Source organism: Cryptomeria japonica, chromosome 7 (genome assembly GCF_030272615.1).
Source record: "Cryptomeria japonica chromosome 7, Sugi_1.0, whole genome shotgun sequence".
NCBI lineage: Eukaryota > Viridiplantae > Streptophyta > Pinopsida > Cupressales > Cupressaceae > Cryptomeria > Cryptomeria japonica.
Window position 1 is genome coordinate 676399209 of NC_081411.1, and position 72089 is coordinate 676471297.

At 33.9% G+C, this 72089-nt stretch overlaps 2 protein-coding genes across 6 annotated transcripts; one reads left to right on the plus strand and one right to left on the minus strand.

Annotated features, from left to right (window-relative positions):
- Positions 1-13329: 13329 nt before the first annotated feature.
- Positions 13330-22053, minus strand: LOC131040407 (alpha-xylosidase 1-like). Of its 5 annotated transcripts, XR_009358362.1 has the most exons (8): positions 21694-22051; positions 21072-21149; positions 16705-16838; positions 16568-16626; positions 16196-16229; positions 15876-16089; positions 15288-15364; positions 13330-14010 (listed from the first exon to the last, which is right to left on the minus strand). XR_009358362.1 is itself a non-coding variant. In XM_059207689.1 (3 exons), exons 1-3 carry the CDS (start codon positions 16312-16314, stop codon positions 15350-15352), a joined length of 348 nt encoding a protein of 115 aa, XP_059063672.1. In that variant the 5' UTR covers positions 16315-16558; the 3' UTR covers positions 15117-15349. The 5 variants fall into 5 exon arrangements, 2 of the variants coding, with proteins under 2 accessions (XP_059063672.1, XP_059063671.1); XR_009358363.1 differs by having other exon boundaries at positions 15876-16229; positions 16705-16854; positions 21694-22053; XR_009358361.1 differs by having other exon boundaries at positions 15876-16229; positions 21694-22050.
- LOC131040406 (uncharacterized) lies at positions 18568-25119 on the plus strand. Its single transcript, XM_057973317.2, has 2 exons — positions 18568-18689; positions 24567-25119. The coding sequence occupies exon 2, from the start codon at positions 24736-24738 to the stop codon at positions 25087-25089; it is 354 nt and encodes a 117-aa protein (XP_057829300.2). The 5' UTR covers positions 18568-18689; positions 24567-24735; the 3' UTR covers positions 25090-25119.
- Positions 25120-72089: the final 46970 nt, after the last annotated feature.

A 72089-nucleotide genomic window follows, 5' to 3' on the forward strand; every position in this document is an offset into this window, starting at 1 on the left:
GATTATGATTATGATTATTATTATTGGATCTAAATTATTATTATGATTTTGATTTTTAGACATAAAAGCATGTTCACTACTTTTAAGAATACCAAATTGAATTAATTTAGCTTCCTCTTAACGCAATAAATTACGAAAAATATCATAAGTTAATTGAGTAGCTAAGCTAGGAATATCAAGTTGAGCATGAATATTCATAATAAATTGTTGAAATTGACGAGGAAGACATTTTTTAAGAATAAGATGAATTAAACGTAAATCAGCTAGAGTAACTCCTAAACCAGTTAATTGACTATTAACAGAATCAAACTTTAATAAGAATTCATCCATGGTTTTAAAATCTGTATACCTGAGATCTTCAAGTTGATCTTGAAGCTGAATTTTTCGGGATTCATTTGAACTATAATAAGTTGTTGTTAAAATTTCCCAAGGTTCATACGCTTTTGTACAATTTCCAATTAGAACATACAAATCAGGAACCATTGAAATACCTACCAATTAAACCAAATGCTTCCTCATTTTGAGCCTTCCATCTATCTTGGTCAGCTTGAGGAGCAGTTGTAGTGGACTCAAAGGTTTTATCAGTTGCAACATTCAAAAGATGCTTGAAACGAAAAATAAAAGAAATATGTGTTTTCCATGAATGATAATTGGAACTATTTAATTTAATTTCCGGAATTAATGTAGACATTATTGCAAAATAAAAGATTAAAAAAAAGTTTGATTAAAAGACAAAAATAACTTCCTTGGATAAAATTGAACTAAATTTCAAAAAGTAACTTTTTTTTCAAATAACCAATTTTTTTAATTTTTTTTTTAATTATCAAAAAAGTTATTTTAAAATCTTTTAATAATATATTATTATTTTTTTTAAAAACAAACAATAATATTTAAACTATTTATATTTAAAAACTTTAAAAAAAATAAAATAATAAAATAATAAAATAAACTTTATTTAAAAACTTTATATATATGAAAACACTTTATAAAACAAAACTATAAACTTTTTAAAGTTTTGATTTAAATATAAACTTTTTTAAAACTTATAACTTTTCGTATATATGAAAATTATAAACTTTTAAAAGTTGAAATATAAACTATAAACTTTTTAAAACTTTTAATAAGAGGAAACTTATTAATTTTAAACTTAAAAGTTTTTATTAAAAAAAATAATGAAATGAAATGTAACGTGAAAGAAGAAAAAAATTGAATAAAATGAATGGAAAGAGTAATGTCAGAATGTAAAGAAGGAAAGTGGAGGTGCGCAGGCAAAGAGAGGTAATGAAAGACAAGGCAATGAATGATATCAGAAACGGTACACAAACAGGCAATGAATATGATACCAACCAAGGCATTCAACGGAGAATAGATAAAGACGAAATGACAGAGATATGTTACATGCATAAGATGCATAAAATAAAAAAATGAAATAACTACAGAGACTTTGAGAGTCTTAGAAATTAACACCAGCGTGATATTCGACAGGATTTTGCAACGAAATGGTAATAGTCACATATAAGATGAAAATTATAATATATGCAAACACTATAGAGGTCACAGTTTCAGATGTAAACTATAATAAATTTAGATTTAAATTGTACTAAGTTTTATTAGATTTATACATAGTTATTTTAAACAGAAAGATGAAAGATTACAGAGAAATATAAATTGGTGCTAATGTAAAACTGCAAACAGAGAGATTTATGCTTTTACAAGGTAGAACCTGCAGAAAATGTTAGACTCTGATATTTTTTTTTGAAAATACACAGAGATTTAATGAAGAAACAATATGAAATTTATTTTTATCAAAAATATTTGCAAGTAAAGGAAATGTTAGAACCTGCAAACAAATAGAGAATGCAATGTAATAATAAATCAGATTTGGTGGCAAGCCGACCAAACAAATTAAGGAGGCTGAGTTTGGCGGTAAACCTTCCAAACTATTCACAATACAAAAAAACCAGAAACTTTGGCGGCAAGCCTTCCAAAGCCACAACTTTAAACCAGAAAGAAAATAATTTGGTGGCAAGCTTTCCAAAGTTGTTTTTTTTTTAATAAAAAACTAGAATAGAAGATTAAAGTTGCAGGCAAACTTGTTAGCAAGTTTGAAAAAAAATTTAAAATCTGAAACCAAAACCTGCACAATAGAAAGTATTAGAGAAAGAACTTCTCCTCTCAAGAATGCCTCCAAGAAGGTGAACTCCACAGAATGGCAACCTTCATCAATGTCAACTTAAAACAAGGATTAGAAACCTGCTTTGATACCATGAAAGAAAATACAAGAGCAAGAAAAGAATAATAAAATCCAAGTTTATTGATAAAGTAAATGTTACCAAGAGAAATGCAAAAAACCTTGGAGCAATCACCCAAATGTGAAGAAGGAGGCACAAAAACTTTTGAAAGGGGAAAAACAAAGAAAAACCCTTTGTGATATTATGAATGAGGCAACGCCTAAAATGAGAGAGAGAGAGAGAGAGAGAGAGAGAGAGAGAGAGAGGCTCTTTACAATATTGTCATTAAGAAGAAAAGAGAGAGGAGACATCTCTTAAATAGAGATGAGGAGAGGAGTTACAAAGTAACTCCCAAATCTATGAATGTCACCATTCATAAAATGTGTGTGCCATGTGTCCACATCCTCTTATGGAGGAAATCTAATATTCCTTAATAAAGGAAAATAAAAGAAATGACTTGTCCTCACACATGTACTAGAGGACAAATTACATGTAGGAATTACAAAGGAATATCCTAAACTAAATACAAATAAACCTAAGCTAAGTAAAGATTAAATATTCTAACAATATTGATGTGACTTTGCTTCATGATGTTTGAAGGATGAAATTCTGCCTTGAATGCTTGAGAATGTTGGATGAAGAATGCTTGAAAAATGCACAAATGATGGGTTATGTGTGTTATCAATTGCTTCTCTAGGTCTAAAGTAAATTGATAGGATGTCCTTATATAGGGTTCCCTAGGTAAACTACTGATTAGGACAACCTTTGACAATCACATTGATGCATAGTGAACAAAATATATTAGGGACGGGGAGAGTTTGCTCATATTTAAAATAGGTCCTGGTTAAGGAGGATTAAGGCGCCATAGCACCACGGTCTAAATAGGGGCGTGACAATTCCCTTGTCCTCCAAAAGTAGGACAATGAGCCACTAAATAAAGGGGGTGTAGCCCTAGGATGGGGTCCATTCATCCATGTATACAAGTGAAATCAAGTTCAGAGTAGGGGGGGGGGGGGGGGCTAGGGGAATGGAGATATGACATGCAAAATTAGGAGCACAAATATGAGGTGTGAATTGTTGGTTACAATTTATGATTCTACACATACTATCATGAGTCAAACATCATTTTATTGTATAAGTTGTTAGCAGTTGTGTTATTTATTTCTTGGTTTATTTATTGAGGTAGCTTGTCCACTAATGACCAAAAGATTATGAAGGAAAAACTTTTTATCTTACTCTTGAATCACAACTAACATTAAAATATTATCTTTCAAAATATACCCAAAATACATGAAGTAGTCTAAACTATATGAAATCCTTGAGAATTATAGATAATGTAATTTAATAGCAATTCAATGGTAAGAAGTAGAATAAGCTATCTTGTTAGACAAAGAGGATAAATTGTGAATAGATTATCCACCATGTTCTTTCTATGAAAGCTCTTCCCATAGTATTGTATAGTGTCATTCGGTATATCAATCCACTTAGATTGATAGCTTCAATTTTGCAAATAACAAACTAGTGTATGCAACTAATTTTCCTATTGAAAAGAGGATGGAAACAAATGAGATGTACTTTATTAAAACATCCAAACCTAGTATGTGTTTTATTGAACACACCTAATGTCAAAATACATAGGAAGTTTTTAGATGAATAGAATTAATGATGATTAGGTAAAGACAACTCCAAAAAGGTTTCCAAAAAAGGTTTCTCACACAAAGGACAATATTTCAAATACTTCAACTTGATATCAAACAATTTCCCCAAGATTTGACTTTTGATGAATAGATAAGACAAGAAAACTATTTAAAATAAAGAATTTTAATATAGATTTGATGCATGATGGTGGATAAATCTTACATCCTAGACACAATTTTTCATTACTCAAAACCTATGCTATGATTTGTATTTATATTAACTAAAAAATTATCTAAATGATATGAATCAACAAGGAAGACACTAGATAAATTAGACAAACCAATCAATATCGCATTCCCTACTGTTGTCTCTTTCTTACTGAATCATAGAATGCCATAAAAATATATAGAAAAATAATATTGGACCATTGAAGATTCATTCTTTAGGTCCATTTCTTGGTTTTCTGATTTGATTTATGAAGAATTTTTGGCCCTTTCTTACCTAAGGTGGGAATTTTTGACATTGAAATTCTTAGTTGTTTGAATGCATGCTTCCTTTGGGGAGAAGGGAACCAAAGAAATAATTGTCCATTATTAAGAAGAATATGGGTAACCCTAGACCATTCTAAAGAGATGTTGATAAAGTTCTATCTCGTGATAATAAAATTGGAAACTATAATGTTGGAAATTCTCCTTCTGAGAAGGTCATCGATCCCCCAACTTTAGATAAATCCTTAACTTGTAATTTGTCTCCCCCTTATTATTACCATTCAATCTACTTCAGATCACATTCATTCTATGTCAATAATTTTTTCCTTAGAGATCACATTCATTCTATGTCAATAATTTTTGCCTCTTCTAAGGTTGTTGCTCGTCTTGATGGGGATGATTTGTCAAGGCTTGAGTCTAGTATCTTTCAAAGGGATTCCACTAATTCTACACAAGGGACTTGATGCGGGAACATCCCTGGTTCATAAAAATCTTGCATCAACCAAAAATATTTCCTTTATGTTTTTCTGTCTGTTTGCGGTTTCAGCATTTCTTTCTGTGTGTCTTGGATTTGGCTCACCAGAACCTGTGGAGTTGGATTTTGGCTTGAAGACATGATCATCTTCCTTTTTCCCAAACCTTCGAGCATTCAGATCATTTTTCGACAAGTGATCGCTACCGGTTTCCAAGACAGTTTCCTGTTATCGGTTGCCTGGACCTATTTGCATTGGTGATCTATCGGATCCCCTTCCGTAGCTTGCAGAGCCCTGAGTGTTGATTCTGATGTTCCTTGGCATGTGGTCGACCTTTTCCAGTCATCTACTCTTCATCCTTTAGATTTTTCAGAGGAATTTCTTTGGCGGAGGCTGACCTTGTTGGTTTTGCACGTTAGGTCTTGTTCTTTGGGTTTTGATCCCTTTTTGGGCCGACCAGATCCTCTTGGATCATATAAATCATTATAATAGAGCATTAGAATGTAATCAAGAAGTTAGACTAAGAAAAGAAGATAGATCTTGAGATTTGAGGTCTCAATTGTGACCTATTATGTACTTTGAGCATGTTTTAGTAGGCCTGTGAGTCGGTTTCTGTAACCTAGTTGTTACCGTTTGGTTGTAATCAGTTTTCATGTTATAATTCAATTTTTTCTGCATTGTCTCCATCATGTCCTTGTGTTTCCATTGTGTTTACTCTTGCTGACCGGTCCGGATTGATCTCTTTGAGGTCCCTCCTAACTAGTGACTTCTTCAGGACTTCTCCTTTAGGTTCGTAGCCAGGTGCTTCTATTCTCACCCCCCCTCTTTGGTCATCAGTCTTAAAAAGAATACTCAAGTCCTTATAATTGATGAGATCTAATCAAGGATTTCCAAGGCAAAGGAAGATAAGAAATTCAATATTTTAAATTTAGGGAAAGAAAAAAAAAGAATGTAGAGAAAATCTCTTAATAAACTAACAAAGTTTGTTGAATGGAGCCAAAATAAAAACCGCATTCCCAATTTATGCAATACCTCTATCACATTTTTTAATGGATCTATGGGTGATGAATTAACCCCTCAATAGGAACCTAATGGAGTTATAAAATCTTAGATGCAAACTAAAATTTTCCTTGAGAAAATTTTGGTTTCCAATAGTAATTTAGTTAAAATGATCTAGATTGTAATTATTTTAGCAATAAGGTTTTGTGCATTAATGCTCCTCCTACTTGTACTTCTCATTTGGAGTTGCTTAGTGATAATCCTCATCAAGTTATTAGTATCATGGACTTAGCAATGGACTAATTATCTCAATAGCTATGGAAATTAGAAATCTTATTATTCTAAGAATCTATCACTTCATAACTCCACCCTTAATCCTTTTGTGAATGATATGTCCTTGGAGGCACATGGTGTTAGGATAAAGGTTATGTCTACCTTGTAAATAATATGACATTGTTCCAACATCCTTGGAAAGTGTCCTAAGGAACTTAGGATGTATTGGTAAAATAATTTGTACTATTTAATTCTACCATTGATTGTAAGACATTTAAAAGGGGTGATGGGCTACACTAGTAGCGGTTAAAGTGGGTTGTGAACATAAATTGAATTGGCTTAATTGTGGTTATAAGGGTTCCAAGTTCTTCTTTAGGTACATCAAAAACAAGACAGCAATAGAACAAGTGGGCAATATGTGGTCAGATAATAACATAAATAATGATCCTAAGGTAATAAAAAAGTTGTTTCACAACATATAAAAATATTTTATCCACTAAAGGTGATAATCAACAATGGCAATAACTAAAGATGAGATTGTTAATCAATTAATAAGTTGAATAATGATAAATCCCCTAGAGCTTGTTGGACTCCCAATTGATTTTTATATAAAAATATTGAATGGATTGTAGATGACTTATTATAGGTTACTCAGAAGCCATAAACAAAGGGTCTTTGGGTGTTAATTGTAACTGAGGTATCATTAAACTACTCCCTAAGGATGGCGATAAGTCTCTAATTAAAAATTGGAGACCCATAACCTTGCTAAATGTCTCATATAAAATTTTAGCTCTTAGTTTGGTGAACATCCTACCCCATTTTATCAATTCTACTCAAACAAGCTTGACTAAAGGTAGGTACATTTTAGATAACCTCACTTCTACCTAAGAAGATATTGAATTGGCTATAAATTATTAAAAAAAACTTTTGCATTCTCTTACTTAAATTTGAAAAAGCATGCAATAGAGTGGAGTGGGCATTCTTGACAATGACCCTATATGCAGTTGGCTTCTCAAAGGGCTTTTCTTATATGGTCAAAACAATTCTAAATGATGGTACTACTCAGGTTGATGTCAATGGATCCCTTTTTGACCCATTTCCTCTGGAAAGGTCTATTACATAGGGATGCCCACTTTATCCTACTCTCCTTGTGATACTACTACTTAGGTTAATGTCAATGGATCCTTTTATGACCCATTTCCTCTGGAAAGGTCTATTACATAGGGATTCCCACTTGCTCTTATTCTCCTTGTGATAGCTTCTGATGCTATCTTCTATATTCATAGAGATTCCATTCTTCTCACCCAAACCATGAGGCATATTACTTCCAAATGGTGATGAATAATAAAATGTGCAGTTTGTTGATGATACAACCATGTTTGTTGAGCTCATTGAAAACAATGTAAACAACCTTATCAATAAAATTAATCTTTTTATTGAAGCTTCTGGAGCTAGAATATCTGAATCCAAGACTAATATGCTAAGTTGGAATAGTAATCCTCCTAATTGGTTGAAGAAATTTGAATTTCAATTGGAGGCCTAACTTGATTGTTAGATGCCTTTGTATTTCATTTGCTATTAATCTCTACTTAAAGGAGATGTGGGAATATATAAAAAACAATATTGAAAACAAACTTTGTCAATGGAATAAGCAATTCCTCTCTTTAGCTAGTAGGCTTCAAGTTTGTCAAAATATCTTGTCTTACTATAATTTATACTACTCATATGTTTGTCTTTTTATTAACTACTAGGTGAATGAAATTCAAAAGAAGATAGATAGTTTATTTGGTTTGATTGGAGAAGCAATACAAAAATATGTTGTGAAATGGGATTGGTGTCATATGGAAAAGGTAGTAGGAGGCATAGGTTTAAGGGATGTCAAAAAACATGGCACTACCCTTGCTAGCAAGTGGATTTGTAAGGCCCTAACTAGACAAAAACCTTGGAAAGTGCTTATTAAGAATATTATACAAAATGTTGCTCCTAAACAAGCCAGGGGTTCGACAGAACTCCCAATGTATGATATCCTATTTGGAAAATTCTCAGTTGCACCAACAACAAATAACATCTTCAAAAGTATTTGGAATGCATGGGAGAATGAATGTAAGAGAATCTGTGAAAGGTGGGGATTTCATATGTACTAATTCATGTGTTTTAATTCTTGAGAGGTCTATATGGTGGAACCTTACAAGTAAAGAGAAACCCCTTGTACTTCTTCAGGGTTGCTCTGCAAAAGATTGGCACTTAAGAGGCATAAGATGCTTCAAAGACATTATTTCCAATAATCACTTTAAATAATGGCATGAATTGAGTTACACATATAAGTTATCTCCGTTGTCTATTTTTCTAACAATGATGACTTTATTGATAGTATTTCATGGTTAGAAGGAACTAAACTGAGAAAAATTTCTCCTAATATCATTTACAAATCCATTAGTAACTCCCATGAACCTACCAACTCTACAAATCACTACTGTAATCTTAACTTCCTTAATAAGACTTGGTCCAAAAGATTCAAAATACTTTGGAACAATGTCCTAGAACCAAGATTGCATGTTTCAAATGGCTATTTACTACTCAAAAACTTCCTATTTATATATCATCCAACATTGTTTCATGTTGTTCTATATGAAAACAACCTAAAAGTATCAAACTTATTTGTATTGAATCTGGTTGAGTGAGGTGATAAACAGGTGATTAATTTGCAAGAAACTATAGTGGGACTTACTAATGTTTTAAATCCGTGTTTTAATATATTATGGATTATATTTACTACTAATATATTATTGGTTTTATGGAAAGCTAGGAACGAGTATGTGTATCGGGGCACTAGGAGGTCTATAAAAATACTTATATTTCATTATATTATTGTACAAGTAACTCTAACAATGAAATTTTTTAAAGAAAAGTTTCAAACCTTACTCAAAGAATGGACAGTAGCTATCAACAGGGATGAAATAAAGTATGGGAGACATTGGCCTTTCAACAAGGCTAAAGATGTTCAGTAATGTTTACTATCTACAATTCCAAAAGAGCTACAACGAACATCACTCTGTGGAGGTCTTGGAGAATGACTTGAATTTCAAGAGAGGACCAAGGTTTCACATCAACTAAAAGGAGATGCATTTACAGTTGAAGATGTCATGTCTAATGATGATATACCATCCATTGACCTACCTCTTAATGACATAGACTCATTTATCACTAATGTAATTAAAAAGATGATTATTATTTTATGTTGGTTAAGAATATATATACCACAAGTATAATTTTAAAAACTCTTTATAAAAAATGCAATTTTGTCCCTGTTTTGTAAAGATCTTCTATATTTTTTTATTACATGATATCTCTATGTGTTGTACTGAACATATTCTCTGTCAAAAAGCACAAAAAGCTTTCTGATGAATAGACTTCAAGATGATTAGGTATAGTCAACTCCAAATAATTTCCACAAAAGGTTTCTCACATGAAGGACAGTGTTACAAAGAATTCAACTTGACACCACACTCAATTTCCCAGAGATTTGACTTTTGGTGAATAGATAAGACAATCAAAATATTTGAAATAAAATCTTTTAATACAGATTCAGTGCACAATGGTGGATAATGCCTATATTCTAGTCACCGTTTTTCTTTGCCATCCATTGACCTACCTCTTAATGACATAGACTCATTTTGTGGTAGAAGAAAACACTAATGCAATTAAAAATATGATTATTATTTTATGTTGGTTAAGAATATATATAACACAAATATAATTTTGAAAACTCTTTATAAAAAATGCAATTTTGTCTCATTTTTGTAAAGATCTTCTATATTTTTTTATTACGTGATATCTCTATGTGTTGTACTGAACATATTCTTTGTCAAAGAGCACAGAAAGCCTTCTGATGAATAGACTTCAAGATGATTAGGTAAAGTCAACTCCAAATAATTTCCACAAAAGGTTTCTCACATGAAGGACAATGTTACAAAGAATTGACACCACACTCAGTTTCCCTAAGATTTGAGTTTTGGTGAATAGATAAGACAATCAAAATATTTGAAATAAAATCTTTTAATATAGATTTAGTACACAATGGTGGATAATGCCTATATTCTAGTCACCATTTTTCTTTACTCCAAACCTATGCTATGATCTATATTTATATTAAGTAAGATGTGATATAACTGACATCAATCAACATAGAAGACACCAAAGAAATTAGAAAAATTGATTACTCTTGCATTCCCGGATGTTGTGATGCAAACTAACATTGATTCATTGGATGATAACTCACCACCATGCTTTGAAAAAAAGGAAGTGAATTCAAGATGGATACATTCACATTTTGTTAGATGGTGATTGTCTATTGAAGAAATGTTGTCGATTCTATTTTGGCTTCTCATAATGTTGAAGTATTATGAATTTTTTTTTCTTTTAAATCTTCTTAAACCAACCAAGTTTCTCTAGATTTGGATTTCTAGTAAATCTCCTCTCTAGCTAATATTTATGCTTGTTGAGATATTAATTTTTTTTCTTACAGGTGATTTGATTAAAAGATACTTGAGGGAATAAAATTTTGATTTAATAATTTTCATTCTATTTCTATTATAATCTTCTCCTCAAAAATATTTTTGAAAGAATTTGTATTCTAGTTGTTAAGCCTTATTTTGATGTAAAACGTTTTTCCAAATATGAACATATTTGTTCCATTTAGACTCACTAGCTTAAAACATCATTAAGCTGAATTAAATCAACTAAATCCTATTTTACAAGCCACATTTCAAATCTAAATTGGTACTTGAGAGGGGGTTTGTCTTTTGAGGTTGTTCGAAACACAAGAAAATCATTAGAGCTTGAAGTTGAATATCCAAAAAATTGAGGGGGTTGTGACCAATTGATGGAAAATAAGAATCAATCAAGAGTTTTAGTAAGTAAACCTTGCATGCCTATCTGTCCAAGTTTAGGTCCCACGGGACTACATCCATGAAATCCAAATCCATTACAAACTTTTCAAAATCCATTTGATATTGAGAAATGCAAGAGATTCCCTTACTTTTTTGAGCTATGGTGAGAATTGCATCAAAATCTCCCTAAAGAATAAATTTATTATTTTAACTTAATTTGAGAATTTTTTCTTTAGATTTAGTCAAACCATAAACATTAAGCAAAAGGAAATGTAAAAAAGTAAATTCTTATCTCAAGTAGTATCCAGTTTGATGAAAGACGATTAAATTCATAAACACTCAAATGGGTTTCTAAAAGATGTCAACATCTAAAGACAATTTTTTCTTGCAATATAATTATATTGACCAATAGGTTATTAATTGGTACTTGAGAGGGAATTGTTCGTTGAAATCTTAAGATGTATTTTAATTATTGATTGCCCATTTGACAATATATTTTCTCCCCTTGTTTATTTTCTCCCACATATATCATAGATCACATTATCATTTAGTAAATTAGATCTTCATTGAATAATGCATCTACAATTTTTTATATTATCATTTTACTAGTTGCATTAACAATACGAGCATTACGTATTGCCCGTTGTCATCACCAAGTAAGGTGTAAGTCTAACAAAATATAACACGTGACTTTTAATAATATTTCTACAACTCACTAAACATTTGATTTGGTGAGTCTTAACATCTATCCCCTCCTTGCCACAAGCAAAAGTCGATCGAAACAAGCACAAGGTAGGTCGATGTAATAACAAGGAAATCATGTTTTATCTCACTAGTATGTCTTATTTAGTGCTTGGAGATAAAGTCTCAACATTAGCATTGATGGTGGAGGGATTACTAATGGAAATATAAACTAGGGAAAGGGGATAGGGGTGTGTGTGTGTGTGTGTGTGTGTGTGTGTGTGTGTGTGTGTGTGAAGAGAGAGAGAGAGAGAGAGAGAGAGAGAGAGAGAGAGAGAGAGAGAGAGAGATGAATTGGTAGGTATTGGTTGGAGGTGGAATAATGGTATGGGATGAGACATAACATTGTAGTTACATTGGATATAACTAATAGTAACTATTAGGGCATTATAAGGAAACAATATAAGGAGAATTCAAAGGTCAAAAGGGGGGAGGTAGCATGTGGAATGGAAAATATAGTAGATGTAGTTTGGAATATCTAGTGAGTTGAGTAATTAGGGGGAGTTTGTAGGATTAGAGAGTCGAGCTTTGAAGGAAATAAGAATAAAAAACTATTTGTGCTCCTAGGAGGATCTTTTTGTTAACAACATTTCAATGCAAGCATTTGTTTTAGTTATTGAGTATAGTATTTATGCCTTCATGATTCTCTATCGTTGAAAATGTTTTTATTCTCAAAGGTAGGGCAAAATAAAGAGACAACCTTAGAAGTTCCAAAAAACTTACCATGAGGAGTTTAAACTATATCAGATAACCCTTTTAACAATACCTCACCCCTATTTCAAGAGGAGGTTAAACTATATCAAGAGCATTTACATTATTATCAAGATTATCAAAATCAATCACACCAATAATATATAATCTTTAAACAAAATTTGAAATCATAAAAAAAATTATTTTATAAAGAATCATTAAAATGTATTTGTATAATTCACCTTTAAGGTCATAATTTTCTTTAATTTGGAAATTTCACCATGCATAAGCTTCTCAAGCTTCAAGAATATTTATTCAAACATTCTCTACTAACAAGGCCAACCACATGAAGGTGGAAGCTTGTATGGCCCCCCGTAATAGACCTAAGACGACCACAAAACAACACACCACCACACAAAACAACATAACACCACACAAAACAACATAACATCACACAAAATAACACAACTCATACAATTTTTTTTTATATAAATTTTATTAACATATCTTTAAAATTGTCATATTTTATGATTTGTTATGATACATTGATAGAAATTACAAATTATTTAAAACTCTAAAAGCTATTAGTTATGGAAATTACATACATGTGATTGATTAAATAAGGCAATGTCCTTGATAAAGTGTAAGAGATTTGCAATGATGTTAATATGTAATAAGTGAAATTTATAATCATGTGCACGGTTATGAGGTGCATTGTATTCATAAAATGAGTAAATTTTGCTTTCTTAAGGGCAATTATTTATGGTTATCCTGTTTCATGGGGAATTGTATTGTGAGTCATAAATGATATATTTGTTAATGTTGAGCTCAAATTAATAAATTATTAAATAAAAATTAAAAATTAACCAAAATTACTAAAAAATGCACAAAAAACAATATGCATAGCTTAAAGAATGGCCTAAGCCTGTTGACCATTCTTTAAGTTGTGGGACAAACACATGACCTTAAGGAATAACCATGGCCAGTAGCTATTCCCTTTGGTCTTTAGAAGGGGCAGAACTTTAGCCCCTTCTAATAATTTTTTATTATTATTAAACATCATATATGTACATGTTACAATGGTATTAGGTCAATGCAATTGACCAAAATATTATTAAAGAAATGGTCAATACCTAATTCCATTCCTTGCTGTATACAAACCAAATGTCACTATCTTAGGCTTTCTCTAAACATAACTGTGAAAAATAACTAGTTCAAAAAGTTGTTCAGCTCTCTCTGGAATCTCCTTTTAATTAAACTGTTAGACAACCATTCTTGGAAGTGTGGCCTTCAACCCGCTTGTTCCAAGAGCAGCCGTGTACAGCTACAATGTTTCTGTGTGCAACATGCTACCAACTTGTAATCTATTTGTTAGACAAAATAAATGCGTGGATAACATCCTTTAGATAAAAGAGAGAATATGATCACACAAATGACTCAAGCTATCAATCTCAATTTTAATTAAAACTTCATTTATATTATAACTGCAAAAACAGAATAAAATGTATACCCCAAATCTATAAAAAAAACTCTTAAAATATCATCTTAGAAAACCTCATCAAGCACTTCAACTTCAACTTGAATGGTCCTGTAAAACAATGGCACCCACCAAATAGATTTCAAAACATCTGAATACAATAAAATCTGCATACCTAAACCTAAAGCCAAGGAAATTTGTATCCTTTGTACCTCACTTGAAATGTTAAATAAAATGAATAAATCAGTGAACCACGGGGACGCGTCCCCCCCCTTTTTGGGCGCGTCCCCCCGTCAGAAACGTCTCGGGGACGGGGGGACGGGGACGCGACGTCCCCCGCCGTCCCGCCACCACCACCCAAACGCCACCGGGACGCGGAGACGTCCCCACGTCTCCCAGGGAGACGTGGAGACGTGGAGACGTCTCCTTGGGAGACGTTTGGGCGTCTCCCAAAGAGACATGGAGACGCCTCCACGTCTCCTTGGGAGACGTTTGGGCGTCTCCCCGTCCTTCAAGAGACGTGCAGACGTCTCTCCAAGGACGGGGAGACGCCCAGACGTCTCCTGTCGCCCCCACTTATATGCAATGTTTAAAATTAAAATTTTTTAAAAAAGTGAGTTTTTAAGTTTTTGGAGGGTTAAGGGGTAACTCTAATTGGACGTGGGCCAATAGAAAAATAACACCCGACGCCTTTAGAAAATAATAAAAGTATTTTTGGCCTCGCGGGGCGCTGCCCCTCGACCCCGCCCTGTATCGCGACAGGGAACGCGCAAGGGGCGCTGCCCCTTGACCCCAACTTGGGGGCGCTGCCCCCAAACCCCCATTGAAAAATATAGGGGGAAACCGCGCCGATAGAAGTAGGGAAAATCTAACCTCCGAGTTTGATTAGGCTCCATATAACAACACAACTTAGAAATCTTGGTATTTAGATTTAGTATTTCAAATTTCCTATAGTCTCATTTCAAATGTAATTCTTACACTGTAATACTGTCATACATCTTTTCAAAACTAGTTTTTCAAGTACTATATGTATATGTACAAGTATATAAGCACCACCACCCCGCCACCCCCCCCGCCGCCGTCCCCCCGCCGTCCCCAAATTTAGGCCCTTGGTCCCCCCGTCCCGGAAACGCGTCCCCCCCGTCCCCCCGTCCCCCCGTCCCCAACGCCCGTGGAACACTGGAATAAATCCAACAAGGAATCCAAAATAATAATAATATTAAGCCCTGTACCAAAATTACTAAATACTTACACTACTCAGTAAAATACATAACCAACAAAGCTCAATTAGCTGATAGCTTTTTGAATGTGCTGTAAAATATTTGAAAGCCAATAAAGAATACCATACTACACCAACAAATTACAGAGCAAGGCTTCTACGGACATACCAGAAGCCCAACAGGGCATTGCAGCTGTGTCCTATGAAGTCAATGAACTGTTGAAAGAACATCTAATGGAGACGAACCTGCAAAGAAGTATAAGTCCAGTGAACCCCCATAACTTGTATGTCAACTTACTGGCAGCATATAAGAACATATCCCATAGTTGTTCATTAATAGAACTCCATAATAAACATTTAGTTAAAATGAATATGATAATAAGCATTTAGGCTTTCTAAATCCATAATATCAAATTAATGTTTTTTAATCACAGAATGATTTATGTAACAACTACTGGAACAGTATTTTGTGATTTATGTTTTTAGCCTACAAAATATTTTGATGGGCAAAAAAGTATGGAACATGGGGAATTCTATAATCATTTTATTTGTATTAAAAAAACCTTCATATATAAGAAATATTCAATACCAACATAGGAAGACAAAAAAGATCGTATGTATAGAAAGTGTAGATAGCACAACTATTCCCCTCAACAACTTCATATCTGCTCACCCAGCCAAAATCACCCTTTCTATTATTAATCAATTCATACAGAAGTAACAGTTAAGCTGATGTGGGAAGACTTGTGCTGATTACCTCTCCAAGGGAAAATCCAAATGGATTAGCTGTGCAGGATAAGATCAACTCGTAGCCTGCAATCACGGAGAATTCAATAACTGGGTTAGCTATATTTGAAATATGGCTTCCTTCTAAAGCAGCTACTTGTGATCCAGGAAGGAGGTCATATGGAACTTCCCATCTCTTCTCTGCATTGGTTATATGAACTCTTACTGGGTCGTGCGTCTCATGCCTGCATTAGAATCTCACTTCATCAAGTGCTTTGTCAAAAATCATCTTAAAATAGCTCTTAAAATATCATCTTAGAAAAAGGAATGGTGTACACAAGAAATGTCAACCTCATCAAGCACTTCAACTTCGACCTCAATAATCCTGTAAAACAGTGGCACCCACCAAATAAATTTTCAAAACATCTAAATACAATCAAATCTGCATACCTAAAGCCAAGGAAATTCATATCCTTGTATCTCACTTGAAATGTTAAATGAAATGAATAAATCCAACAAGGAATCCAAAATAATAATAATATTAAATCCTGAACCAAAATTACTAAATTCCTTCACTACTCAGTAAAACACATAACCAACAAAGCTCAATTAGCTGATAGCTTAATATTATAGATGATTTGCATGAGCTGTAAAAAGTTTGAAAGCCACTAAAGAATACCATGCTACACCAACAAATTGCAGAGCAGGCTTCTACGGACATACCAAAAACCCAATAGGGCATTGCAGCTGTGTCCTATGAAGAACATCTAATGGAGACGAACCTGCAAAGAAGTAGAAGTCCAGTGAACCCCCATAATCTTGTATGTCCACTTACTGCCACTATAGAAGAACATTTATACCATAGTTGCTTTTGAATTGGGCTTCCCCTTCTAAAGCAGCTACTTGTGATCTAGGAAGGAGGTCATAAGGAACTTCCAATCTCTTCTTCTCTGCATTGGTTATATGAACTCTTACTGGGTCTTGCGTCTCATGCCTGCATTAGAATTTCACTTCATCAAGTGATTTACACAAGTCAAAAGGATTAAAAAGAAAAAAGAAAACAAGCCTAAATTTACCTTCCAGTATTTTGATGCAAGAACATTAAAATAAAACATGAGTGAAGAAAACCAAAACATTAATTCCCAATAAAATCAAAACACGGTGTGAAGTGAAAACTGAAAGATTAAGCGAAAAATGGCCGTCCAAATTTAAAGTGTCTTATCCACAGATCTATATTACAAAGGGGCAAAAATAACTGATGGGTATTAGGTGAAAATGTTAATCACACATTAAAGCATTGAATTATGTCCAAAATCAAACATGTCATGCCCACCACTCTCATAGTCATGCAAGCAACAACAAAAGCTTCGAGAGTAAAGGGTAATACTACTAAGGGTGTATAAAGCTATTTGATAGAATGTCTCAATAGAATGTGGTCTGCATAATATTTAGACAGAGGGTAACTAAGGGAATAATACTAAGGCTAAAAAACTAGGGCTTACATACTATCCATCAGCCAAACATCATTGTGCTGCACAAGTTGTTGGTGGTTGAGTTATTTATTTCAAAAGTGACCAAAAGATTGTGAAGGCATGAGTTTTTTATGTAACTGTTAACTCACAACTAACATTTAAAGATTATATAGCTTTCAAAATATACCCAAAATATGTGAATCGGCCTAAGCTATATGAATTCCTTGAGAATTATAGGTAATACCATTTAATAGCAATTCAATGGTAAGAAGTAGAATAGGCCATCTTGTTAGACAAAGAGGCAAAATGGCTAATAGATTATCCACCATGTTCTTGCTATTAAAGCTTTTCCCATAGTATTGGGTAGAGTCATTTTCTATATCAATCCACTTACTTGAGTTGGACAAATCACTCACTGAAGCTTGAGATCCCTACAGGGTTCAACACCCCTAGGGAACAAGGATGAACTCCCTGTATGTTCTTCATTAAGAAGAATGTGTACTAGTTGACTAGCCAAAGGCTTTATCAGCGTGGATTCTACACAGTCGTCCTCCAAAAGCATGCAACATCAACCGTTCACTATCTTGGTGGTAGCTTTGGAAGATTATTGAGATTTAGACCTGATAAGAACTGCCTGTGTAATTTGTCTGTTGGGCCGAAAATTCTGCTGCATTCTATTACTGTTGTCCACAAAAGCAATATTCGAGGAGAAAAAGAAAAGATTTGGAATCCTATTCTCAACGGCATCAAGTAATTTTTTTCAAGAAGATAAAACATAGTTTAACATAGTTTAAGATTCTTCACTTTATTGGCACGACAATTCACAGCATATAATGAGTAGCATGGTAAACCCCCGATAAGTATTCTCCTGCAGCTACATTCCAAACTTGTAGATCATGGAATCTATAAATGTGTCTAAAAATAACATTTGGGGTTTCATATACAATCATATTGTGCCTCATTCTATAAAGCAACAAAGAGCAATTCGCAGCATATTATGAGAAGCAGCATAGTAAACCCCCGATAAGTATTCTCCTGCAGCTAGATTCCAAACTTATAGATCATGGAATCTATAATTGGGTTTGAAAATAACATTTGGAGTTTCATATACAATCATATTGTGCCTCAATCTGTAATGTAATGAAAGAATGCTTTTCTTGTCGGAGAAAGAGAATAAGGCATCTAGTAGCTGCATTCATAGTTCTATTATAATCTCCAAGTGCTCTATAAATCTCATTTTGAAGCATTTGCATAAATGTCATCAAGTATGCATTGAATTGCTTGAAGTTGTGAGCACACGAGTTGAGCATTGAACTGCAGTTTTGAGGCTACAGCAAATTGCTTACGGTGAAGCTACTGGGTGTTACACAGAGGTGAGACTACTGAGTTTCTATCTTCTGTAAAGTTGTAGTGATTTTCCTTGCAATTGGGCTTTTTCATTTATCGGGTAGGAAGAAAATGTTCTCTAGTTAGTCATTGGGTTTCAGGGTAGGTTATTATAAGTAAATATTGACCTAATTGCTTAGTATCTGGATTCCACTGTGTAATATCTTTGATTGCATCAATGTTTCAGATAGCATTCATAATGGATCATAGAGTGTGATCAGAAACATTGATGCAATATAAAAATCTTACACAGCGCAATCTAGAAAATAAACAATAATTATAATGGACTGTGGAAATCTAATGTCTCTTAAATATTGACCTATTAAAACAGGGTTGGATTGACTTACTTTGTAAATTTAGACTTTGAATAAAGGATCATGGTGACTTGTTTTGCAATTGAGTATTGACATTTAAATGAAAGGTTGTGTGATTTCGTTTGTTCTTAGGTATGCAGGTTTTATCTTTACCAGGGTCGGAATTTGTTTTCCTGTAACTGGAATATTCAAATTTGACTTTTAATGAAAGGTTAAGTGATGCCTCTTGGGCTTGTGTATTGGGCTATAGTCTATACCTTCGGTAGGTTTAAGAGTTGTTCCTATGGCTAAACAATCAAAGTTTATACTCTTTTAAGGTGATAATTATTCTACTTAGGTGTGGCTAGTCTGTATTCTGTAGTCTGTTCCACAACAATTATAGCAAGTTAAAAAATTCTCAACAGAGTACAATGATGAGGCCAAACACGCTTGGTCTATTGTTTTAGTCATAAAATTCATCAGCTTTAATTCGGAGAAGGCTTTTCCTTAAGCAAACTGCAAATAGTAACTTTGGAACTAGGAAATCATGCATCCCCAAGGTGGTTTCAGGAATCCCTATGCAATATATGGAATTGGAGATAGAAGCCATACTGGCAGGCAACAATCTTGGGCTACCATTCCCATATCTTAGCCTAAGCCTCAACCTCAATCTCAAAGTTAGCAGCAACAAGTTCCGAAGCCTGAGGCCAGGAAGGAAGAACCTCCAAAACCCGCCCAGCCTGCTAGACAACTCTCAAAACCTGAACCCCAAATGCCCAAGCAATATCAGAAAAAGGATACTGCAAATAGTAACTTTAGAACTAGGAAATCATGCATCCCCAAGGTGGTTTCAGGAATCCCTATGCAATATATGGAATTGGAGATAGAAGCCATACTGGCAGGCAACAATCTTGGGCTACCATTCCCATATCTTAGCCTAAGCCTCAACCTCAATCTCAAAGTTAGCAGCAACAAGTTCCGAAGCCTGAGGCCAGGAAGGAAGAACCTCCAAAACCCGCCCAGCCTGCTATACAACTCTCAAAACCTGAACGCCAAATGCCCAAGCAATATCAGAAAAAGGATACTGCAACAGAGCCTAGAAGAGAGTCACCCATACCTCCTCCTCCTCCTCAGCTTGTGAACTTATCTCCCTCTTAGAGCAACAAAACTGAGGTGTTGAGCATAGTTCCTGCAGATCAAGGTAAGGCCAATGTGTAGGGATCAAACTTCGAACCAGATAAATCTCTTCAACAAAGCATAAAAGAAGACATAACCAGTCTCACTCGCAGGCTTGCAGAGCTCCATGCACAGCATAAGCTCTTCAATGCAGACCACAAGCAGAAAGGGCAAGCTGAGATGGGTGTTGGTGTGATCACTAAAGCTGTATCTTTTGGTTCACTTTGGCACTATAGCAGGACAAGTCTAAAGCAGTGGTATACACAAAACATACAAAACAAAGGTGGTAACTAAGACAAAATGATGGTGAACAAATCTAAAAGGTTAGGCACATATATGTACCAGGTCCCATTTTTAATCATTCATGTCAACCTTATCAAGCACTTCAACTTCAATAATCCTGGCAGTTTTTTCCTAAATAAAACAATGACAACCGCCTAATATATTTTCAAAACTTTCCAAACATCTCAATACTAGAAATTCGGATTTCATTCTCTATTCTATGAAACCTACTAACCTGAAGCGAAGGAAAATCATATCCCATTTGAAATATTAAAGAATTGAATAAATCCAACAAACCTACCAGCGCTCCCAAAACAAGGAATCCAAAAAAATATTAAACCCTGAACCAAAATTACTGAATTCCAATGGTAAACAATCTTCACTACTTGGTATATTACATAACCAATAAAGCTCAGTGAGCTGATACTTTGACCTTACTAGTGTAGATGATTTGTAGGTTCTGTACAATATTTAAAAGTCTATGTAATAAAGCTCAGTGAGCTGATACTTTGACCTTACTAGTGTAGATGATTTGTAGGTTCTGTACAATATTTAAAAGTCAATAAACAAAACAATGATACACTAAAAAACTGCAGAGCAGGGCATCTATGGACATACCAGAAGCCCAAGAGGGCATTGCAGCTGTATGTCCCATGAGGTCAGCAAACCACTGAACCACATCTAATGGAGATAAACCTGTGAAGTAGAAATCCAGCGAACCCCCAATAAGCTTGTATGTCAAGTCTAAAAAACATCCATACCATAGTTTTTCATAAATAGAATTCCATAATTGATATTTAGTTAAAATATATATTATAATACACATTTAGGGTTTCTAAATCCATAATATCAAATAAATTTTCTTTAATCACAGAATAATTTTAAGTAATGACTTTTGGAACAATACTTTGTCATTCATGTTTTCAACCTACAAAATACTTTCATGGACAACAAAGCATGGAACATGGGGAATCTATAATCATTTTATTCATCTTAAAAAAAACCATCATTTATAAGAAATATTCGATCCCAACATAAGAATATAAAAAAGACATAATGGTATCTCCTATATTAAAATATACACATTGAATTTTCATAATTCAAATGTAGAATTTAAAAGAAACCGAGAAGTAAATATCTCAACAATTTCATATCTGCTGGCCCAGCCAAAATCATCCTTCCTATTCAATTCATAAAGAAGTAACGGTGAAGCTGATGTGGGAAGGCATGTGCTGATTACCAGATAATGAAAACCAAGCTGCCATAAGAGGAGTTGAACAGAACCTCTCCATAGGATCTGTGCTTGATAGAAATTCCAAATGGATTAGCTATGCAAGTGAAGATCAACTCATTTCCTGAGAAAACAGAGAATTCAAACGCTGGGTTAGCTGTTTTGAAAATATGTTTTCCTTCTAGAGCAGCTACTGTTGATCTAGGAAGCAGGTCGTAAGAAACTTCCCATCTCTTCATCAGTTAAACGAACTCTTGGCAGACCCTGCATCTCATGCCTGCATTGGAACTCACTTCATCAGTCCTTTACCCTTGAGCCAAAAGGATCTGAGTGAAAACAAACCAAAATTCCCAAGAAATCAAAACACAGTGTAGAAACTGAAAGATTAAGAGAAAAATAGCCATCCAAATCTGAAGTGTTTTATCTACAAATCTATATTCCAAAGGGGTAAAAATAACAAATGGGTATTAGGTGAAAATGTATTAATTGCATGGAAACATTAAATTATCTTCAAAATCAAACATGGCATGCCACCACTGTCATCATAACGCAAGCAACAACAAAAGCTTCGAGGATAATAATACTAAGGGTAAATAACCAGGGCTTAAAGCTTCAAAGGTGGAGGGTAATAATACTAAGGGTGTATAAAAATTATTTAATTGTTTTAAGTGAATATTATTCTGTCAGATGGTATAGTTTTAAATGCTAAGGCAGATCTGTATTCAAAGGAAAGTGGAGCCCTCTGCTTAGCGCGTGAAATGTTTGACAGAATTCCTCAAAAGGAATGTTAAACCATAGACACTACGTGTGAACTGTTTGACAGAATTCCTCAAAGAAATGTGGTTTCATGGTGTTCCATGATCTCTAAAAGCACAAAATGGACATGTGGAAAGACCAATTAAAGGTGATCTGTATTACTCTGATTATGGCGGTTGTTTCACCATTTCCTCCACCTGATAAGATTGAGATTGAATGCATTCAGATGGAGGGTAGTAAGGATGAAGGAAATGGAAAATGAAAACGAAACAAGCACTTGAAAATTGAACAAAACAGATAGAAAGAACAGAACATTGAAAAGAGACAATCACAGAACAGAACATTGAAAAGATACAATCACAGAACAGAACATCGACAGAGAGAGGCAATCAGAGAAAGAATGAATGTCTGTAACCGAATGAAACTGAATTGTTTATAAAGAACTGAATGTCTCTAATCGAATGAAACTGAATTGTTTATCCTTATGTTAATTTCAAATGCTTTTTCCCGTCTCCATCAACATTTTTTGAATTTTCTTTTCCGTTATCATTCTCTCAACGGCTAATCTTTTCTGGGAGATCTTCTCTGTCGCCGGCGGCCTTCCAGCTAAGGGCTCCGGCACGATGATCACTGCAATGCCCTAGACGGTTGAGAATATGCCAGCTGCACATTTATATTCCCAAATTCGGTGTGCAATGGATACACCGAAGAGTAGTGAAATTTTGGTTTAAGAGGTACAGATAGATAAAGATAGATAAAGATAGGGAATTAAAGAGCGAGAGGTAGAGAGGAATAGTTATAGAGTAAAACGGGAGAAAGAGATATAAACTAGCGGTTGGATCTGGAAAAGGTCTAATGTGTAATGTCGATAGGAATTTATCAGTAACTTGCAGATGTAGCATCAATTGTGCTTATTTTGCAGGTGAAAACTTTAAAAGAGCCAGAGCTAGTGCCGATAAGAACCTAAAAACGTAGTGGCAAGTTGACTCTAAAATGACAGAACATACATCTAGAGGTGTTGTAACAAGGTCATCGCCTCGCTTTGAACTTCTCCCACAAACACAAACTCGTTCCTAGTACTAGAAAATCACATAGAAGTAACTGCATTCTAGGAACCCAAGCATGGTCACTTAGTTTAAAGAGCAAATTACACAGACCTCATGAATGCTTTTAGTTGTTAGATAATACAAGATCCTCTTCAGGTGTAATATTTGACTTTTTTTCCACTCTTAAAAGCTGTTTCTTTTGTGGGATTTCAAATCAACACATAAATGCTAGATATGATGTACATGCATGCTTGCTTTTGAGACAATTAAAGGAGAAGCAAAAGTGCTAATTGAATATGGTAATTCAGAATTTGTTATGTGTTTTTGTTGGAGTGGTATTCTTAGAACTATGTAAATCTTATAGTTGATGTGCATATTTCAATGTCTTTAAGATTATTGATATTTATAGTATATGTATTATTGAAAATATTAAATTTGAAATTTTTATAATAATATTAATTATAATATACATTTTGACACAACAATAATGTTATCATAGAACAAAATATTAATATTGTAATAAAGAAATAATCGTAAATGTAACATGAACTTCAATAGTAATGATGATATTAATATTATGAGTAATATCAAATGGAAACAATGATAATATTAATCTTGACATTATCAATGTCATTATTAAATATATTACCACTTTGCTCATATAATCATAATAGATCCCCATATTACTTAGAATTATTTTGATTGGGAACAAATGTTAGTAACCTATTTTTACTGAAATAAATTTATTTGACATTAATTGGCCTTCAAAAAAATATTTCGCCATAGTGAATCCCTCATGGGACTCATTCATATATTTCATTAAACCTTAATTCATGATTCCTTCAATTTAAAGTAATGGCATCACAAACTGTTATCCAATTTTATGTTGCTGCAAAGTGCAAATTCTGGTCAAGGTTTTTTAAGGATAATTTCATGGAATACAACCATAACCATCAACTTCTTTGGGGTATGTTAATATCTTAGGGTAACACTAAATATTTTTGAAGTTGTATATATGTTTGAGAATCATGGTTCATCACTTTGGGTTGAGTTGTACGTGTCGTGATGAGTCTCTGGCAGAGCAATGTGACCGATTGTTGACATTGATGTCGAAGGGCGGGCAGTGATTGTTGTGATTGTTGAGGACGCCCTCAGTGAAGAAAGGCACTGGCGCGATGGTTTCATTTACGATATCATTCTTTGCCTGTTAGTGGGCATTCTTCCTTCCAAGGAGGCATGCATTGAGAAAATGGACAAGTTTGTCAGGGATGTGGATGCCAACGCAATAGGCAATGTCGTCATGGAGTTGGAAGAGGAATGGACGAGCATCTTGGGTCGTTTCTTCAATCCTGAGTGCTTCCTCTTGGATGTGGATGTTTCAGATTCTAAAGATGAGAAACAGGTTGCTACGACAGAGTTGCGGACAAAGAAGGAGAATTTTATGGGCAATGCATGGGATGTTTTTCATGCAGGGGTCTCCACTGGCGAAAAGGGTCCATTTCGAAGGATGATGAATGAAGATTTGGGTTGGCTTTCAGACAACAACATTGAAAAGGTGGCAACTTTGGGTGCTCGCATTGTGACTATTCTGAGGCTTTTGTAGTGTCTTTGGCCTTTGATTGGTTGATGGCTTCTTTTTATTTTTCTGGTATGGGCCATATCCTTTTTGGGGGTCTGGTGCATATGTAATACTTTTTATTATCAATATAGGGCGCTATCCCCATACTCGATAGCACTTATCTAAAAAAAAAAAAAGAATATGTAGAATATCTAATTATTTTTTCTAGTATTAGTTCACATTGAAGAGTAAAATTATGTTATTTGATGGATTAAAGGTTGTTTGTGGAGACTACGGCATTGGATCTTGTCGTTAGCTATATTTTAACTTAGTCCGATTAGGTTATTTTAATGGATGATACTTCAACCTAATTACTCCCCTTACAGTAAAAGAAATGTTATCATATGTATTTTTGTTTTGATGTAGGTAAGCACAGTGTCAATGTGCTTGATGGACATTTCAAAAGCAAGAGATTTTCCAACTATCAAGGATAGTCCAAGAATCATGTTGTGCAAAATAGACTTCACATATTGTTTCTTTTTCATAGCATTTACATTTATAGTTTATAGCTCTAAATATTTAGATTATTTTCAAATCATTTTGATTTTTTTTAGAACTCTTGGATCAGTCAAAATTACTAATACCTCACAATCAATATGAACAATAACATTACATTTTTAATGGATTAATGTTTGTTGACCTGTATGTATTTGTGGTATGGAAATATCTTATGATTGTTTGTTGACCTGCATGTATTTGTGGTATGGAAATATCTTATGATTGTTGAAATATATTAACATCCAAATAATCAATTTTCACATTAACTACCAGATATATTTTCAAAATGAATTTCATATTTCTTTAAAAATAATTATCATTTCTTAAAATATCTTCAATTAAAACTGTAATGTCATTTTAAAATATATAATTTTTTAAATGATGAAAATAAATTTCTAACTCAAATTAAACTTAAAATTTTATAATTTTTAAAATATTATAAATAAATCCATTAATCTATTATTTAAAATAATGTAGATTTATTTTTCAATATTCTGGCTAAAGGAGGAATAGTAAAAAGACTCAAAATAAAACCATTATACAAGAATGACACTACTAAATTTATTATTATTCATAAAATATATGAATAAAGCTTGACTCAAATCAATGAGGAAAATGACAGCAGTACAAGATTCAAATAACTGTCACCTATTTTGAAATGGCTTGATAGGAAGATTTTCAAACTATTACGAATCTGTGTGAAGACCATCTATGGCATTGACAATTACAAGGAAAGTTGTAAACATTCTGAAAATAATTGTCAAGAACATTAAAAGGATATGAAGGGAATATAGCAGTGTGAAGCACAACGACAATGTGCTCGGTAGACACTCAAAAGCATTCATAGAGGTATGTTAAAAACATCGAGCTATTTCATTTAGTGCTTCAAGATCTGATTTGGAGAGTCGCTGTTAACTTATTATTTTGAATAACAGTGATTTTTTATACTCAAAGTTTGATTTTACAGTTTGTTAGAGGAAGGCTATGAAATATCTCGAGATTTCTGATGTTTTTCTTATTAATCCAAACTGTCATATATTACTGTGGTTGAACATGGGCTGATTCTTTATATGAAAAATGTTATTTTGCCCTCTCCGGCCTAATTTCGCTCTCTAATTTGGAGGCGATTAAATATTTATTTATTTCAGAGAATTTTGCAAAGCTATTGCTCCGTAATAAATTGCGGAGTGTGCCATGGCGCCGTGAGATTTCCCGGCATGATTTTTCCGCAACTCCTAATTTCCCTCTTTACCAACAGCACGGGGCGGCCGGAAGTGTCTTACGCAAGCCAGGCAAAAATTTCATCCAAAAAATCGCTAAATGCAACCCAGAAAACCACTTTCTGCAACGGAGATACTCCAGTACCGCGGATGGGAATGGATTGGAAGCTTGCGTCACACTGAAAAACATAAAAGAGGGACAAACAAAAAGAAAGAAAAATAAATAATAGAGATAAAGATATAGAGGGAGAGAGGGAGAGATGTAGAGATACATGGTAAGGGAAAGGGAGATAGTGCATAAGGAGGGAGAAACAAAGGGAGAGATGGGGAGAGATAATCTTAGAGGAGGTTGATTGTTTTGAATCTTTTAGCATTGATAGAAAAAAATCTTTTTTTATCTACAAATACTTGAATCCTCTAGCAATGGGTATGTTGAAGAGGAATAGAAGGTCAATTAGGAAAAAATTGGATCTATACACTTTTGTAACTCACATGAGATCAATTGGTCGGTCATTTAGTAAATCATGGTGTTTGTTCAGAAAAGGTGTCAATGAGAACAATTGGTAGGCCATTTAGTAAATCATGGTGTTTGTTCAAAAAAGGTGTCAATGAAGAAGTGATAGCTTGAAATCACGTATGTATTCACTTATATGGTTTCAAACATTATTGAAAAGAACTTTGAATCGAGAAGATAATTAAAGTCTTTTGCCAACAATATCATGTTAAATTTGTAATAGAGAGAGAGAGACAGAGGGAGAGAGAGAGACAGAGGATAGAAGAGCTAGAGAGAGAGGTAATGAGATAAAGGTGTGGAAGACCAATCAAGGAAAATTTTGTTCATTTTTTCACCATTTATTAAATAATGTTTTTGCAAAAAGGTATCAATGGAGAAGTGAAAGCTTCAAATAAACCATGCATTTGCTTACAAAGATCCAAACATAAATTGATCGAAACCTATGAACCTAAATTTCAATCTTTACATATAAGTTCTAGATTGCTCCTTAACACAACCAATATTTTTCTTATTTCAATATCATCAAACAAACAAGTATTAAAAATACCAAAAATTCAAGTATTCTCAATAGAATCTTGCCTTAGATAAGATTGTTGTCACTTGTATTCACAACACTCACCTCTCTAATTTCAATCATTTCTTCTTCTTTTTTTTCAAATTTAATTTACAATTTCTATTATAACACTCCATCAAATGAAATTTAAATCCCAGATTTTTTTATTTTCATTTCAACTAATTCAAATTTAATCTTTATTAAATCAATTCTTTATATATTTAAAATTAAATTATATCTAATTTTTTAATGACATGCTAAATATTTTGAAAACTCAATTTTTTTAAAAGATTATGTTTACCACTTATGTCAAAAGCTTAAAAAATAAAATTTAATATAATTTTAAAAGAAGTTAATGTTTAATTATTATTATTCACATTATTCCAAAAGTAACATCAATAATTTGCAATAAACTTCATTCTGTTGTATTATTTGAAGAGTATTTTAGGCCTCCCATTACTTGCAATCATTCCAAAAAATTGTATCCCAACTTTTGGGGGGATTTTTAGGTCTCCCATAACTTACGGTCATTCCAAGTTTTAATGTTGTTTTTTATTAGCACAAGTTCAAATGTGCTTCCTTGGAGTACATCCGGTAAGATTCCAAATAGTGCTTTACTTATATTTATGCCCAATCACATTATCCGAAATCTCATGATCAAAGTGGCAGCAAGTAAAGTAGGTGGAAATCATATATGCCAGCACAACCATTTGTATGATGTATGTGTGAAGGAAGACCTGTAAATAATATAAAACGATAGGAGGAGTTAAAATTGCAAGAAAATGACAAGAAACAGACGATAAAAATGAATAGTGATTAATTCACCCGCGTGAAAAGCATAAATGAAAAATAAAGCAGAAAATAGGTGGTTTTCATTTAAAATGTAAATAAATCCCCGAGGAAGGGAAAAAAGCACCGCAGGAAAAATGAAAAAATAGACGAATGAAGGGCGAGAACGAGAAACAATGATCTACCGACGAGCAATTTTTCAATCATCTTGCATGTCTCTTGTTCACTTAGAACCGTCGATCTATAAAGTTAATTTGTTTCTCATATAGGGTACACCTTTTGTGTAATTATTTATTTTATATTATTCTAAACTATATATTAGTACAATTATTTATTTTAAACTATGTAAAAATATATCCATTTGAATCAAAAGACTCAACAAAATCATTTGATCTAAATAGAACCAAAAGATAATTTAGAACATATAATTATGATGTCATCTAATAGCTTCTACCAAATAAATTGACACACTATACAACCTAGTACTAATCAACCAATGTTACTTCACGTTGAATCTCACAACCCCATGAGTTGTGACATGGATGATATATTTATCATTGGAATGTTAATAATCTTTTACCATTCTATACTTGTACTATAGTATGCACACAATCATAGTTTTCACAACCACATCAACATTATTGTCTCAATGACTATTCAATAGTGTAAATGGCATGTCTACCTTGATGTCCTCTAACCTCACTTTTCTCAACACTATAGGTGCTAGCAAGCCCCATCAACTCATATAATCATTAATGAGTAGTGTGTATGGCATATCTACCTTGATGTCGAACAACATTGACCTCACTTTGCTCAATACTATTGATGCTAGCAAGCCCCATCAACTTGTATAATCACAAAGAATTAATTGATAGCCAATACACTCTCCTCCCCTTATTAAGAAAAATATGAGAATCCCTTGCAATAAGAAACTAATCCAAACAACTTTCTCTACTCCTCATCAAAGCTAAAAAATAAAAATAAAAAATTGAATAAATATGAGAAGGGAATCATCCTCCAACTTCTTGGTGGCTCCTCCAATATCTTTTTTTAACCTATTAAACTCTATTAATCATATGCGACATGTAAATCTCTAAATCCTTATCAACAAAAACAAGATTTTAATACATATTTGTAAGATCCATAGAAATTTAGGAAGTTGTTGAACTAAAATGCATCCTTATTGTAATGTATATCACTCCAAAAATACCCTCACTTACTCCATACATAAATCCATGATTTGAAAAAACCAACTATGGATAACCTTAAACATTTCTTAGTTTTCATCTTAGGAACTATAGGTAGGTAAATGCATTTAAAATCTTATTATGCTTCTTCACATAACACATTCTTTCTCAAAACAATATATGACTGTGACTTGGATTCTTGTTTGTCATAAAGAGGATCTTCGTAAGCCTAGCTCCTTCAATAACTTTGATAACCAACTAATTTGCTACTTTATTGTAATTAGTTTTTAAACCTTCTATCTAAATAAGAGTTGTTTTGACTTTTTAAAAATTAAAAAGAGATTTACTACTATACAATCAATATATATAATTGTTACCCAATTTTGCCTTCAGCTCAATCAAGTAGAGTTGGGACAACATTTGCATTTAAAAATTAAAAGCACATATCTAATTATGCTAAGTGCTCATATAAGTAAGAGATGCTATTAACTAAAGAAATAGATTCAATGCAAATGTTCTTCCAAGAAACAAGAGTATTCAACCTATGTATCAAAATTGCTTTCTTTATTCATGAATTCAAAAATTATAGTGTCCCACACAAGCCATGGGAGTAATTGATTCAATGTATCATAAAAGAAAACTATACATTTACAAAAGAAAACATTTAAAAGGAGTAGGGATCCATCATTGCCTGAATGATAAATCCTCAAGGCTGAGTTGTCACTTGTCTTCATGCTCCTTACGCTCTATTACTCCACAATTGTCTGGAAGAGATGAGAAAGCGGTGTTAGAGCTCAAGATACTTAATCATTTCATATGGAATGTCAATAAATGTACAATTGCCCTTATAAAACATCAAACACTTGTCATGCAGTCATCGAGCATCCAATAAGGAAAAGTAGAGAAGCATCATCAATATCCATTAGAATTTGAACATCGTTGTTTCATCTAACATGTTTGTTCATTGTGCAGGTATAGATATCATATTCATTTCTGGATTATTTTATATTGAAATCAAATATCACAACATGTGGAGTCAAATGGGCTCCCACAAGGGTTGATCTCAACATGTTGCAATCTAATGTTTAATAGAGGCAAGGGTCTTTCTTATTTCATGGTAATTCAATCAAGAAGGGGTTCATCATTCACATCAGTGAATTGAAGAATTGACTAGTATAAATAACAAATCATTGCTCAATAGAACCACCCTGACATAAGAAAGACAAGTAACAGAAACTCAAATGACAGTGACAAACTAGGGGTTTCCCTTAGTCAAAGGGGTCAAAGAGCAGCAGTATAGGGCATTGCTACAGTCAAAGGACAATGCTTTCAAGATTATATGATAGTGGTGAAAATATGTTGCAAAAAGCATAATACACAGTCATAACAAGAAGATTAAAGGTGGTGTAGCTTTTACAAGGAGCTATATTTGAACAATCTCAGAAAACACTCATGAGATGCAAAATGAATAAATTAGGGTATAATAATCTCATCCTGGAAGTTACAATGACAGTCATTTTCATATCAAAGAATAGTGATACAACAGAGATGGAATCAAAACTCATTGAGTTTGTAGCACCATGAAAATATAGAGCTTGTGTTGGAAGATGAAGTTTAGATTGCCTTGGTAGGGCTGAACATAGTCCTACTGAACCACTCCATGATAGTGACATTAAATAAGAGATAGAGGTCACATGGTGCCAATGAACAGTTATAAGGGATATTCACCATGCACAAAAGGAATAATGCAAAGTGTAGCCAATAATGAAACTTAGATCAAGCCACGACCTACACAATGTATGCTCAGTGAGAAAAGAAATGTGTGGTTTCAACCCCTATGTTATCACATCACCTTCAATACAGTCGGAGAGAGTAATGAGAAGCAATTGTTGAGCCTATAAGGTTCCTCCAATGCCAGAGAAAAGTGTAAGGTTTTCAAGTCATGGCCTACCTTATGGACTTAGAATGTAGCATCGAGATTGAAACAAGTAAGAATGTACAGAGTTTGCTAGTTGCAACCTACATAATGAATTCAAACTCGCAAAATCTTTCTAAGATTTTGATCATCAAAAGGAGCTACAATATCATTCATCAACTGCACAGAGAATAATGCTACTATTGGTAACTCCCACAGTTAGAGATGGAGCTGAAAGAAATGTTTTCATTCACAAGTGATAAAGCTTACCATGGTGGCCTTAGTATTGCCTTCAAACTCTTCCAGAAAACTCAGCAGACTTCCAAGTATAGCGACACCAAGGAGCAATGATAGAGCAAAGGGAAAGCATTGAATGAAAAAACATGAAATGAATAATTTAGGGTTCATGGTTACCCTAATATGCTTGAAATAACTTAGGAATTTTTTGCCTTTCTTTTAACATTTCTCTTTCCTCAACTAATACCCTTGTGGGCATTGGGGTGTAAGATATGTTTTTACTTTGTATCTCCTTTAATTGCAATTAATATTTATTAAGTGATGAATTATAAATCACTTAATAAGTATTATTTATGGAGCAAATAATAACATGGGTTTAAGTATAAATGAAATAAGAAATATTTATTAAAGTGGTAATTAATAAATCACTTTATTAAATGTTTTTCTTATTTATATTTATTGATAAGTCAAGAGATGTTATTACATTTATGAGGGAGAGTCAAGTGTATAAGGGTGGTTATATAGGTGGGCAAACATGTGGAGGGAATACATGCCTTGGTTGAGTCAATTTAGGGACCATTTAATGCATTTTTAAGAGCCTTTATGATAAAGGATGATGAGGCTTGAATTTTTTCTCAAGCACGTGCCTTTATAGAGTTGTTTAGGGACCTAAAAATAGTCTTTTTGAGTATGCACAACCAAAGGAGGTAGTGTGTGCAGGAAATGAGGGCGACACAACTGTGAAAGTCGGTTTCAAAGTGTCCACACACCAATGAGACTCTTGGTGCAAGTTATAGGAACTATATTGAAATAGCTCAACTTCCCAAGGGGTGTCCCATTGTTATCTATCTCACAGGATCCCTAAATTCAATGCCTTTTCTCTTAGATCACTGAGAAAAGTGACTTAGGAATGACAACTTGAAGAACGAGTGATGTTTTATTATAAGCATGAATGCATTCCTAGATATGTATGCTATTGAATCTATGATGATTAAGCTAGCATAAAGATGATGATAAGATTAGCTAATTATCCTAGCAATGATATACTAGTCTAACGTGGATATGCTATGATTTTAGAATGTTTCTAGATGCTATTAAGATGATTTATCAAAGAGAGGCTAAAATGCTTAGTTAAAAGACTATAAGTTAGATGCATAAAACTTGGATATATGAAAATGAGAGAATGGGAGCTCTATTAATAGGAAAAATAGGGCAATGAATGGTCAAGATTGGATAATCTTAACAAGAACCATGATTGAAAGTTAATCAATCCATGTTTACAATTCTCACCAATGAAATGGTGACAATTTTCAACGAGAGGTTTCTTGAGAGGAGATAAAAGAAGCATTAAATGCTTGATAAGACATGAAGGTTACCTTAGGAGGTAAGGGTTAAGGTTAAAGACTAGGGTTATCCATTGGATAAACATTTTACCCAAGGGGTAAACTCTTGTGCAAGGGTTAAAGAGATAACTAAGGTTAAAGCCATGAATGCTTGATGAGACCCTTGGGTTAGATGAGGATTGAGTTAGAGAGAAAGTCTCTAATCATGCAAGAAGGTTGAGTTAACCATTAATGGTTAGGAAGACTTTGAGGATTAAGTTGTTGAAGACATAAAGCCTTTAATGGTTTTCAAAGACTTTGGAGGCTTTGAGAAGTGACTTCTCTTTGCTTAGGATTGTGACAATAATTAGGAGATGGATTAGCTAAATTGGAAGTGATTAGAAGAATCTAGAAGGGGTTTAAAGATGCAAGTGGGAGATGTAGGAAAATACAAGTGGAGGAAAAAGGAATTTAATTAAAATAAAATTACTTATTTCAATCAAATAGATGCAACTTGCATATATACAAGTGGGAGATGTTAAATAAATAAATTAGATTTATTTACTTGCAAGATCAATTTAATTAAATGTAAATTTAATTAAAAAAGAAAAGGGGAAAGAGGAATTAATTAAATAAAGTGATTTTATTTAATTAAAGGTTAGAAAAGGCTTAGGTGAATTTAATTAAATAAATTGAGTAATTCATTTAATTAAATAGATGAATATGAATAATTTAATTAAATAGAGGAATGAGGTTAAAATGAATATTAAATATTCACATAGGAAAGTGGTTAGATTTATATGTCTACATTTTACCCCTCTTTGAAGTGACGTGTGTGCACATGTTGATTCAAATAAAATTTGTCGGATATGCTGTCAAAATTGTCAATATGATGTTGTGTGTCGAGATGTCGATATGATGTGCCAGATTTGATGAACGATATTGATGATGCCCCCTCGGGAGATGAATCAAGGATTTTGAAAAATTTGTCAATTTGATGAGCGTTTTTGGATTAATTGCATTTTGAATATTGTGACTGGGTTGAATGCATTTTATTGATTCATCTCTCGAAAATGATGTTGATAAGGTTAAAAATGAAAAAGTGAGGAAAATACATGCCCCACTTATTAACCTTGTTGACTTTTACCCTATTAAAAGGTAAAAAGTGATTTGATTCTTATCATTTGCACATTTATCTCCTTGTGATTGTGACATTTGAGCTCTAACAAAAATGTCAGTTCCATATGCTTCGCACTTATTTGAGCGCATTCGTCGATACCGGAGGCCTGTTGCGTATGGCCCACCTGTAAGTGGTCCAAATCTTTCCACATTTTTTATTGATTTTGCCTGTTTTGATCACGTTTTTTATTTTTTGGTTTAAAATTTGTCGTTTTAGCACGTAGATTGCTTTCAATACCACATACAATAGACAAGTTAGCGCGTAGGGTAAACCTAGGTAGATTAGCGTCTGAGTAGCCTTCTGCAACGCACCAGTAGGGTAGGTTAGTGTTTCACGTGTTTTAGTGCATAGGGTTTGCAAGAGAGCGTGTAGGTGGTTTTAGCGCCTAAGGTTGACAGGTTAGCACAATAGAGTGACCAATTAGCTCGTCGGGGGTTTTAGTGTGTAAGGTAAAGTTTCTAGCGCATTAGTGAAGAAGGGTAGCACATAAGTAGCAGCTTAGCATGTAGTAGCCCTGTTTTAGCATGTAGGGTCCAAAATTGGTGAAAAGGGTTTGGAAGAATGCATCATGGGTCGAATAGATTAGATAGATGGCTTAGGGGTTGATACGCACTTGTTGATTATTCTGAGATGGGTCTTGAGCTAATTTTTTGCCTACTGTGATGATGTCTGATTTTGATATGATGATTTGGAGTCTTTTGAAAATGCTTTCGATATGAAGTGCCAAGCTGGTTGATTATTTCGATGTGGATCCTGATTTTGAGTTTGATGTGGATCTTTGATGTTTGCCTTTTTATTTAACGTCCGATATGAGTCCCGATTCTTGATTTCAGATATGATTCCCGATATGATTCTTTTGATATGGGTCTTGATGGTGCTTGCATTATGAGTCCTGATTTGATGCTAGCGTTATGGATTTTTGATGTTGCTTTTGATATGGTTCTTTGATTTGATGCTTGCGTTATGAGTCTTGATTTGATTGCTTACATTATGAGTCATGATTTGATGCTTGCGTTATGGTTTCAAATTTGATTGCTTGCGATATGGATTCTGATTTGATTGCTTGTGATATGGGTCTTTGATGCTTCTTTCGATACGGGTCTTTGATTTTCGATATGGGTCATATTTTTTATATGGGTCTTGATTTTTGATATGGTTCAGATTTGTGATTTCTCGATATGGGTCTGATTTGATGCTTGCGATATGAGTCTTGGATGTTGCTTTCAATATGGTTCTTTGAGTGATGTTGTGTTCTTGAGATGTTTCGTTCTTTCAAGTTGATTGTGCTTTGATTAGATATATCAGATAGATTTGGGAATTGATGATGGACACTTATTGTTTTGTAGGCAGAGCTTGGCGTGCTTTAGTTGCGAGAGCAATTTTTGAGACCATGGTCATTGATTCTGCATTTATCACAGGCTAATAGAGATGTGATTGAGAGATGCGGTTTATCATCTTTACTAGATATGCCTCGATATATCATTAACCAGAGGTTGTTGACAACTTTGGCAGAGAGGTGGCACAGTGACACAAACACCTTCCACTTGGCTATGGGTGAGATAACAATCACACTAGAGGACTATTATCAGATTCTACGGATTCATATAGTTGGGGCCTTGTTGCCATACAAGCAGACTGAGGAGGGTGGGACAGAGACTCTCCGTTGCATCTTCCAAGATGATCAGATCAGTGGATATGAGATCCCCTGGCAAGAGTTCATGGATTTTGATTATTCTCCACTACCATCGGTACTAGAAAGTTTCATTGGTGTATTTTTGTGTCCCGACCGTAGGTCGAAGGGACTAGTCATGGGATGGGGATTGGTGCTAGAGGATATGGTCACGCAGGGATGCAAGTTCACATGGGGGTCCTGTATGTTAGCCCACCTTTACAGAGAGCTTCACTAGGTGGTGTATCTAGGATACAACAGTTTATCAGCTGGGGTGACATTACTACAGGTGTGGGCTTGGGAGCACATTCCTACAACGAGGCCACTTGCAGACAGGGATAGGCCAGTTGGGCGAGCATATGCTTATGGATATACAGGTATAGTTATCCAGTAGAAGCTGGGTAAACTAAAGCGTTGGCAGAGGGTATTGGGTGACATTGATACAGTCATTTAGAGACCATATATGGATTGTGAGGTGTGGGTAGAGGACGGGATAGAGATTCCCTATGTGTATATGTCAAGGTACCTGATTGGGTGGATGCCCTTTATTATTGAGTGATTCTTGCACAGTCGTGTTCAGCGGCAGTATGGGAGACAATGAGGGATGCCACAGGGAGCTTGTTTATATGCTCGCCAGAGACAGGATATGCTAGAGTGGGGACCCACTTTAGATAGCGTAGCGTTGGTAGAGGAGTATATGACACTGGCAGGATAGATTGGGATTATGGAGCTGGGGTCATGGATGCGGGGATGACAGAGGAGTTTGCAGTGTACTTTGTGGCACATATATCTGATCCGACAGAGATGCTACTTGCCTTTGATGATGATGAGGATGAGCAACCACAGATGCGAGGGGGGATCTAGATAGAGAGATGAGGGAGAGGAGGTAGGAGATGGAAGTGGAGATGGTGGAGGAGGTGGTGGAGGAGGTGGTCGAGGTGGATTAGATAAAGGCAGAGGAGGAGATAGAGGAGGTGGTGGATTAGATAGAGGATGAGGGGGAGATAGAGGGAGAGGAGGAGGGATCATTCTTGGTGTTGGTGGGATTGGTAGGGTAGGTGTAGTGCTAGCAGCGATGGGTAGTATAGAGGATGTTAGGTGACCCACCCAGAGGAGGAGATCTGATGTTCTACCTCTACCGGCACCTCAGACAGGGACAACTATGGGTGGGACTACGACACAGGTACCCATTCAGATTAGGGTACCCACCCATCGATAAGATTCATAGATCAGAGTGCTACAGGTCTCAGTACAGGAGCTGCAAGCACAGGTGCTAGCACAACAGCACCAAATTACGTAGATTATGGCAGAGTGGGATACAAAGAGATAGTGTTGGGGCCGGGTAGAGAATCTTGCTGAGAGATTGGAGAGAGCAATGGTTGGTGCCCTGATGCGGGACATGCTGAGGGAGATACGGTATATGACCAAGGAGGCTGAGTATTATAGGCATTTATACGAGGAGGTTGTTCCTAGAGATCACAGAACTCCTAGCTATGCAGCTAGTCGATCCGGTCACAGTCATACGAGGACAAAGAGTAGAGGTGTTACAGGGCCTAACCAACGTGATCCACCTAGTGGAGATCCAGGGGCTGGGATATCTACTGTGAAACCGTCAGCCTCAGGAGTCAGTCATACCTAAGAGACCTATCTCTGTTGTATTTTGATCATTTTGTTGTATTTTGACAGGCATGATATCCCTTGTACATTTCGAACATTTTTGAGACATATATAGCACTGATTTTCTCTTATCCACATGGGTTATTGGTGATGATTGATGATATGCATTAATATCATGATGATGTGATGCTTAGATAATAATGCTCTTGATTTTGATGATGATATATGTTTTATGATGAGATGATAATGTGATGATGTATTTGCATTGATTTCTTTGATTTATGAGATGTATCTTGAAAATGAGATGTATGATAATGTTAATGATGTGAGATGTATCTTGAAAATGAGAAATATGATAATGATAATGATGTGAGACTAATGCAAGATTAAAATGATATGCGGCTAAATGCAAGTTTTAAAATGATATGCAACTAAATGCAAGATTAAAAATGATATGCAACTAAATGAAAGATTTAAAATCATATGCAACTAAATGAAAGATTAAAAATAATATGTAGCTAAATGCAAGATTTAAAATGATACGCAACTAAATGCAAGTTTTAAAATGATATGCAACTAAATGATCACTTTAATTTTGTCGTTGTCATTCATGTTAGTCACTTGGTTGTGCTCTGTTTTTGTTTGTCATCATTGAGATTTTGATATGTTGAAATTTGATACAAGCATCATGGTATAATTGAACCATAATGACCTGAGTATAACTTACATGGATTTTGATATTGCAAGACAAAACAAGCATCGAGGTATAATTGAACCAAAACAACTTGAGTGTTGCTTGCGTAAAACAGACAAGATTTAACCTTTGTCTCATACAAATCCAAAATGTCTTCAGTGATATGTTACTTGATCACATCGTAAGACAAATTTGCATAATAGAAGGCCTCACTCACAGATAGCAGACAAATAAAACATCACATTCCTTTCTTGCTTCTCTAGTTGTTGAGACATCCTTGAGTCAATTTACAAGATATGATAAACAAAAATTAACAACCATAAGTAAGCATGCATTCTATTGGAAATGTATTCTTGTCAATTAAAACATCTTGCAAATATATCTTTTGTTCAATTCTAATCAGTTCAAGTCTGTGATGTCTAGCCTTCTTGCATTGTTGCTTGTCATTTGTTGGTTGTTCTGATCCTTGTTATCTTGCTATGTGTTTGGTCTGATATTGAAAATCCAGAAGGTGAAATGCCCTTAGCGAGGTTAAGATTTTGCCCCTTGTCGTTGATACTACTTTGATATAGATATGTACATTGATCACCAAGCCATGGTGGGATACAATTTGGATAACTGATTCAGATAAATCAAGGATAGTGACTACGCTAAGTATGTCAAGGGTTCTTAAACATTTGTGAATTTCTAGTGATGGCTCAGATGGGTGGATATGATATATACAATATGATCTGTGAAACATGTACTACCATCAATTGATAAAGATAAGGCTAACTAGAACAAAATCCAGCAATCATACTGATCTATGTCATTGTTTTGATTTGTTTGATGATTGATAAGAATGTTTGGTTTCAAAGAGTGAGTACCCTCGTATAAGACCGATATGTTTGGTTTCAAGTGTACCTATCCCTGTATAAGACATGTTGATGTTGATGTTGATAGATGGATTGATTAACAAGACTCGATGATTGATAGAAATGTATGGTTTCAAAGAGTGAGTACCCCATATAAGACCGATCTGTCTAGTTTCGAGTGTACCTATCCCTGTATAAGACATGTTGATGTTGATTTTGAGTGATGAATTGATTAACAAGACATGTGCTCAGCTTGATTGCATACTTTGAGAGTTTTCCTATTGTTAATTTGATTTGATGGGTGGTCCATTCTTTCATGCTTTGATTTTCAATTTTTATTTGATTTTGTCGATTTTTGGATTTTTAGTTTTTGGATTTTTTGATTTGTTTTTGGATTAGAAGAAAGATGTATTTGGTTGGCCCAATGTATTGCAAGGCAAGGAATGTTATGAATGGATGATTGAACCATTGAGGTGGAAATGGATAGGAGAAATATGGAGGTAGCTTATGAGCTTTTTGAAATCATGTTTTTGTCCTTAGTTTTGATCAAGATCAAGGATGGAAAAGGGGATATGGATACAGATAGGATATGGATAGGAGAAACAAGATCATAGATAGTGATAGATGATGGAAGACATGAATAGTTGGGATAGATGGTATGGATTAGAGGGTATGGATAAGGTGAAGCAATATCATAGATAGCACTGGGTGATGGAAGTAATGAATAGATAGGATAGATGGTATGGATAAGGTGAAGCAAGATCGTAGTTAGTACTGGATGAATTTAGATAGGGTAATGGATATTGGAGGAAGGATAATGGGAGATATGGATAGGAATAATAGATTGGATGAACTTTTCCCCCAAGCATCAAGGTTTCCATTTGCAAAAAAGGCAATATGTAAGATTGTCACAGTATTTAGCACCACCTGAATAAGTGTTCCTAAACTTTTCATAGATAGAGACCCAACCCACACTTAGAACCTTCAGAAAATTCAACTGAACATTTCTAGCAACTGGGAAGCATACTCAAAAGGGAAGAAGAATCCCAAACTGGATCAAGGTATTTAGTCTTTGATTACCCATGTGTGTGCAAGTGGGTTCATTCGGGCTCATATGATCATTGTAATCTTCAGAATCCAGCATGACTAGCTACATGAGTTACCTTGACTTCAAAAGCATCCTGGATAGAGCTTCGCTTCCATCGAGAGTCCATAGCCCCGACGAGGTTATCGTTGTAATCTCAAAAATATTGATCCATTGCCATTCAGGCATCCATAGCCTCGATGAGTTATTTTCATGTTCCCATAGCCAAGCATTTTGATATTTTATTTTATTTCACTTTCTTAATATTTCTTTTCTTGCTCATGCTTTTGATCTTTTGATATTTCTTTTTGCTCTTTATTTCTCTTGTGTTGGCTTGTAAGTGATGAAACTTACATGGGTATGATAATTACAATGGCGCTAAAGTAAGATTTTAGATTTTTCACTAGCCATGTCTTCAACTAAGACATCATAATTATTTAGAGCAATTGATTAAGTGTATGAGATATAGTAATCAAAAGATGTCGGGACCAGGATACGATAAGTGGTTCTTTTCTAGATTGAGTGTGTATCCCAACCAAAAGAAATTGTTAAAGAGGAAAAATCTCAGATTCTGAAGAATTTAATGAATAGATATCTAGAAAAAGGACTGAACGTGAGATTCGATCATGGGCAAGCATGTGACAAAATGACACAAATGCCTATTTCACAAACGAAGGATTTATGCAAAGGATTGAATGATAGGGATTAAAAGATAGAAAAGAGGTGTTAGATAATACATAGAATGTTTGAAGATTTATGTGAGGATAGATGGAAATGTATTCAAGATGAGTGTTTCAACTTGAGAAGTGATGAAGAGATGGAGGAAAATTGAATTTTTGGGACATAAGGACCCAAAATAGATAGAGGAAATGATGGAAGAATAGATTTGGGAAGTGGGAGATGTTTAGATAGATGGTTTAAAGAAGTTCAAAGATGGGTTCCTTTGTTGATCTTTCATATGGATCATTTGAGGTGATGGATTGGTGGATGGATGGAGGTAAGGACCCAAGATGGATGGAAGGGATGGAGAGTTTGATTATGGAATGAAAGGACTCAAGATAGATTTGGAAGATGAAGATTTTGACTTTGGAATGAAAGGACCTAAGATAGATTTGGAAGATGAAGAGTTTGACTTTGGAATGAAAGGACCTAAGATAGATTTGGAGGATGAAGATTTTGACTTTGGAATGAAAGGATCTAAAATGGATTTGGAGGATGAAGAGTTTGACTTTGGAATGAAAGGATCTAAAATGGATTTGGAGGTTGAAGAGATTCCTTGATCTTGATTTTGACTTGGTGTAGGATCATTTGAGTTTGTGCTTTCCTTTTGATTTGGAATTAGACTAGTGAAGGAGATGGAAGGGATATAATGCTCTTGCTTAGGAGGTGGATGTTGAATGGGACTCTGCTCTTGAGATGAAAGGGGATCATCATGCATGGAATACCAAAAGATTAGGAGATCATCATAATATTCTTGATAGGTGGGATCTTGATCGAAGATGGGATCGGATTGGGAAGTCATGATATTGTGATCTTGATTTATGCTAGGACTCATTTCCTTTGACTGAGTTTCCTTTTTATCGATTTGATGATGAATGGTCATATGAATGATCAAAGTTGATGTTTTTGATAAGTTGATGTAGAGAAATTTACTCCTTTTGGTAAGTGCCTTAGAACTATGTTGTCTCTTCTTCAACTTAGTTTTGTGATGAAGACTTATTCTTCTCAAAATATGAGGAGTGGTCATGTACGAATGATCAAAGGTTGATGTTTTTGTCGATGTTGGATACTTCATTTGAAAACTCAAGTTTATTTTATCAAGTAGAGGTTTAGTTCAATTCGTCTCCACGACAAAGTGTGTCAAATGATATGGATAAAGTCTCCCGATATAGAAACTTGATTTGACAACTTAAGGATTGAACTAGGTATTGTTTTGATAGGATCCACTGGATGGTGAAACTTTGATCACTGTTTCTGAGACTCCCTAATTTTGTTGGATGAAGTTTGATCTCAAACTAGTTTAATGATTTGAAAACTCATTCTAAGAGTGCCTTGTTGAATTTGGAAATTCTCTCACTGATGATGATTTGAAATTTTTCTGTTGAGTTTGCTAAAGGACCTGAAAGGGTATTTGAAGTTGTTGATAAAATTTTCCCAAAGTGACTGGTTAGATCTACATTTTTCACTAATATTGATCATGCGCTAAGACAGAGATTTTGTGTGCTAAAGAAAATTCTTGAAGCGCTACAAAATATTCCCTATGCGCTAAGTTACCTCTCTAACACGCTATTTCAGACTGCTTGATAATAAATTTGTTGGATAGGTTATGCGCTAGTATTGCCTTGTTATGCGCTAATTTTTTATATGAAAGCGCTATAAGATGTCTTGAATGCGCTAGGCTGATGCTTGAATGCGCTACAATGACGTTGATAAGTGCTGCCTAAACATTTTACCAGTATGATATTGATTATGTGCTAAGTTAATTGATGAAAGCAATAAGTTTTGGTGTGAATGCACTATTGAATGTTAGAGATGCGCTAGGTTGTTGCTCTTATGTGCTAACAATCTTGATTTCTTCATTTGATGCTTTTGTTGTAATATTGAAAAATAACTTTTATGACTTGATGGATACTTTGTTTTGGATACTCAAGCTTACTAAGTCGAATAAAGGGTTTGTTCGATAGGCCCCTATGACAAAGCACATCAAATGATATGGATAAAGTCTTCTGATAGGGAAAGCTGATTTGACTAACTTGAATACCTAGCTAGGTATTGTTGTCACTGAGATAGTTGGATGATAAACTTTTGATCACTTGGTTTGATACTCCCCTAATCTTGTTGGATGAAATTCTTTCCTAAAGATAGTTGAAATGTTGAAAGCCTTCTCAAAAGACACTTTGTTGGATTTGGAAATCTTCTCCACTTTATAAGTTTTCCTTGTTTGAACTAATTTTTGAGTTTGATTGTTGGATACTTTGCAAGATATTTTAACATTTATGACAAGAATACATAACACACATGAAGACTAGTCATCCTAATTCTAAACATTGAGTGTATGTTCTTTTGAGGATGTGTTCAAATGCCCAATGTTATCACTAGTTTGATTTACAACAAAAGACACATCAGATAGACTCTTTATTCAAAGGTCATTGACAATATCATAGCCCACTAGTCTCCATACTCCGTCAGCTCAAATAGCCTTGTCACCCCCTAGGGGGTGCCCATTTTTTTTGCCTTTTGCCAGAAATTAACTCAAAGTGAATTACTTCACAATTGAGTAGTTATCTTGGGAGATATATGGTGAGTGATCTTGGGAGCGGATTCTTCCCCACCCTTGCACTATGATATTGCCAATGTTTGGTAACTAACTCAGCTCAAAGTTTCTAATGCTAAGATTCGTAATTAGGATTTTGTTCGGTCTTCAGTGATAAACTCCCTCAGGAGGCTTCCCAACCTTTAGAACAAAGGTTTTACGTATCTTAAAGATACTGGGGGAAGGCTAATCACTAAGAAAAACCGTTGAAGGGGACTTTCGTCAGCCTCCATATTTGATTATAGTGGGTCGGAACAATTGGAGATAAAGTCATTTCCCACTTAGGTTGTTCCCCTCTCACCAGCCATTAATGGTGCTCTAAGAGAAACTCAGGAGGGCATGCCTGCTAAAGGATTTAAAATGCTTAGAGTAAAGAAAGCTTTTAAGAGTGGTTTAGCTTTTCGATCACCCAGTTAAGGGGAGAGCATATACCTTCCACTTTTGAGACAAAGAAAATAAAGTTCTTTTTATCCTTCAAAGCAATGATTTTCTAACTTCTAATTGGAGATGTTGCTCCAACAAGCATGGTGTTATTTTTAACCTTTCATAGCAAAGTGTGTATTTCCAAAACCTTTGAAAAACAAACCTGGTCAACAAAGTAAATCATGATGTTGGTCAATAAAAGGAAAATCGTGAAGTCGATCCTTAATGAAAACTCTTTTTGCTTTGCACAAAACAATGAAAGTGAGATTCTTTTTATCCTTTTGCAAAAAGGAAGTGAGTTTGTTTTATGCACCAAAGGAATAATGGAGTTCTTTTTAACTAGCACCAAAGGAAAATCAGATTCTTTTTAACCTTTACAAAAATTGAAAGTGAGTTTGTAGTTCTTTTTAACTTTTGCAAGAAAATGGAAAATTTGTTGTTCTTTTTATAGCCCAAAATGAAGTGTTTTCCCCTAATCTTGCAAGAATGAAAAGTGTTTGATTTGTTGTCCTTTTTATCCATGCAATAAAGAAAAGATCAAGTTTTGTTTTAAGCACCAAAAGGAAAGCATGAAGTTCATTTTATGCATCCAAAATAAATCATGAGGTTCATTTTAAGCTTTTGTGAAAAAAGAAAGGTGAGTTCTTTTTACTAACTTTGAAAGGTAGCAAAGAAAACTAAACTAATTCCTTTTGTTCCTGCATAAAAATGTTAGAACCTGCACACAGTTAGTTAGCAAAAAAAAATCAAATCATGATGGTGGGCTTTACAAGCCTAAATTCTGATCTTGGTTACAACTTTTTCACTCCTGATCTTGAAATGCCCTAAAATTTGACTGTCTGAAATTTGGAGGATCTTTCAAAAACTAGATTTGCATTATAACTCCTAGAGGTTTGAAACCCCTCTCAAACATCCTGACAATATATATATGGAATATAACTTAAATTATAAAGAGAAGAGGAAATGTCACTTATACTTAAATGTTATATTCCATATATATTGTCCTTCCACAAGCCTAATTTTTTACTTTGTTATAAATTTTTGCTTCTGACAGATCTACACGCTAAAATATCGCACAGATGCACTAAAACATGGCTCAAAAGTGCTAAGAAAAAATACCTACGTGCTATTATGTGTCCCGAATGTGCTAAAATAGTGCTCCTATACATTTGACAAACAAAAAAGGGGATGCGCCAGAAAGGTTACAAAATGCGCTAAAGAATGGTCTATAAGCACTAAATAGTGCCACGGATGCGCTTAAGTTTAGCATAGATGCGCTACAGAAAGTTCCGGATGCACCATTTTGGTATTTTGGCATGATTTTTGTCTTCTACCTACATGAAAAATGATGTTATTTTTGGGGATGTGCCCCACGGCGGGCCCCAATTAATGTATACCTAGAATGTGGTATCAACCTCCAAGAGGAGAAAACAATTCAAACACACACATGAAACATTGAATTAGAGTTAGAAATCAATCAAAACAAGTTAAATGCATCTAAACTCTTTAAAATCATTCCATGTTCCTCTATCTCCAAGGATCTTCAAGATTCAAGGTGTCTCTCAGCCTGGAAGAGTACTTGATTCTTTAAGATGACAACCTAAAGAACGATATTTAAATGATTCTAAGATCTAAATGGAATGCAACCAAGATCCTAGTGATGATTTAGATATGAAACTAGATGATGATAGGATGCAAGATATTGATATGAAACCTAAACTAGTATGAAAATGATACTAAGATCAAGCTAACATGATATGAGATTAACATGATATATCTAAGATTATAATGCTATCAAAATTATCTAAAATGCTATTCTATCAAAGAGAGATAATATGGTTAATTTTATGAGACTATAAGTTAGATGCATAAAACTTGGATATATGAAAATGAGAGAATGAGAGCTCTATTTATAGGGAAAAAAGGGCAATGGATGGTCAATATTGGATAATCTTAACAAGAGCTAGGATTGAAAGTTAATCAGTCCATGTTTACAATTCTCACCATTGAAATGGTGACAATTGTCAACAAGAGGTTGCTTGAGAGGAGATGAAAGAAGCATTAAATGCTTGAGACGACATGAAGGCTACCTTACGAGGTAAGGGTTAAAGTTAGACTAGGGTTATCCATTGGATAAAGCTTTTACCCAAGGGGTAAACTCTTGTGCAACGGTTAAAGAGATAATCAAGGTTAAAGTCATGAATGCTTGATGAGACCCTTGGGTTAGATGAGGGTTGAGTTAGAGAGAAAGTATCTAATCATGCAAGAAGGTTGTGTTAACCATTAATGGTTAGGAAGAATTTGAGGGTTAACTTGTTGAAGAAATAAAGCTTTTAATGGTTTTCAAAGACTTTGGAGGCTTTGAGAAGTGACTTCTCTTTGCTTAGGATTGTGACAATAATTAGGAGATGGATTAAGCTAAATTGGAAGTGATTAGAAAAATCTAGAACAGGGTTAAAGAGGCAAGTGGGAGATGTAGGAAAATGCAAGTGGAGGAAAAAGGAATTTAATTAAAATAAAATTAATTATTTCAATCAAATAGATGCAACTTGCATAAATACAAGTGGGAGATGTTAAATAAATAAATTACATTTATTTACTTGCAAGGATCAATTTAATTAAATGTAAATTTAATTAAAAAAGAAAAGGGGAAAGAGGAATTAATTAAATAAAGTAATTTTATTTAATTAAAGGTTAGAAAAGGCTTAGGTGAATTTAATTAAATAAATTGAGTAATTCATTTAATTAAATAGATGAATATGAAGAATTTAATTAAATAGAGGAATGAGGTTAAAATGAATATTAAATATTCACTTAGGAAAGTGGTCAGATTTATATGTCTATAGGTAGAGTCTTATTTTTATTGAAATGTTTTAGGAAAGCATAAATATCTCCAAGTTTTCAACATGTGGAGGGAGTTCTTAATAGCCATTCTTCTTGCAACTTGTAATTTTCAGAGTTCTTTTTGCAAAAGTGAAGAGTTTGTAACCCATTTTCAGATATTAATACAACACTATAACACCTTTTAACAGTAATAGATAATTTTGCCTTATCAAATTTCATGAAAATTGTGTGCATGGTGGTTGATATAGTTTCATGTGATCAATTTTGTCCTTGTGATTATGTTTCCATTAGCACCTTTATGTAGGAATTTCTACTATTTGCAGGTTATAGGTTGTGCCAATTATAATAATAGTCTCAAGTTGTGAGAAAACATCTTTCTCCTACTAAGATTATTTTGTTTTAGCCTTCTTATAAATTGGTGATGCAAAAATTTAAGTGTCTCTAAGTTGTGCATAAGAGTTTCTGTTACTGGTTAAGTTGTGTGTTAGCCAGTAGTGCAAGTTTCAAATCAACGTTTTTGGTGCATCACATTTAGGAGTTATTGTTTCAGTTTCAAGTTCTCCTTCTTACTCTTTCCTCTAAATAGTTTCAAGTGGTTTTTATGTGTAGGTAAAGTATCAAGATGAAGTCGACCTTCTATGGAGGTTCATTCTCACTACAGGTTACCCACACCCTGAGATTGTTCCCATGTATCACTAGATTGTTGAGTTTACCCCGCAGGGTGCGAATCTAGGTGATAACAATAACCTTTTTAACTCCCTTGTTTATAGTTCATGAATCTCATTGTAATGTAATTTTTAAAAGTTTGAAAAACACAAACATAAAGTGGGTCTCAAAAAAATTTAAAAAATATTGGTATGAAATTCAAATAACACCCATTGTTTCTAATGTCTTTGTTAGATAAAATCATTTCACTACGAATTAGAGTTGTAGCATCTACTCTATCTCACATGACAACCATTTCCAAAAAAAAAAAAAGATTTGATATGTATTTACACAAAATTAATAGTAGTAATTGCTTTCTCACAACTATTTTCAATATAATTCCTTTCAAATGACATTCAAATAGTGCTCATGCCCATCACACACATTTCTAGTTTTCCACATCATTGGAGGACCTATTATGTCATGAAACAAAAATAATTTGGAAGCACATAGGATTTACAAATAAAATGAGAAGTTTTTATTGCAATGGTAACCCACACTTGAAATCTAATGGGTGATCTAAAAAGATTTGATGAATAACTATAAACCTAAAAGAAATAATTATAGGCTCAACTTAGTCTCTTTAATGGTTAAAAATGTTAAGATATATAATTTAGAGTCCTGGACAAAATTATCCCTTTAAATCATATTTGAGGTGAATCGATTTTTTTTATTACGACTTATCTCTATATAGTTTAAAATTCACCTATATTAATATAAAATTTCAACAAAATAAAATAAGGTAATATTGACCCAACAATTAAGTTCACAATACTTTTAGGGTAAGGACTTCCACTGATGTAATTGCAACTTTCTTACATATGATTCAAGTAATGAAAAAGGCTAAAGCACAACAAAAAAATACTCACAACAATCTTATTGAAGCTATCACTCTTGTAGTTTTCAATAATATTTCATCAGCTGAAGATGGAGGGTTGATTGACCTTCCCTTGCAACATGCCTATATCCTTAGTTAACGCATATAACATTAAAGTGGTATTCATTTCCCTAACACTCACAAATATTAAGAACATGCATCTATTTTTATTTCTACAAGATTACTTGAACATATTTTTGTTAACAACTATAAGTATACTTTTAAGAGGATGAAAACTATTGAGAAGTTAAATAATTTTAATTCAAAATGAAAGGTTCTTTAAAAAAATTATTAGGTCAACTTGAATTGATAGCATATAATGTCTTGTTGTTATATCTACAATAATGTCTATGTTGGGTAGAGGAAAACCATCCTTTGAGCAAGCCTTGTTGAGATCTCTGAAATCGATGCATATTCTGATGCTCTTATCTGGTTTGGACATAGGTACAATGTTTGATATAGACTCTACATAGTCAATTGGTCAGATGAATCCCACATCTAACAATTTCTTCAATTCTGCTTTCACTAGTAGAACTATGTGTGGATGCATCTTTCTTAGTTTTTTCTTTATTGGTTTTGTTCTGAGAGCTATGGACAAGTGATGCATTATCAAATTAGGATCCTGTCTTGGCATATCAGCGTAGGACCAAGCAAAATTGATTTGTCTTTCGCTAAAAAACTTGATGAGATTTGGTCTTTCTTGCTCTGTCAATGATGCAACTAGGTGTTGTTAAGGATATAGCTTCATTGGGATTGAAGCAAGTAATATATAACGACATCGAATGAAGGGTCATGTCCCTATAGGATCATGACTGTACGTGGCATAAGCCATGTAGAAGTCATGCCCCTACATGGACATGACTCTTCATCCTTTTATTTATAGGCATCGACACTTGCTATGAACTAAAACCAATAACTGTGGCAGTTTCACGAACCAGGAAGCTGTCGATATTATCATAGAAGATTAATAGTTAAGAGTTATATATATACACACTAGAGGTAAACATATTCATTGCAGTGATCTTTTTAAAGTCTATCCTCACTACATATTACCAGACTATTGTATTCTCTATCTCTGATCTAAATTCCTTAACATGGTATCAGAGCCACGTTGGTAGAGAAATAATAAAATAGTTCAACACCTCTTTTCTAAAAAAAATTCAGACTTGCACTCAGAATCAAAGGAAAAACAATCATGGTGAATAGTGTTAGAGTGGAGGATAGACTCGAAGGCACATCCAACTTTGTCTCATGGAGAATTCGAATAACAACAATTCTACTCAAACTAGATGCATACATAGAAGAAAATACTAAGATGCCCGAAGACGAGCTAGAGAAAACAACTTGGAAAAGACACAACAACAAGGCTAAGAAAATCATAATTGATATTGTTAAAGATCACATTATCCCAACCATCTCAAAATTAACTATAGCTTATGATATGTTTAAGACCATTCAAAACTCATATGAAATAAATAATGCAAGCAGATTGCTCACTTTAAAACAACAATTAATGCATATATACATGAACAAAGGAGAAACAATCACATCCTATTTCATGAGGATTTCAGAATTAAAAGACCAATTGTCAACTATTGGGAATAATATAGATGATATGGATCTATCTCTAATAGCACTTAAGGGATTACCATCCAGTTGGGAGTCCTTTATTCAAGGCATTAGTGCTCGTCCGACACTACCAAAATTTGATCAACTCAAGAATGATTGTACTCAAGAAGAATCTCAACTAATGACAAGAGGATAGGGTCCAAACAAAGGAGGAGAAATTCAAGCACTACATGCTAACACAAGCAACAAAGGGAAGAAAAGGAAGTTCAAACGAAAGAGAGGAAATAATCACAAAAGTAAAGACTTCTCCAAGATTCAATGCTACAAGTGTGATAAATTTAGACACACTCACTGGTTTTGCCCAGAAAGAAAGAAAGCTCAAGAAACCATAGCTGAAGTCAAGGAAGTAGAGAATCCTCTATTTTTCTCAGCCTTATCAAGTGAACTAAACTCAAACAAACATATGTGGATAATCGATAGTGGAGCATATCAACACATAACCAGTTTTAGAGATCAATTCGAAACCTTTGAAGGCCACTCAATTGAAGAAGTTACAATAGGAGACAATTCTACCTATCCAATGAAAGGAATTGGGACCTGCTCAATTCAATTAAGAACATGAGTTACATTACAATTGAAAGATGTTCTCTTTGTACCAGGTATCAAAAGGAATTTGGTCTCTATTTCAGGACTAGCTGATCAAGGATATTGTGTCACCTTCCATGAAGATAAAGTTCTACTCTAGCCTAAAAACTCTAACATAAAGAATGCTATTCCTATAGGATCTAGAGATGGTAGTTTATACAAATTATGTAATACTAAAAAACAAGCACTAAATCATGAAGTACCAAACTCTAATGAAATTTGGCATATAAGATTAGGACATCTTCGATTTAGTGCCCTACCTTCTATAGGAAAAATTACCATAGGATTACCCAATCTAAATCTGATCATGTTGGAACTTGTAAAGGATGTGCTCTAGGGAAGAACTCAAAAGGGTCCTTTCCCTCAAGTGAACACAAATCAAAAGTTGTACTAGAACTTGTCCACACTAATTTGTGTGGTCCAATGTCATTACCATCACTAGGGGGATTCTTGTATTACATGATATTTGTTGATGATTACTTTAGGAAAACTTGGATCTATTTTATAAAACTCAAAGAATCAAATGAAGTGTTATTGAAATTTAAAGAATTTAAGGCCCTAGTGGAAAATCAATCTGGGAAGAAAATAAAGACTCTAAGATCAAATAATGGGGGTGAATATATCTCTGAAAATTTTTAAAGAATTCTGCATTTCTGTTGGGATTAAGAGGGAGTGTACTGTACCTTATAATCCTCAACAAAATAGAGTTGTGGGAAGAAAAAACAGAACCATCATCGAAGCTGCTAAAGCCATGATGCATGATCAAAATCTACATATCTCATTTTGGGCTGAAGCCTCAAATATAGTTGTGTACATTCAAAATAGATGCCCTCATTCAATCCTAGAGAATATAACACCTGAAGAAGCCTTTACAAGAAATAAACCAGATTTAAGCCATCTAAGAATCTTCAGTTGCCACATGTATATTCACGTTCCTAAAGGAAAGAGAACCAAACTAGAACCCTCTGGGAATAAAGACATATTTGTTGGCTATAGCAAAACCACTAAAGTATACAGAGTCTATATTCCAAGACGAAGATCTATTGAAATCAGCAGAGATGTCAAATTTGAAGAAGATGTTGCTTATAAACTATCTCTAAGTGCAGAAGATGATCTAACCACAGAATTAGATGAAAATCCTACAATTGAAAATCAGAGGGAGAATAGCATAGAAAATCATGAACTTCAATCACCTAATTTCGAGAATGTTGAAAATCCTAACAACAAGAAAAGACTACTATGGGCAAGAAAGATGATTGAAGAAAATAATGTGGAACCTGATGAAATCTTCAAAGAGAATAAGAAAACAAGAAGTCAATCATGCTATGTTTCACTCATGACCAAACTTCCAAAAACTGAACCATCAAATATTGAAGAGGCTTTAACATGTCAAGCTTGGAAAGATGCAATGATCGAGGAATACCAATCTATCTTAAAAAATGATGTCTGGGACATTGTACCTAGACTAAAAGACAAATCAGTTGTCTCATCAAAGTGGTTATTCAAAATCAAATATGCACTAGATGGTAGTATTGAAAAACAAAAAGCCAAATTCGTTGCCAGGGGGTTCTCTCAAAAGGCTAGAATTTATTACGAAGAGACGTTTGCTCTAGTTTCCCAATATACTTATGTAAGAACCATCATTGCCATTGCAGCTTCCAAAGGGTGGAAGATACACCAAATGGACGTGAAGACCACATTTTTGAATGGTGTTATTGAGGAAGAAGTATATATAGAACAACCTGAAGGCGTTGCTACACATGATATAAATCTCTATGTGTGTAGACTAAAAAATCTCTCTACGGCCTTAAGCAAGCTCCCAGGGCATGGTACAAAAGGATAGATAGTTATCTCTCCAAACTAGGATATTTCAAAAATGAAGCAAACTCTAACATATACTTCAAAATATCAGATAGTGACATGTTAATACTTGTTCTCTATGTTGACGACTTGTTGATAATAGGAGAAGATCACCTCATTGCAAAATACAAACAAGATCTTGTTGTTGAATTCGATATGAAGGATCTAGGTCTAGTGCACTATTTTATGGGCCTAGAAGTATGGAAAAAAGAGAATTATATTTTCCTAAATCAAGGAAAATACATCATTGATATGCTAACCAGATTTGGTATGATAGATTGTAAGCCTCTATCCATTCCAATGGAAACAAATCTTTATAAGCAAAAAAGTGAAGCAGCAAATTCAAAACCTACAAATCCTACATTGTAATGCCCCGCCAGGAACCCTAAAGGACAACAACACAACTAGGCAACTAAAGGGTGAAATAATTTTTTTTTTGTTAAAGACTAAGTGCACTAACTAAAACCATTGCATGTTTAACAACACAACAGAAGTCTACCATATGTTTTCCTAAGGGTAACCAACGAAGATTAATTTCGTAGATTATATTAACACCACAGTTAATCCATTTAATTAGATAAATTGTAAACTTAAGTTTAAAACTACACATACATCCAAATTTCATAATAAAGAAATAAAAGTATTCCAATGTATCCAATTTCCATAAACCATTTAAACATAAGATCAAAACAATAACATTCATTTCACTGACATAATAATATTACAATATCCATAAATACATGGCTTCCAATAATACCACTGATTACAAAGATACAATATCAAGGTTACATAAAATTCTGATACAATGACCACAAGGTCTCAATTGAACAATGATCTCGAACAAGAGCTAGTACATAAACCATGAACCAAGAAACACCAGCGAAGCCTTTCCTCGCTTGAAGATACAATCCAGAACATCCGATGGGAAGTGGCACTACCACTCGACCATGTGATCCTAAAATGGAACCACCCCACCGTGCTAGGAGATAGTAGAAAACCCTCAAGCAAGCAAAGTAAGACAAGTATGAAAGGACTACAAGACTCTGCAAACATCCATGTGACTCAACTCACAAAACACTAGTGACTCTAAGAAGAGAGTGTCATCGCATAGCTTGATGGTTACCATGGTACAACCTCCATAGGTCCCGACTCCCATCATCGGGTTTCTCCTGGTAACCTCTCCCAAGCCTCCAGTTCCAACTAAGTCTCATGCAGACCCTACCAATCCTTTCGTGAAGACAAGGTGGTAAGTTTGCCATTCCAGACCTTCTCGTAACATTATGAGCCCTGTACTAGCACTCACCCATGCACGTGATACATTTATCTTAATTAATATTTAATCTACCCACCCCCTAATCAATTATTAGGTTATCACTTTTTAACTAACTTTCGACGGGTTATCCTGTCATCCACTTCGGGCACGGCTTCCGCTTGAAAGCCACTCTCTCTCATAGAACACTAACAGGAAATGTTTCTCTCTACAAGAACTCTATGGAGAAATAGACAACCATAAACAATCCTGACAAGCACAGGTGAAGGATACACAAATACCAACCCAAGATTGACCATTTAGACAAAAACACACAATGGATCATATCAAATAGGTTATACAACAACACCTGGTCTAGGAGAAATAATAACATAGGACACAACGACAAATCAACCAGAATTGCAATGAAATTAAGCTTGACTGAGAACACAATATATGCAAGATCCTATTACAGGCAATCTTTCCTTAAAAACAGCCAAAAAACATAAATAACATGCAATTTAAGAATTTCCAGATAACAAGAATTTACAACTATTTAATACATAAACTTGACATCTGTCCAATAAAGTAAAATAAATTCACATATGTATTAATCTCCTAATGTATTTCCAATATGTATATCGAATTTAAAATTATAAGTTTTTTTTCTAAAATTACTAAATTCTAAATTCTTTATTCATATAACAAAAATCTTTAAATTGACAAATCTTTATATATATCTATTTAAATATACATATATATATATATATTAACACATTATAATTATTTTATTATTATTATTTATTTATTTTATTTTTTTAAAACTAAATAAATAAAATAAAATAATAAATAAAATTAACATTAACATTGAATTTAAACTTTTAACTAGCTACCCTAAGGTAGCGGTGCCACCATATGGCAGCCAATGCTACCCTTTGGGTAGCGATGTTACCCTAAGGCAACAACTGCTACCTTTGGGTAGCGTTGTTGCCTTATGGCAGTAGCCGCTACCTTTGGTAGTTGCTGCGTGGGTAGAGGCATAGCCTTCCCACAAAATTTAATAAATTAATTTTTTTTTTAATTAAATTTTTTTAAATTATTTTTTATATATATATATATATTTTTTCAATAAAATTTTAACAATAATAATAAAAAAACAATATTTTTCCAATAATTCTATTTTCACAGAATATAATCCTTCATCACACACACACACACACACACACACACACACACACACACACACACACACATAAGATTTAATTAACCCAATTAAATTTAATTTGTAATTAAATTTATTTTCTTAAGGTAATAACACCATTTCTCAGAGATTCCATTAATAAACAAAACTGCCATAGCCAAAACAAAATCAAACAAGAGGAGATAATTTCTTAGGTAAATACCCTTTCTCACAAATCTTGCAATTCTCCATGCATTATAAAATCTTGATGAATTTTCTATAATAATTTTTCCTAATTTTTTTTTTCAAAATTACATTCTTCCCATAAACTAGAAATACACGTCAGACATGAATTTTAAAACAAAAACTCGGATTCACCAAAAGAGGGTTTTGGATTTGACAATTATTTTACACACACATCAAGCCGAGAAAAAATAGAAATATTTACTAAAACCCCACAACTAAGAAATCATCCAACCTGGTATAGCTTTCCTGGAAGATATCTGTAGAAGAGCCCTAATCCTTTCAATAACTTCCAATAAATTTCTTCACCTAAATTCTTGACCTGTTCCTGTGTGTCTAAAACAATGACCTATTCCCCTATTTAAACTAAAATTCTAGGTTCAATAGCTTTTTCTAAAAAAAACCTAAATTTAGAATAAAAGTAATTTTCTTTTCTTTTCTAATTTTATAACAAAAGATAAGCAACCATGTAATAATTAAAAATCATTGTTCTTTCTTTTCTTTTCTTATGCAAATTAATTAATTTCTAAATAAAGAATTAAAACAATACTTTAATCCCAATTAATTCCTTTATTGATTTATTTATTCTTTTATTCATTTAATCATTTATTTATTTATTCTTTTATTTATTTAAAATTCAAGGAAACAATAAATATAATTAATCTAATTTATTTAAATAAAAATATATTTCAAATACCATGTAGCTTGCAACTTAATTTAATATTTTCTTTAATTAACTAAATTTATAATCTCAATGCATAAACAATACAATAATGAGATAATTTCATAAACGTAATTAATTAATTAATTAAATCCACTAAAACACTCAAATTAAACAAATCTCAAGCAATTACCCATAAAAGATAAAATGACAAAATACGAAGATCGAACTAACTGACAAGATGACCAATTGACGACACTCATACGAGTGTAACTGAGTAAAATAGGGTCAACTACTATCTCCTCCACTTCCATCTAAAAATATAAGGCACGCTCAGACCTATGAAGCCAGGTGGAGACGATACCCTGTACCTACCTGGTACTTGTAACTGCAATAATCTGCATCACCGAACCACACATGCATATATATACAATATAGAAAACACGGCATACACACCGATGAAGGAGAATCGCGACGTTCCCTGTCTCACCAAAATGAGTGAAGGAAATCGTCCCCTTGCATCCAATACACTCGCAAACACACAACATATAATTACACATTGCATAAATAAAGTAAAATGTCAGTACATAGCAATAATCCATAAAATACCATAAATCACAAATACTGAAATACTGCAAATAAATTATACATTTCATCTCCAAACAAAGCATAATGTCATAAAAATCTAAATAATATATCATGGTAATGTATCCACTGAAAACAACCAATAATAAAATGTGAGTCTAATGAGTTCAAACAAGTAGAGGTACTACATACATACTATAGACAAATTATTGGATCTCTTATGTACCTAGTAAATACTCACCCTGATATTTGTTACGCTACCAATGTGTTAAGTCATTTCATGTGCGAACCTAAGAAGATTCACCTAATGGTTGCTAAGCATATTTTGAGATACTTGTGTGGCACTATTGGACTTGGCCTGAAGTATTAAAATGTTGAGATACAACTCCAAGGGTGTTCTGATTCCAACTGGGCGGGAAGTTCCATTGATCGTAAAAGTACAACGGGGTGTTGCTTTAGTCTTGGATCAGCTATGATATCCTGGTTTAGCAAAAAACAATCAGCAGTTGCTCAGAGTTCCATTGAAGATGAATATATGGTTGCCTTCATGGGAGCACATGAGGCCGTATGGTTAAGGAAATTGCTAGTTGGACTATTTGGGAAGCCCCTAAACCCCACTGTGATTCATTGTGATAGTCAAAGCTGCATCAAACTTTCTGTAAATTCAGTTTTTCATAATCGATCCAAGCATATAGAAATCCCATACCATTACATAAGAGATATGGTAGACAAATATATCATCAAATTGACCTACATCAACGCTGAAGAGAAAAGTGTCGACATATTCACCAAACCTCTTGCAAAGTTGAAAGTGGAGTACTTTAGAGGTAAACTTGGTATGACTAAATTATAATGGAAATTTCTGATATTAATCTTAATCATATGTAATTGATATATTCATGAATATCTTGAATGCAATATTGCATGTATGTGTTATGTCATGGAAGGTGACGATCTTTCATGTGATGTAAGTGTAAGATCGCTATTGTAAGGTGACGAGTTTCACAATAGCCTGATCTGTTATCAAGATTGACTACATTAAGTTGTTGTCCCAGAATGTGTCATAAATCTTGATACTAAATTTGCTATGATGAGTTATTGAATTGTTATCATTAAATGATTGTTCCGAAATATGTCAAAAATTATGATAACAATCATATCATGATTGACTATATTAATTTGTTGTCCCGAAATGTGCCTGATATCATGATACTAAAGTTATTTCACCTATGATAATGACAATGTTATAATTGTCACTAGAATCAAGGTTGTAATATGATAAGACTTCAAGTAGTTGTTGTCCTAGAGTGTTGGATATCAGACAATCCATATCTCTCTGAGATATGAATTATTCACTAGTAAGTGTTACTGAGTGAATGATCATGTCAAATGAATGTGTATATCTAGAATGTTGTTCCTTAAAACTTAGTTATGAAATTCAATCCTCTTTTGCTAAGAGGGAGTGTTAAGGATATAGCTTCATTCAGATTGAAGCAAGTAATATATAACGACATTGAACGAAGGGTCATGTCCCCGTAGGTTCATGACTCTACGTGGCATAAGCCACGTAGAAGTCATGCCCCTACATGGACATGACTCTTCATCCTTTTATTTATAGGCATCGACACTTGTTGTGAACTAAAACCAATAACTGTGGCAGTTTCACGAACTAGCAAGCTGTCGATATTATCATAGAAGATTAATAGTTAGAGTTATATATATACACATCGAAGGCAAAACATATTCATTACAGTGATGTTATTAAAGTCTATCCTCCCTACATATTACCAGACTATTGTATTCTCTATCTCTGATCTAAATTCCTTAACAGGTATATGATCTTTGTTGTTTCTTCGGTACCAATGTTCCTTGTTTTTGTAGGAGTAACAAATATTGAAGATCTTTCCTGATAATGTTCAGGAAGAGTGTCAAGCCTCTCATCCTTCGACACTTTTGAGAGGTTTTCACCATTGGATACACCCTTTCTTTTTACTTTTTCATGATCTAATACTGCCATTGCATGGTTTCCACCTTTAGATCTATTGTTTGTTTTATTCATTTTACAACTAAGAGAACTGGCACTCCCCTGATTGTGAGATTTGTATTTGAATTCAGTAGTGGAACTTGTTTGGAGATTTACCGAACAGAGGTAGTGAACAATAGCATCATCATTTGGAAATATAGGTATATCAGGAGGTTCTTTTTGTTCCCAATCAATGAGTTCTAGGTGTACCAAGGGTAAGGAATTGTTTGGTTGGTCAAGGTTGAAAGTTGTAATGGTCATAGAAACTTTTTCATGGGGCTTAATAACAAAGTTGAGATCTATGATGTTACTCTCCTCAAGATTGTTTATCTCGCTCGGTATTTCATCATCCCCACTAGAGCCATCATCCATATGTTGTGATCAAAATTCAAAAGGACGAGACCCTGATCTTTGTCCCTCATAGAGTATAGGTGCATATGTTTGTACCACATCAATATCTTTATCTTCACAAGACCATTCAGAAGGTGAATCCCATTCCCATTCTTTTGAGTCTATTTCAAAACTAGCTTGCAATCTGTGGATTTGTTCATAAAGATTTTGAGTGTATTTTTATTTTATATCTTCTAAGTATCCCAGTCTTGTCTTGTGCCTTGTATTATAGGAAGTAATTTTTATTAGTTCTACAATGTCTTCTTTTCGTTTTCCAATAGGACCTTTTCCATCATATCCCATCCTTGGCATGATCTTGAATCTGTTACCATATTGATCTATTGGTAATCTGATATTTAAGGCCTCCTCTTTCGATTCCTCTTCATCTTTGTAAAGTCATTGTAGGATGTCTTTGTCACCATTTTAATCAACTAGAGCACCTACTTTTACAAATGCACCATCAAAAATCTCGATTGGCTATGAAAAATTGTTGTTTGGATGTTGATGGTTGTCCATGAGATCTTGGAGAAATTGGTAGGTTTGAGAGACAATGAATGCTCAAAGGAATACTAATCCCTTTGTCTTTGAATTGAATCTTTTTCTCAAAACTATTTGATAAAGAAGCGGATAAACTATTATTACTTGAGGAACTAGAAGCAAGAGCCTCCCTGTTATGTGGTACAATGACATCTTGGATTGGTTTGAGATTGTTGCAATATTGAAAGATATTGGATCCTACTAAAATTGTAATTTCTTATCCATTGTAGGGAAACTTCAAACATTGATGATATGTTGATGGTACTGCTTGCATTTCATGAATCCAAGGTCTACCCATGAGTATGTTGTAGGATAAATCTATATCTAGGACTTGGCAGATTGTATCCTTTTGGAGTGGTCCCACTCTAATTGGTAACACTACTAGTCCTTCAAAAGATCTTTCTTCATCATCATAAGCCTTTATGGTGATTTTTCTTTTGGGATCTATTACATTTTTTGAAAATCCTAATGCACAGATGAGAATTAAGGTACATATATTTAAATTGGATCCTCCATCTATTAGAACACATTTGACTCAGTGCTTATAGATTAGGACCTCAATATGAAGCAGAGTATTGTGTGGATGACTCAAGGATACACCATCTTTCTCAAATAAAGATAGATAGTGAGGTGTGGTTAAATGTCCCACCATGGCTTGGAATTAAGTGGTATCTAAATTTGTAGGTGCTATGGCATCCAATAGAGCCTTTTCTACAATTTATTTGTGTGCAAGTGAGATTTTAAGAAGCTCTAATGTGGATATATGTGCTGGAGTCTTTTCTAATTGATCCACTATGCTATTATGATTTGGAGAAGGAGACGTTTTGGATCTAGTACCTTTCAAAATGACTTTAGCTTGGCCTCTTGTAGTCACATTTATAGGGGATTTTCTATTTTTTCTTTGATTTTGATAGCATTTACTTGTGAATCAGATGTTGAAAGGCAGTTAATTACATTGTCATAGACATAGTTTACCTTGGCCCCTTTGTTGTTTGATGAAGAAGATTCTCCTTTTTCATAATTTGGAAGAGGATATTTAAAAGCTCCATGTGTATCATTTGTATTATGTCCCTCAACAGTTATATCACCTTTATCTATCAAATCTTGTACCAAATGTTTTAATCTTTAACAATCATTTGTTCTATGCCCCTTGCTTCTATGATAATCACAATAGTGTGCGTCATTGCGCCATGATGGTTTGACTCTTGGTTCAAAATCTCGTGTATCAGGCAGTGTTATGAGATTATTTGCAAGGAGTTTTGTAAAAGATGATTTAAGTGATTTTCCCAAAGGTGTGAATTTCCATTGTGGTCGATTAGGGGGTGGTTTTGGTCGATTGTTCTCTTGACTGTTCATGGGTATCGTACCTAATAGATTTAGGATGGGCTATTTTGGGTTCACGTTGTGTGCATCAACCACACCATCATTAACAATGTTTTTGTTCCTTATCCAAAATTGTGATTTATCATTGTTGTTAGGAAGATTAGAGGAATATGCCCCTTCTTTTTAAATGTTTATTTCCCCTTTCTTCACCAAAGCTTCTTCAATTTTGATTCCATTTTTAATGAGTTTTTTAAAATTAGGTGGAAATTGCAATTGAAGTGCATAGGTCATCTCATCATTTAGACTGTGGATTAAAATGCCATCTTCTCTTGTTTTGGTATGGGTCATGGATATTTGGTAGGTAATTATCTCCATCTCTACAAGAAATTGAGGAGGCTCTCCACTTTTCTATTTAGTATTGTATAAATGAAGCATGTTCATTTCATGTTCAATGTTGTATGAGTAGTGAGTAACAAATGTATCCACTAATTTTGTAAATGATTTGATACCCGAGTAAGTTTTGAGAACCATTTGATGGCTTGTCCTCCTAGACGTGTGATACCTACATGCTTGCTGCACAAAAATCTCTAGCATGATCTTGTGTATTTTTTTGGCCTCTATACTTGTTATAATTGGGGATTTCAAAGTTAGGAGGAAATGAAATCATTTGTAAGCTCCTAAAAAAAGGGTATGGTAATATGTCCTCCAAGGAGTATGTCTTTGTTGTTCCTCTTTGCATGTTAAGAATTTGTTGTTTAAGGGCTTGAATTTATTGAGTCAATGCATCTAACAGATTGTTTTCTTTATTCCTTGAGTCATCATCCTTTTCCTTTGGACCCTCTTTCAATTTGGTTACATTGAAATCAACAGGTAGCTTAACACCTTGATGTGCCAACATGAGGAAGTACTTTTCTTTGTTAGACTCTAGAACCTTCTCCATGAATTTATAAATTTAAGGATCTTGTTGAGCTTCTTGGATCAATTGATTAGTTATCTTATGTACCTCCATGTCTTGATATTTGTGAAGAGGATTCTCTTCTCTACCTTCCATGGTTTGTTGTGTTTCTCTTTCCTTCTCTTTGAGTTTTTGTTTCTGAGCTCTGGTCAATACATGCATACAAGTGATTTAATTATGAATGCTCTGAATTTTTTTCATTGCAAATACTTGTTTGTATCAAGGTTACAAAGTCAAAATAGGAAATTGTGATGTTTCCCTATTGATATGACTATGTCTATCAAGATATGAATGAAGTTTCCTGACTTAGGATGATAGATCCTACTTTAGAAACTTGGTTGATTTGATTGATTTGAATGGATAAACAAAGTATTTGGTTTATATGTTTTGAAATGAGTGATTGTGTCACTTGCTAAAATTTGGTTTGTTTTGCTCAGAGAATAATTCTGTAATGATATGAACTAAAATAGGACTGAAAAGGGTATCTAAAACAAGTTTTGAATTTTGTGTAGAAAATGTCAGGAAATGTCTTTTGTCTCAAACGTGCTAGAGTATATGCTCTAATAGAATTGGTAAATGTGCCACAAGATCTGTCAAATGTGCTAAAGAAGGGATCACATGCACTAGAATAGAGGTCAAATGTGCTACAATAGAGGTCGGATGCGCTACAATATTGGTCACATGTGTTATTAGATGGGTCAAATGTGTTAGAACAAAGAGAAAATGCACTATCGAAATAATTAAATGCACTAATCTTCTATTTTTCTGAGAGTTTTCTATATTTTTTTAAAAAATTCGGTGAGTTTTTCTATTTTTTGAGTGTTTTAGCAAGACAATCTTATGAACTCTGAAGAAACAAAAATAAGTATGCATGAACATTAGTGTGTCTTTCACTATTATAAGCATCAAGTGTATGTTCTAGATTTTTTCAAATTCCATTGATTTCCATAGGTTTTGCACAATTGAAGAGCATCAATTGGACTCTCTTATTCTCAAGGGTCGTCATAATATCACAACTCATAACTTGGAATCTTTGTCAGCTCAAACAACCTTGTCACACCCTAGGGTGCACCCATTTTTTTTCCTTTTTCCAGAAGTTGATCCAAAGAGAATTTCTCCTCAATTGGATCATTTTCTTTGGAGCCTTATGGTGAGTATCTTGGGAGCAGACTCTTCCCCACCCTTGCACTATGATATTACAATGTTTGGCTACTAATTCGGTAGGATTTTAGGCTTTTGGTTTGTAGTAAGGATTTTTGTTTAGTGTGTCAATGATAAACTCCCTCAAGAGGCCTGCCAACCTTTAGAACAAAGACTTAACACATCACAAGGATACTGGGGGAGGGCTATCAATGAAAACTACCATTAGAGGTGATTTTCATCACCACCACATTTGATTGTAGTGGGTTGGAATAACTTGGCTTTACCCGTTCCCACTTAGGTCGTTCCCCTCTCACCCATCTTTATGGGCTACTCAGGAGGGAAGACCTTCTAAAGGGTGCTATCCTAATGCAATAAATTGAAAGAGCGAGTCTATCTTTTTGGTCACCCAATAAATGGGAGAGCATATGCCTATCACTTTACAAGCATGGTAGACATTCAATTAACCCTCTACTTAAACTATGTTCCTATTTTAAGCATGTAAATAAAAGAAGTAAGCAATTATTCAAAAGATCTCCATGCTAGGTCTTGCAGCACATTGTCAGTAGTTTTATCTATTCTCTGTCCAGTCTTCAATTGTTAGAATTTCACCTAAAAAACAAAAAAAGACATTGTTCAAAAAATATTCTGGTTTTTGTTTCAAATGTGCTAAAGGAACTGTTAAATGCTACAAGATGAATAAAAAATACTACAATAACTATCAAATGTGCAAAAATAACAGTTAAATGTACTAAAATAATAATTAAATGCGCTAAAAGAACTGTCAAATAAGATATAATAGAGATCAAATGCGCCAGAAGTTATGTTGAATGTGCTAAACTATGTGTTAAATGTGTCAAAACGAAACTTCAAATCTGTATATGTCAAAAACCTGCAATAAAATGTTAAAAAATAGGGCAAGGCCCCATGGTGGGCACCATAAATATGTGTACTAGAAGTATGTGTCAATCTAATTAAATCCTAAAACACATCAATGAGACTAAATGTTGAAAGAAAATTAAGAAAATGAAACTCAAATTCAGCCTTCTTATGAGCATCCCACTGTCCTCTATCTCTAAGGATTTATTCAGCCATGCTTGCTCTCAGATTCATGCACTTGTGGCTTTCTAAATGACAACTTAGAGAATGAAATTGAATTCAAATGCAAGAAACTTTCCTACAATGCTAGATGGGATTAACCTAGATGAGATGCAAGCTTGATTCTATATGACATTGAAATATTCAATTGATCTAATGCTAAATGTTAATGTTGTGCTAAATGTTATGCTAAATGCTTCAAAGATTACTAAAATACTTAAATGAGACATGCTTGTGCAAAATGAACTTCTAGCTAGAAAACCTTGATTTGTGCAAATGAAAGGTTATTTATAGATTTTCCAAGGCTCATTTCCTAGGTGGCAAAGATGAATGGATGAGATTCAATTTGAGCAGATGAATGGCTAGAGATGGATCAATTGGAGAGAAAAATGGATCATGTTTCCTTAAAGGGGAAACAAAAGGCTATGTGGAGGATGGAGATGAAAAATGAACACCAAGTGTCTTTAGTTAATTACAAATGCCAAGTGTCTCTCTAAGTTTGTTGAATTGGTTGAAGATATTTGATCAATCAAATATTTGACAATATTTGATTCATGATACATATGTTGATGTGGCAACTCTGTTGAGAATGGATGTCTCAGTTACTGGTTGAAATCTCAATCGGATTGCATTTAGGCTCTACAATGATCATTTCGATGAAACTCGGATCTTGTCTAGGTGACATTTATGATTAGTTCGGCGAGACTCTGAAATAGTTTGGGCGGTATTGGATAAAGAATTTCTCTCTGTAAAGTTAGATTTGTGTCTCACCAAACTCACATGTCACAACAATAAAGGTTTTGGGTTTCGGTGAGATATCGAAGTAGTCTTGGCGAAAAGAATGGATTTCGATGTGATATTGATGTTTGGTAAGACTCCTCGAGCCGGTAACCGAAGTCATGTTGTCATAGAGATGAGATAGGTTTTGATGATATTTTGCATTGGTCTTGGTGAAAAATACCATTTCGATGTGATGATTGTTTGGTCTTGTTGATAAGCTAAAAATATTTTGATGAGACTTGGGGTTTCGATAAGACATCCTGATTAGTTCACATAAGTCTCATTTTTTGGTGATACGACTATTTCGATGAGACCTTGACGTGGTCATGTCAACAAAAGTCTCTTGTCATTGTGATATTAGAGTTTGCTGAGATAGGTTGAGCAGATGGTCAAAGTTGAGGATCTCTCCGATATTGGTAAGACAATTGTGAAGTCTTGACTACCCAATAGGATTTCGGTAAGACGACTGATGAGTCTTCGTGACATAATCCAATTTCAGCATGACATTAATGTTTGATGTGACACTCAAAGGGGCTAGCCAAGGTGATGTTCTTAGACCGATAAGACAATTTTGATGAGACATTGGGTCAGTCTTGGGGACAAAGCTTCTTTTTGGTGTGAGATTGGAATTCGGTGAGACATGTCAATGAGAAAGCTGAAGGCATGTTCTTAGGCCGATAAGACAACATCGGTGAGATTATTGTGTGGTCTTGGCGACAACTAGATTTTGCTGAGACTTATTAGTTAGATGAGACATGTTAAGGAGATTGCAGAAGTCTTAATTCTTGTCGATAAGTAATGAGATGAAGAGGTGAGGACCCCATTTGACCCCCGCTAACCTTGCTAAGATGTCTAATGATGCTCGATTGAATTGTATGATTGGTCCAAATTGGAGATTCATTATTAAATTCTCTCAAGTTGATTTTAGGTGTATAAACCTCCAATCAAAGATCTATACTTCTTCTAATTAACTTCTAGAGATACATCATCTTTACTCAATTTACAACCAATAATTAAAGGGGTAGCAACCAATTTACAATTTTACATTTTGAACTTCTTTAGCATCTCTTTGACATATTTAGCTTGAGAAATAAAGATTATATCCTCTAACTGAGTAACTTGTAGACCAAGAAAGGATGACAACTCACCAATCATTGACATTTCAAATTCCTTTTGCATCTCTTCTGCAACTCTTTACATAGACTATCACTTCTTCCAAATATAATATCATCAACAGAGATAGCAACAATCAACAACTCATTACCTTCAACCTTAAAATAAATATTGTTGTCAATAGTATTTTTCCTAATATTTTGTTGTAATAGATATCTTATCCAATCTAGCATACCAAGCTCTAGGTGCTTGTTTAAGTCCATACAGTACCTTTTTTAATCCACAAACTATATATGAATCTTTTGACAATCTCAATCTATCCAAATGTTCAATATATATTTCTTCCTTAAGTTCTTGATTTAGAAAAGTTGACTTAACATCCATTTGATACACTTTGAAATTCTTGTAAGTGGAGAAAGCCAGAAGCATTCTTATAGCTTTCATTCTATCTATAGGAGAAAAAGTTTCCTTAAGAGTATGCAAATAAGAGTATGCACATGGATTTTGAAATCTTTTGAAATTTTTAATTGCTATTTCCATTCATTTGTCATCAAAATTATCAAGAAAATAAATAGTGAGCATAAGCACATTTGAATCCAGAATAATTTTGTATTTCTAAAATCTTATTATGTGCTATTTGAATTAATAGGAATATTTGTCTAAGTTTCCTTCCATTGCGTACTTGTGGATATTGTTTGTTGATTTTATTTTATTTGGATGGGACACTATTGAAAATAGTTCCAATAGTAGATGTTTTGATTGATAATGCTAAATGAATAAGTCTTTGCCCACTTGTGTAGTTGCATCATATCACTAGACCTAAATGATGGGGTATACCCACTCACCACCAATGATTAATCCATCAATCCATAGAGCATCAATCTTACCATCATGTATTACTTTTAAGATTTAGTATTTTCCTAACCTTTATGGGTTTATAACTCGTTTCCTCCTTAATACACATTTTAAATGATTTTTTAAATATTTTCTCCACTATGACTCATAGATGTATAATTATTTCTAATCATGCATATAAACATTTATGCAAAATATAATTTTTTATGGCAAATCTATTATATATATAAAAATAAAAGTACTAGTTAAAATTATTTAAGATTGAGAGTTATGAAAATGCCCTCCTCTGCTCTGTTTTGTCCAACTTTGGCTTCTACAAAAAAATATTGGTTAGTTTGGTTCATATGTTGTTGGTGTCATTCTATCTATAGCTAAGGTTCATTGTGCTTTGATGGTCTCTTCTAACTAATAATCCAGGAAGATATCATTTGACTTAGTACCCAATGGTAACTAGGTTTTTGTTCACAATGCTTTGGTTTCCTAGTCATTTATAGTTTTGGCTGATGGAAGGCTAGCTTTGAAGACTCTGGATAATGATAACTCAACCTCTGGTGCTTTGCACTATGGAAGTAAGTTTGATCAGATTTCTCCTAATATTTGTGCTCATTGTTTGGATGACAAATATTGAGGATTGTTCCATTTATCAATCATAAGATCACAAAAATGGACTTTATGATTGCGTTATGCCTAGGGAATCTGAGTAGGCTTGTCTACCCTCCAAATTGTTTTTCCCAGCCTAGAACTACTTCTCCCCACTACCCTAAAATATAAATCCCCCTTTCTTAGTTTTGTATTCTAATTTTGTGCTTGAGATTAATGTGGGAAACATCATTAGCGAAAAAGAGGAAATTCTTCAAAGCAATGCCTTTATCTACCATTACGTGAGGACTTGGCCGAACCTAAGAGATCTCCATAAGTAGATCAATGAAAAGTGGAAGGAATTTCTATAGGATGAGATTAACATTTACCCCTGTGCCAAGGGGTTTTTCATCTTGGAATTCCAATCCAAGAAGGAAAAATATTTGGTCCTCAATGTTGGGCCTTATTTTTTGGTGGGAGTTTCCTTGCCATGAAGTTGGGGTTCCCTTCCTTTGACCCTCAAATGAAGATTTTATCTGTTGGCATTCTACACTCTAGTGAGAAATGATGGTGTTGTCATTGATGGCAACCTACCGGCAACCTACAGGAAGCCACCTGACATTCATTTGGTAAATCACCGGCACAGGCACCGGCACCGACAGACACTTCACTGGCAGCGATAAGAATGTATACCGGCACCCCGACCGAAAGGATTTTATTTATTATATTTAATTGTAAATATCTTTTGTAATCTGACAAGACATATTGTAATAGACTCATATATGTATGAGATCTTGTAAATCATTTTGTAAGAAGGTAGCATGGATGTAGAAATGATGAGCGAATATTAAGGCGGATTTTGTATAAGGTTTATGGTTAGAGAATGAGCTTAAACCGATACTGAACCTGGCATAGCAGATGCTGAATTATAGCAGTACATTATATTGGATTCTCATAATCCATTTTGTAAGTCAGTGAGACTTCCTTTTTTAATTGAGCAGTGAGCTCTAGGCAGTTGGCCTTGTTGCATGTCCAGGCCCCTCTTGTAAGCAATATCCATTCATTGGCCAGTGAGTGAATATTATGGGTCACAAATCCCACTGAGGTTTTTCTCACACCAGGTTTCCTCGTTAAACATCTTGTGTTATGGCGTGCTTTCTATGTTGTCTTTACTGCATTAATTTTTGTTTACCAGTACACTATTTTAGAATGCAAAATACTTAATAAGATTAAATATTTTGTTAACCGGTTAGATACTGATTCACCCCCCCCTTCTCTCAGTATCTTTGGGACTATCATTAATCCTAACAATTGGTATCAGAGCCTGGTCCTCTATTTTCAAAATTCTAACAACTTGAGGAAGATTCTGACACCGGTAAAGATGGAGAACTTAAGAAAGCAATTAGAAGGAGCTCTTGTGAACTATGATGCAGAGAAGTTGAAGAATATCAAACTTGAAGATGATCTAAGGACTGCATAGGAATTCATTCAAGGACTTTAGGAGAATCTCACTATTGCTAGAAATAAGAGAAAAGAACTTCATGAGAAGATGCAAAGTGATGATGATGAAAAGGAAACTCTTAATGAGCTTGTAAGAAAGATGAGGCAGGAAAACATGACTTTGAGGAATGAAATGCAAGACATGACTATGAGATTTTGTAAAGACATCGAAGACAAAAAGAAGAATGAAGATGACTTGACTAGGAGACTCAATGATGCTGGAAATGAAAATCTAAGACTCAGTCATGAAAATGATATGTTGAAGATAGATTCAATTCACATGGAACATGATAAAACTGAACTTATGAGACAAAAGGGAATTCTAGAAAATAAGTTGGCTACTGCAAATCAACATAAAGAGAAATTCAAGAAAAGTTCAAAAGAACTTGATGGTATGCTGAAAAGTAAGAAACCTAATGGAGACAATAATGGACTTGGATTTGAAGTTGGAGAAAGTTCTAGTACTGCAAACAATCATGATCACAGTAAACCGGTAAGACAATCTAATGCCTACAAATTTAATGGGAAATGCTTTAACTATAACAAGTATGGTCATAGAGAAAATCAGTGTAGAACTAGAAACAATCAGAACATTAATGCACCCACCGGTCAATGTTCCAAATGCAACAAAATTGGTCACAATTCAAAAAACTACAGAATGAATGTAAGATGTTATGTTTGTGGAAGATTTGGGCACTTATCTCATCAATGCAGAACACAAACTGACATAGGATATGGAAAGGCTATTCAGAAAAACAATGTGACTTGTTATGCTTGTAACAAGATTGGACATATTGCAAAATTTTGTAGAAGCAAGACTTCACCGACAAACAATAAAGGACCTAGTTTGAAAGGCAAAGAGAAGGTCGATGAGGTAAAGCAAGAATTTTCAAGACAATGGATTAGAAAGACAAATCAGAATGTTGATGAGACTATTCCTTCATCGGTAGAACAAAGTATTACTCCACCAGCAGGAGACTCTTCATCCAACTGAAAAGTAACCCTTGGGGGTATTGCAACAAGTTGAAAATCATGCAAGTTTACCCTTGGTTGATGGTGAGAAGATGGACTTCTTCTCTACCAGAAGATGTGTTACGTTTCACTTAACTGACGAGCATTTATTGCGGTTGTTGGAGGAAAAGACATTATAAATCAGTGATTTTCCCTCTTTTTCAATTCACCGAGCATTCAAACTTTTAGAGAGCACAAAATCCAAGTGAGGGCATCCAAGGTGAAGAAGTGAAGCAAGTTCTTTCAAGTACTCAAACCATTATCAGGCAGATTAAGGTATTTATCAATGGCTTCCTCCTCTTCTCTGAAATTTATTGCAAACCCTACTGTTGTAGAAGTTATGAAATGTCCTAGGCCTTTTTTTAAGATCATTCCCAAGATAGCGAAACAGGATGATTCCCTAGGTGATTTTTCAAAAATTCCAAAAGGTGTTGCATATGATAAAGATCCTAGAATCTATATTCATTGCAATATTGAGGAATTAGGTTTAGAGGAAATATTGAAATTGTTTAAAATTGTTATCTATGACGAAAGTGGAAAAGTAAAACACGAACACAAGGTTATTGAAACTTTAGGTTTTGTGGAAATCTTGGACATCCCTGATTTTTCTAAGGAGGTAGTAAGGATTGTGTCGTATGCTATATCCATCTTAATAAAAATATCAATTAGAAGAAAAAGGAAATCATGAATCCCTATCTAATCAAAGAATTCTAACAAACAGACAATGAAATAACACAATCAAGCAAAATAGGAACTATAAATGAAATCAATTAAAGACTCCCTATTTCGTGACAACATATAACTTCCATTTTTCTTCTCTTCTTTGTGGTATGATGGCTCTCAGATATTGCGCTAGCAACCTGCAAGTGACACAAAGATTTGAAGTTTTTGATTATTGAGAATGGAGATTGAATGCTCAATTTATAGATTTTTGGATGAGATTGATTGAAAGGTGGAACAGAATGATCAAGAGGTGGAACTTAGGTGAGCTCAAATGTTGATTGATAGTTGAATTGCTGATTTAGAGGTGAAACTGAATAAATTGAATAGATTAATTGAGTCAACTGATTGAGAAAAAGCTAACTGAGGGAAGAAAAAGAATGATTAGAGGAAATTTTAATTGATGACAAGGAAAGCTTTATTTAGAAAAAGCTAACTAAAAGATGGAAATAGAGATTGGAGAGATAAATGATTTAATTAATTGATTGATTTAATTAATTAATTTAGCATGTGCTTGCATTTAGACTTAGATTTTCAATTTAATCTTTGCATGATATTTTAATTCAAATAATTAAATTTATTTAAATTCAATTTACTATTTGAATATATTTAGAATTTGATTTTGATTTTCAATTTGATTTTTGAAATCATGCACATGTATTTGAATTTGGAAGAAATTAGAAGAATAATTAGTTAATTAAATAATTTAAAGAAACTATTTAATTATGCTAGAAATGGACTTTAATTAAATAATAACGATTATTTAATTTAAAGGATAAAATCACAATTAATTAAATAATTAACATTTAATTAATATTTAGAAGAGGGTTGAATGATTAGATGATTAGAGATAGAAATTGAGAATTAATTTATTTAAATAATAGAGATTATTTAAATTGGGGAATTAATCAGAATTAATTAGCTAATCAAATAATTTAAAGAAACTATTTAATTATTTAGAAATTAAATTTAATTAAATAATAAATATTTAATTAACATTAGAAAGTGATTAAAACAATTAAATGATGAAAGAATAAAAATAGAATAATTAGTAAGATGAAGAGGAAATATGAAATTAGAAGACTAAGATTAATTAAATTAATTAAAGAATTATTTAATCAATTAGAGGAATAATTAGTACATGATCAATGAGAAATTTTTAGGTGTCTACAGATTGTCCTTAGCAGAGTTCATGGAGAATTCTTTTGGCTAGATTATGTTTGCAAAATCACCAAAGAAGTAGTTAGGGCAGTGACTGGTTTACCCTCCACCGATAGCAGGCTAGATAAGACTAAGAAGGTTCCTAATAACACAGTGATGACATTAATAGGAGCAACCTATGATAGTAGATCCCTGAGAGTAAATAATGTTAAGGATGAGAATGTCAGATTTATAAGCATGATCCTAAGTTACAAAACCACACATGCAAACCGACTCAACTCTGTTTCTAGTCTTTGTATTAAAAGTGCATATG

What these genes read in the sequence shown, in the direction of transcription:
- LOC131040407 (XM_059207688.1), bottom strand. Translation starts at nt 16,314, where the DNA reads ATGAATTTCCTTGGCTTTAGGTATGCAGATTTGATTGTATTTAGATGT. An exon ending in AAGTTGAAGTGCTTGATGAG is followed by an intron (nt 16,090 to 16,195) that starts GTTGACATTTCT and finishes ATTCTAATGCAG; the next exon opens with GCATGAGACGCACGACCCAG.
- LOC131040406 (XM_057973317.2), top strand. Translation starts at nt 24,736, where the DNA reads ATGGACAAGTTTGTCAGGGATGTGGATGCCAACGCAATAGGCAATGTC.